This window comes from Molothrus aeneus, chromosome 6, assembly GCF_037042795.1.
Source record: "Molothrus aeneus isolate 106 chromosome 6, BPBGC_Maene_1.0, whole genome shotgun sequence".
Taxonomy (NCBI): Eukaryota; Metazoa; Chordata; class Aves; order Passeriformes; family Icteridae; genus Molothrus; species Molothrus aeneus.
The window spans coordinates 3496332-3568420 of NC_089651.1; the positions used below are offsets into that span (position 1 = coordinate 3496332).

Consider the following 72089-nt stretch of genomic DNA (forward strand, 5'->3'; position numbering starts at 1 on the left):
ATCTGCAAAGAAAAAAATCCTGGAAGTTCTCTGGGCAACCTGGTAATTACCTTTGAGTGAAACACTTTTTTCCTTAATCAGAATCTCCCATACTTCACGCAGCAGCGATCTCTCCTGGCAGTCCTTGCCCAGCCATTACTAGGGCAAGGTGAATATCTTGCACTAGTCCAGCCCAAGCTGTGATTGTACAGGAACACTGAAAATGTTTGACCTGCAGTTTGTGGGCCCATCCTTCTTGAAGTGAAAGACATGCAAGCAACTCAGATCCCAGTTTCCACCGTGTCTCTGAAGCAATTGTTGTGTTTTTTAAAGGATTCTAGGCTGAGGTAGTTACATAGCAGCTTCCAACGAAAAATAAAAAGCAAGGGGGAAAATAAAACAAATATAATGTTTAAAGATATATAGAGTGAGGTTGATGTTGATTAAAAATAATAAAGTTTTAGCTGTAAAAAGGAAACTGAATTAGGCATTTCAAATGCCACAATAATAAGCCAAGTGATACAGCAACTAGGGAAAGAAACAAGTTATGTAAGGTAAGTAGAGTATCTTCAGTATTTAGTTTTGTTTACACTAAGCAAAACATAGAATAGAAATAGCCTCTGTTCCAGGGGACAGTGAGCAGGTTCCATCTCTCTTTGAAAAAGGCTCTTTGGGTAATCTGGTGTGTTATACAACACTAAGATTTATTTAGGTACATCGGTTGCCTGAATAATTAAAATGGAAATCGCTGCAAGAATAACCAACATAAACAAAGGAGTTCCTGCCTCACCCATCTCTCTGAATTATTTGAATATGCTAATAAGTGGCAGACAGAGAAGATGTGTCGTGAACGGCGGGAGAAATGCGACACACCATATGCGTGAATAGCAAATCCTGAAGTTTATTGAAACCCCACACATATTTATATTGGTGTTAATGAAGCTTATACATATTGCAAAAGCTGAGCTCATTATTGGTTAAAGCACACTTAGATCAACCACACCTACTTCTATCTTCTAACAATTATTTTGCTTCTATGTTTGCATTCTTCTAACTTTTCTACCTAAGATAACTACATTTTCTGGCAAGCGATTTTCTCCCCCGTTTTCCCGTTTCAGGGAAGGTCACTGTGACCTTTGTCAGTGATTGGACACTGGTTGCTCAGTTCCCAGCTTGTTTCCCCTATCCTTATCCATTGGTATCACATCGAAATGTCCTTTCTCAGCTAACCAATTATCCAAAAAGCTCTCTACAAAGATGGACCATGAATATGACCTGATTTAGAAATTCCTGTATTCCTAAAAATATCACATGTCAAGAGGTATCATCCATCTGTGCATGAGTTTCCCACAGGGATTTTGTTCCCTCACTTTCTGTTTTCATCAGAAAAGGAATCCAGACATGGAAAAAAATTTTATGTGAAATTATTTATGTAAAGAATACTCATGCATTTAAACAGCTTTCCCACCAATATGTTTTACCTCATTTAGGATTTTTATCATATATTACTTTGGCTCTAAGTTGGCTTTGGCAAGTTTCATAGAAAACTATTGCAGCTGAAGGAGTTTCAGCAAGCACTGGCAAAACATTTGAACACAAAAGCTTTTGAAAATCTGGTGTATTTGTAGCATGTCAACAACAACTGTTCCATTATCATTAAAATGATGCCATTAATCATGAATATTTGCAATCAAGGGCGGATCTGCTGAGGTGGAGGTATCACAAAGGTCTTTTTTTTTTGCCTACCATGCACTTTTCTTGCCTCATCTTATCATTACATCTGTACATCTAATTGATTTTTCCAGATATCTGTTTCAGAACTAGAAAAACAAAACAAAAGTACAAAAGATTATGGAGGAGGAGGTGTAGCTTGAATTTATCACACTGAATCACACATGCAACAAGGAGAAGCAGCTTGTAGTAATGCTTCTCTCTTTCCTCTGTGTATGGACACAGTGCCTGAAATGTTGAATAATTAAGTTTACTGACCCAAAACAACTGTAACAACACTTCCAAGAGTTCAGTGGCAGTGGCTTCCTTCAGTGTAAATTCAATGGACCAAATTTTCCTGGGTGGCTCTTGAAACCAAACTGCCAGGGTGCTGGGGTTTTTTATTGGTACAGTTTTAAACAGACTCTCGTGTGAGGTTCCACTGCTCCCACAAGCCTAACATTCTTGCTGGGAAATGTTCTCTGTGCCAGTGATCTCAGAAGGAGAATTTGGCCTACAGATCAAATTCCCCAGCTCCCAGCTTTCTGTTTTGAGAGGCAAGCAGGCATTCCCTAGTAAAGACAGTTCTTTAAATGCTGTAGAGGCAGGGGTGCACAGCAGGAAGCTCAGCCTCGGCAAAGGGAGTTTTTTATTAAATCCTGATATCTGATGTGAGTGTGTTGACGTCATCAATGGACTCACATTGTTCAAAACTACTCAAGTTTAAATTTAATAAAAGGCCTGTAAATTGTGTCCCTGAGGAGCTGGTGACATTTTAGGGAGGCCATGGGGTTCTAAGAAACTTCCTCTAACTCTTATATCTATAAAGTTCTGGAACTTAGGGTTTAGCTGGTGTTTGGCCTAGGGACCTTCTTTTCGATGGTTGTTTCTTTTGATGACATCCACAATAAAAGTTACAAGAATCCCATGTATTACTAACAAGGACAGGGGTTTACTTGCTGGGGAAATGAAGAAGAATGGTAAGAATCTTGAGGGGAAATTGCTTATCAGCTTTACATGGATATTCTTCAATTCTTGAATATATTAGAAAGATATTTTTCTATTACTGCTGCCCTCTCCTGGGCACGGGGGACCAGCAGGTGCACAATGAATGGGTTTACCTTTGCTGCTGAAACTAGTAATATTGGGTTCCTTATTCATGCCATTGAGAAACAAATCTCTCACATTTGTGAGAAGAAAACAGATAGCCCCAAACCCTATTCCTAAGAAAAAAAGAATCTCAGCAATTTGCTCAAATAATACAGAATATAGAATTATAGAATTATAGTATGGATTGAGTTGGAAGGGACTTTTAAAGGTCTCTAATACAAGAGCCCAGCCAAGGACAGTGACACTTTCTACTATCACAGGTTACTCTGTGCTCCATCCAGCTTGTCCCTGAGCACTTCCAAGGATGGGGCAGCACCAGCTTCTCTGGGCAACCTGTGCCAGTGCCTCACCACCCTCACAGGAAGGAATTCCTTCCTAATACCCAATCAAAACCTGCCCTTTTTCAGTTTGAAGCCATTCCCTGTGTCCTGTAAATATTCTTTCCCCACCTTTCTTGCAGGCTCCCTTCAGGTACTGGCAGGTTGCAAGGAGATCCCCCCAGAGCCTTCTCTTCTCCAGACTGAACAAGCCCAATTATTTCAGCCTTTCCTCACAGGAGAGATGCTCCATCTCTCTGACAGCGTTGGAGGCCTCTCTTTGGACTGGTTCCAGCAGGGCCATGTCCCTGCAGTGCTGGGACCCCAGAGCTGGATGCAGCCCTGCAGGTGGGGTCACCTCACTCAGCCTGCTGCCCTCGCTGCCTTTGGTACAGCCCAGGCGTGAAAGAACCTTTACACAGTCACTGTGACAACAAAGAGAAGCTGGGCCAAGTTCACCCTGCAGGAATCCTGATGGAGCCAATGAGCTGTGGTTGCACAAAGGCTCAATCTGGACTGTGATGTGGCTAATCTCTTGTCCAATTGAAGGGTTGACAGGTGAACTCCTACGGATTTAGAAAGAGTGCTTTGGGATGTTACCACCTCCCTGTTGATTTCTCCTCACAGCTGGGTCACTACCACAAATACTGTGCTGCACTAATCAGGCATAGGAGTATTTCTAATCAGCTGCAGAGCAAAGACTGACAGATTCCTGGACAGAAAAAACCAGCAGAAACTGGGCCTATATGAAAAATTGTGTAAGCATTTGAGAGAAATCAGGTGTAAGGAGCAAGATGCAGTGGTAGTGATTCACACAGCACCTTACACAATATCACTTACATCAGTATTCTCATGCAGTAGTGAAGCCTTAACCTCAGAAATCAGCAATGTCCAAAGATCTGTTCAGTCTGAAACAGACTGTGCCAAACTTCTTAATTCAGAACTGTCACATGGCTTTGGTGAAAATATAACTTTTAATACTTTTAAAGCATGCAATAACAAGGTTTTGAAAATGTTTTTTTTCTCCACTTTCTTATGACTTGAGCTATATAATTTGATCCAATGTAGAAAACTTGAGACCCACTGATCTATGTTAATTTTCCAACTTTCTTCTTAGTTCCTCCTTAGTTCCAGTAGAAAAACCATTCCCTAAAGCCCAAGGCATGCAGAAAACAAATACCATGACAGTATTTTGTTTCCCAATAAGAATAAAATTTTAGTTCAGCTAAAGTAGAGTTAATTTTCTTTGCAATGGCTGGTGTGGGGCTGTATTTGGATTTGTGCTGAACACAGGGTTGATCACACAGAGATGTTTTTGTTGTTGTTGTTATTGCACAGAGCCAAGGCCTTCTCTGCTTTTTGTGAACCCCACTGCTGAGGGAGCTGGGGGTGCCTGGGAGGGTGGGAGGGGACACAGCCAGGACAGGGGACCCCACTGACCAAAGGGACATTGCAGACCGTGTGGCCTCATGGTCAGTGGATAAAGGGGGGGGAAGAAGGAGGAAAAGGGGGACGTTTGCAGTGATGGTGTTTGTCCTTCCCAAGTCACTTTTACTCATGACAGAGTCTTGATGTCCTGGAGAAGGCTGAACTCCTGCCTGTCCATGGGAAGCAGGAAATAAATTCCCTGTTTTTCTTTGCTTTGTGTGCATGGCTTTTCCTTTCCCCATTAAAGTGTCCTTATCTCAGCCCATGATTTTTGTAGCTTTTACCCTTCTGATTTCCCCCCCCCCAGTCCCACTGGTGTGGGAGTGAGCAAGGAGCCGTGTGGGGCTGGGCCGCCAGCTGGGGTTAAACCATGACAAACTTTTATGTTGATTTCCCTGTGGAAAGCCACACATATCCTTGGGGATATAATCTGATCCTTAGAAAATCACAGAGTGTCCTGGATTGGAATGGACCTTAAAGATCATCCAGTTCCATCCTGTCTGCCATGGCCAGGGACACCTTCCACTAGACCAGGCTGCTCAGAGCCCCATCCAGCCCGGCCTTGAACATTTCCAGGGATGAGGCAGCACCAACTTCTCTGGGTAGCCTGTGCCAGTGCCTCACCACCCTCCCAGTAAGGAATTTCTTTGTAATAGCTAATCTAAACCTACTCTCTTTCAGTTTGAAGCTACTCCTCCCTTGTTCTGTCACTACATGCTCTTGAAATAGTCCCTTCCAATGTCTTGTACTGGAGACCCTTGGTCTCAGTGATCTTCTGGTATCCTCAGACCTGAAACTGTCCTTCAAACCTGGAATTATCCTTCAAGTAAATTTCAACTGCCATCCCAGAAAACACTTAAATCTCCTGCAACATTCTAAGGTAATTTTATTCTCTGCTGGAATTACCAGGAGTGGGGACAAGTGCATGTTTGACATTTTGTCAGGTGACGTTTGTTCCTAGCCCAGGAAGTTAAATCCAGTTTAGCACACATTGAGGTACATCTTCAATCCTCTGCAGGTGCTGTGTGCAGGTCACAGGATTTCCAGGCACAAAACCTAAGAGAAAAAGAAATCCATGACCACTTAGATCTTATCCTCCTTAGCAAACACTTAGGAAGCACTAGAAGTACAAAGTGTAAGAAGTATTTTAATAATCATATTAAGACCTTTCCTACATTAGGATTACTACATTACTTTGTGATGGCAGAAAAGGAGATACTGACATCCCAGAGGATGGAAACAAGAGGCTCAATAAATCATCCCCCATATTTAGAGGAATCTTCAAAACCACTGAGAATTGCTGTATCAGTATCAGTGGGAACAGTAAATTTATAAAACAGACTGTAATGCCATAAAATGTATATCTAAGGCATGTCTGCACAGCTAGGTGAAGCTGCAAAAGCAATAAAGCTTAATTAAATAATCCAGCTACTTAATAAAAGAAGCATGGTGAAGGCCTTGGGGCATGAGCTTCACCATGGCCTGGCAGCTAAAAAAAAAAAAAAAGATCTCTTCAGATTTTCTTATTGATGCCAGGATGGCTTGAGCCAATCATTTCTAGCTGGTGTGGATGAACCTACCAAGCTGAAATGGCCCTTTCTCTGGCTGGATAGCTGTAGGTAACTGGCTAATTGCAAATCTCAAACAGCATTGTAATTGCTTGAGAGTTTTTGTCAATTTGGGAATATTTATTAAAATTTTATTGAACATAATTCTGAAAGCCCTTAGAATTCTGAAGGAAAACATAATTATCTAAGGAATTAGTACAGGTTTATGCTACAGTTTATGTACTTTGCCTCTAGATGGTGCTCTCACATTGAGATGAAACAGCTTTTTATCACAACTCTCAAAATTAATGAATAATAGCTAAACATTTCTCTCAAAGTGAAAATTGTCAGTGTTTTCAAAAAAGCAAGGGAAAAAAACTTGCTGGAATGCATATGAGTGTGCTGTATGGTAGTTTCAGATCACTGATGTCCCCCAGATGGCTTGAGGAAGGGTTTTTAATTCTAGGAAAATCAGCACTAAAGCCACACAATACTTCATAAAAAAGGTAAAAAGTCTAAAAAAATTTAAAGCATTTGACAAATAATACCTTTATGGTTAAATAACATCATTCCAAATGGGTGATCATCCAGCATTACAAACTGGAAAACAAAGGCAAAAGGATTTAGCAGTGAAGCTCAGTGTTTTACTGTAAGGACAAAGCCCACTGTTCCCTGTGTGGTTTGTGCATATTTCTACTCAACATTGCCCTTCACATGATGCAAGCATTATGCCAGAAAGTAGAGGTGATTTATGTGTCTCTCAGATTTCTCACCATGTCCATCGTGTTTGAGCAGGAGGCAAGTTTCTACATCATTTATAAATGATGTGAATTCTTCCAGACCCTTTTCTATTTTCAACAAGCAAGTTACCTCACTCGTGCACATTCCTTTCCAGGTGTCCTTCACCAGTAAGAGGCTCTCTCAGTCCCACCATTTGCTCCCTAATTCCTCTGCCATGTGTACTGTGACACACACAGGAGCATTTTGGTTAACAATGAAACAGAGGAACATTTTGGAGGCCAGCACTGTCTTGCTGATAAGTCTGAAATTGAAATTGACTCTTACAGTGTGAGAAGCTTTGCCTACTTTTTGTAGTTACCTAATATCCATCCTAAGCATATTTTTTTTCCCAATCAGCCCTGTAGAGACAATTACGCAGGGCTCCTCTGGTTCCTTTCCTTCTAGGCTCACATTAGACTAAACTCTAGTGAGACACACCATTCTTTATTCCTTTGCTTCTTTTCCTGAATTTTAAGCTTCTGTTCCAGTTCTAGGTAAAAAGGAACACCCAATTGCTAATGATGAAGACCAGGATGTGGCTGTCACTGTTCCCACACAAAAAGAGTCTATTTGGTTTCAGGCAGCACAAGATCAGAGCTGTAAATTATACAAAGCTGGCATTTACTGTGGTCTTTACCTTTAATACACAAATGCATTGAAAAAAAGCAACAGAGACTCCAGTCTGTGCTAACCCTGGTTAATAAAGAAAAGAAAGATGAAACTTGGAGATTGTGAGAGATTCTAGAAAATACTGTATGAAATGTTATTTCCTTTGTGAGAAATCCAGGCTCACAAGCTGCTCTTCTTACTCCACATGACACTGCTGGTGAATAAAGCTGTACAGAGAGAATGCTCAGGAATATTTTTTCCCTATGGCTCTAGGATTGATTTTTTTTGCTGTGTGACCTGACCTTAGGAATAATTTAACTTCTGCTCTCCAGTATCTGCTCCACTAGCCACTTTTCAAATCAATCACTGTACAGAAAATTGTAGAATCATTGTAGGATATCCTGATCTGGATCAAGATCATCAAGTTCAACCTCTTCTGCCTGAAATAATTCAAAACACTAAATCACCTCAACATAGTAGAATTGTAAAAGCATTCCCAGCAAAGCCCCAGACAAAGTTCTGGCACAAGAAAAATTGTATGCTTCTTGCAAAGATAAAAGACATCTTAAATCATGACATAAAATCTTTTCATCTTTCAGAATTCAAACACATCATGAAATTGGTGCACAGAGAATTGTGAAAATCCATGTTCCAATATTAATATTCAGTGGTGACTTTGATGTTGGAGCAGCTACTATCCTGAATTCTTTGTTTGAAAAGAAAAATCAAATGGAAGGAACAGGTCTATTGAAACATTTCCACTCCTCACATAGTCTCATCTGTAGAATTAAAGATCTCATTAACTAATTTTTTTTTAATAAAACTTCACTAGGAATAAGGGGTACAGATTACATTTTTTTAACATGAATGTCTTTAGCATGCAATGTATTGCAGTATCCTCAATAACAGAAATTTTATTTCTCTTTCAGAAATGGTTCAATAGCTTTCTGTACATGTAAAACTGAGGTGGCAGATACCACTGATTGTGCAGAGGGAGAGAGCAGGAGAAAGGGAGCAGAGGTGAGAGTGAAATGCCAGGTGAAGGAAGACTATGCAGCTGCCCTTGCACTCTCTCCCCAAACTGACAGGTACAGAGCTGTAATCCCCTCCTACCTGTGGCACAGGTATGGAGCAAGCCCAGAGCTCACACAGACAGGGGGAATAATGACTTGCAGGTTTAAGGTGCAGCAAACACAGGGTCTGTGCACCTCTGCCACACACAGGCAGAAAGCATTAATGAGCAAAGCTCAGCTGGAGCTGCTCCTCCAGCTCCTTGCCTTGAGGGATCACATTGTGCAAAATGTACACCTTTCTCTAGGTCAGGGCACTGTGGTTGGTGCTGCCAGGGGCAGTTTCCCGTGGTTAACTGCTGTTAGGCTAATGAGGTGGTTTGAAGGCAGTGGGAATGAAGGAGCTGAGGCCTGTAAACCACGTCAAGAGTTGCATGAACATGCTTTATGACATGCACAGTCATTTTCCGAGTCAGCTTTGTGAATTGAATGACATTTCTTTCCTCCTTTCTAAGAATGAGCTTCATTGTTTCCCTGAGAAGCATAACCTTAGTTTAGCATGACTCTGACAAATATTGGTGCATCCATTTCAGTGGATTCTGTTTTCTAGGGTCAGTACATAGCACAGAGCATCCTTGATTGTCATAAACATTGAATTTTTCATCAGTAACAATCTCACACATACACTTTGCTCTGCTTGTGGGTGGCTCATCACAAATATGACATGATATTCCCTTACGTGGATGGCTTTATTAAGTATACAACTTCTTGTCCACAATAAATTGGATGGAGCAAAATGAATTAAAGAAAACTGACATTTCAGCTACTTTTCTGCTGTCTGGACAAAACCTGCCCAGCACTGTCACTGTTTGCTGGGAGGCAATAAATGTTTTCAAAAAGAGTCACCTTTCAGACTGAGGCAAACAAAAAATACATGTCTTGTGTGAGAGGACACAAGGTCAGTTTTGATTCCACAGAGCAGAAATAACTCAAGTGCCCCACTACCTCTATGAAAGAGTCCTTAAACCATTGCAATTCTTGAATAAGTATGCTACACACATTTCTTTCTTCTAAATACAACTTCTCTCCAAGGCTGTAGGACTTTCAGCTGCAGTCTTTCCATGTTTTCAGCTTTTCAGGATTCATGGCTCCATTAGCTAAAGCCTTTAGGTAAACCTAATGCTCTAATATTTTTATATGTATGTAGGACAGAGTCAGATTCAGTTTGGCTTAGAAAGAAGAGCAGCAGCAGCAGCTGTGGGTTTAGCAGCCTGAATCTCATTCTTCCCAGGCTGCTTAGTCTTCAGCTGTGAAATTTTCTGTACCTCGGCTTCACTACCAGTAAAACTGAAATATGAACCTCATGTTGTTGAGTCCAAGGACCCAAATCTACCAGAAAGGATAAAGATTTGCAAGCAGGTATGTGCTGGCCATTGCAATGAAGTACACTCTCCTCAACCTGTGATCCTGTCTCAGCCTTAGGCTGTCCAGCCCATTCTTTCACAATGTGAGCAAACCAGCATGCTCACTAAAGGAATTTCACGCTTTTCCACTTGTCTTCCAGTGAGTATTCACTCTTTACTATTGAATGAGCAGAGATGACAAGTGGGATTGTACATAAACACAAACACACACCCATCTGTGACTGTGACTGTGGCCTTGTTTGTATCAACCAGTGCCATGGCTATGGCACAGCAGAAAGGGATCTATGAGCAAAACTGCTCATTCTGAGCCTGATTTCACTTCATGTGTCTTGGGAACCTAAAAGTCACATGCCATCAGCCTCCAAGTTATGAAATTATGTCTGCAGCTCTTATTAGGAAAATGGGCTTGCAAGCATCAGAAAGCAGAGCTGAGTTCTAGCACACTCTGAGCAAATCTTTGTGAAGCTCCAAATGTGCAGTTGGCTTTTGGGTTACCTTCAGTTCAGACTCTGCAACACAGCTTTGGATGTGGCATATAGGATCCTTTCTGAGTCAGTTTTGTTATTTATCTTTTTCTTCCTGGCAGAAATAATCAGCTTACTCTTATTTTCTAACATTTCAAGCCTGCCAGGAAAACAAGGATCTGAGTCCCCCCTAACATTGTTACTTTTTCCCTCACAAAAGGGCTTAAACACAGAGGAAACATTCTGTGAACCAAAAACTGCCTTATCCTCATAGAACAACTAGAAATACCTAAAAACCCCCCAAGTTCCAGCATCTCCGTGGGCTCTGTTATTGTTTAGAACTTCCTGTATCAATTGTTCTCCCCAGAGCACTCTGTGGCAGTTACATTTGTACACCTTCCTTCTGTACTTGGCAACACTGAGAATTTCTCTCAAAGTTTTCTTCCTCACACCTACAAGCAACTTCTCTGTATTTCCCTCAGAGTGTGCTGTGCTGATTCCATCACAAAACCATTAGCAAGAAAATACATCCTGACCCATGACATTTCCCTAAAGGATTAAAATCCTAATGGATTTTACAAGAAAATTAGATCAGCTATTTTATTGAGCTTTTTCTTTTGTTTATTAAGAATTATGAAAGAAATATTTTCCTTCTAGAGAACTCCACTCTACAGTGATGAATTCTGTATTTTGTGAGATATTTCTATCAACAAAATTACTGGTTTCACCCAAAATTATCTCTTTAATATTTACCAAAGTGTGCCAAGTAACAACTTTCTGAAGCATCTGTCACACTCAAAGAACAAGATTCTCTGTTTCAAGGCGGTAGTGCTTTATTTAACATCAGCAGCCATCTGGAGTATTCCAACAACAATTTTACACTTTCGAATCAAACTTTCACTATCACAATCAGTTTCAAAACACAGCATTTTCATTTCACTCAGGTGAGCCATCACTGTCAAAGTTTTAAAAGAAGAAATCAGAGTAAATATGATCCAGATGGGAGTTTTCTAGACACAAGTTTTAACAAATGGGGAATCAGCATAAATGCTTCTCTAATGCATTTTAAAATGTCAGTGGGAACAAATGAATATTTTATTACTTGAAATATAAACTCTTCAGCATTCAGCTGGGATTTTATAACTTTAAATTGCATCCAAAACCAAGTATTCCACCACTGCCTAGGCAGTAGAAAGAAGGGGTAGAAAGGACAGGCCCTGAATCCCAGATGCACCATATTGCCCATCATGAGGAAACCACAATCAGAAAGGGTTCAGGACCTGCAAATGAAGTGAGTTTATAAACAACACAGTATTGTAGAGAAAGCTCTGCAATAATCAGCCTCCAGTATGCAAGAATCTATGAAATTCAGACAGACACAGCTCTGGAATAACATAACATCCCAGAGAATCTGAGGGTGGCAGCTCAGGAAAGGACAGAGGATGCTGATGGGTGTGGTGGGATTATTCCAGGGACTGGGGTAAATGAAGTTGTGAGGGTTGGTCATTTGGGTAACCTGGGAAACACTGCCAAGTGAGGCTGACTTGGTACTAAGGGGCAAGGCTGCACTAATCAAACACAGCAGCCTGCAGCATAAAACTCCTATTGCACCAAAAGGGTGAATACAGCCAAGCCCAGCAAGGCAGTCCTTCTAAAATGAATGCCCTGCAACAGGGTAAACCCTTGCAGAACTTCAAAACCAAATGCATTTGATGAAGAGATAAGCTGTGGCCCTAAACATAAATTATGAACAAGATTAGCCTGCCCAAAAAAATAACATAATAATAACAACAAGCAATAGCATGTTTGACTGGACGGCAACATGGAGCACTCATGAAGAAATACTGTCCCAGTATGTCTGGGATAAAGAGCAACTGCAAGTTGTCCCAAAAGAAGATTAAAGAGCTCCATGAAAGAGAAGATGGGTAAAACTGTATGTTGCATTTGAAAGGTGAAAGCTAAAATGAAAAAAACCCCTAACCAACACACAAACATTTTTCAGCCTGATGAAGCTGAAGTCATCTAACAGAAACTCACTGTGTTTTGCATTGGAGCAGGGTTAAAAATAAGCTCTATCATGTTGAAAAGATGGTCTCACATGTTTAAATAAGGAAAGAAGAATAAACACAGGTTTTCTCTTTATATCTTTGTACAATCTTGGGTACATGAGACTAGAAGTAGGCTTTCATAACTGTTCTGGACAACAAAATTAGTCAAAAAATTTTGAAATAACTGATACATAGGAATCAAAATGTTAAAAAACACATGAGGGAAAAGCCAAGGAGACTGTTCCAGATGTCTTGAAGATGTGCATGTGGTGGAGCTCAGAGCTTCTGCCCACTGACTGCACAGACAGAGAAGCTAAAGAGAGCTGCAGTCTCACATCTGTGCTGGTGGGTCCAAAGGCATTCCCAGACCATCCATCTACACATGGATGTGAATACTGAAGAGCAGCCAAACCCTCCAGCAGTTTGACCAGTGGAGAAAGCTTATCACTGTTACTTAGCCCCAGTATGCCTAAACTCTTGTTACCTGATTTTTTTCATAGATTCCATCATATTGAAGAGAAAATGTGACTTTGTCTGGGCACAGGCTTTCAACTCTTGATTATTTCTGCTGCAGCATTTACAACTAAAAGGCAGACAAAATTGGCTTTTTCAGACTTCCAGAAAAAAGGTGCTCCTTTGAGTTAAAAACTGTGAGGAGAGGTAATTAGGCCAGCATCCCTTAGAAGGGATGGGTATGCTGCAGAGTCTGAGCTATCATATAGCCCCGCCAGCTGTGCTAACCCTGGGACTGGAGTCGGTGTCGCTGCACGCTCGTGGCACTGCACTCAAACTAATTAGCTGGGTGATGAGAGTTGAGGCTTCTTCAGCTTGCCAGGTGGTCTAGACCATATTGCAGGTTAGGCTGCTCTGCTCTGCTCTGCTCTGCTCTCCCCTGAGCCTTTCCCCTGCTGGAGCCTGCCGGGGGTCTCTGTAAGCTGCCTGCCATGGGTGCAGCCAGGCCCTGAGCAGGCACCCCAGGGACAGGGACAGGGACAGGGACAGGGACAGGGACAGGGACAGGGACAGTCCTGGAGTGGGCAAAGGGCTCTGAGAGGAAGAGCGAGAAGAGCACAGCTCTGCCTGGGCCTCTGACTGGAGGCACAGTTCTGTTTAGTGGCATTCCTAAGGGGAAGAAGCAGACATTGCTGTGCCTGTGGCTCCCCACACAGCTGGCTGATGGTGCCCTAACTCTGACAAGCATTTGACCCTGGCAACAAAGCCACCAGGTCAGTGCTGCTGTCATGCTTTGAGATCTGTCTGCAGCCTTATCTTCCTCCCATCAGTGATCTAGCAGACAGAGAGAGGCATTTCATGCTGCACCATGGAACTTAACCAGAGAGCTCAAACCCTGAAGTGTCTTTACTGCCACTTCCCTGATTTCTGCCTGGTGTCACCACTGACACCCAGAGCTGTGTTGGTCTATCAGGACATAGTTTGTTTCTCTATTTTTCTGAGCTTTCTTGTTTTGTAATGCTTGGATTGAGTATTCATTTCAATATCTCTGTAATATATTTTGTCCTAAGTTAGTGCTGCATGCTCTTACCTGCATTGTAACATAGGGCTTAGGAATTCCAGAGGCCACAGTGTTGTACACGACCCTGTGCTCACATAAGCTCATCAGAACTCACCACCTACACACCGAGGCAAAGAACGAAACTAAACATTCGGGCTCTGTGCTTGCAGGGTGTCTAGTTAATCCCCAAACAACTACAGCTCCTTTCTCGTGCATTAGCATTTACAGAAACAATAGATGGGATCAGTGTAAATCAGAGTAGCAGAAGGAGGGGGGTTTGCAGCCACTTAAAAAACCAGATTTTTTTAAGTTGGTCAAAGCTTGGGGTTGCTTCTGTTTTCAGGGGGGGCTCAGACCAGATGAGGTCCCTTCCAACTAAATTTTCTCTGTGATTTTAAAAGATTCCAAAAGGTTGTAGCACCTAGCTTAGTAAGACAAAGAGAAGATAAGGGAATGAAGAAATGGAATGAGACATGGAGGAAACTAAAGAAAAGCTTCAGCCTTTTTAAGACAATGTGCAGACTTGATTTATTTCACATTCTATCTACAAAATGGACTGCTGCCCTTCAGGTAAAGTCAGTGAATCCAAGTGCTACAGCTTTCATTTCTATGAAACTCCAAGAAATATGAAGGTGTTTAACTAATGGAAATAGTTAAGCTAAATGCAGCTGATATCATGTCACAGAAACCAGGGTTTGACACAAAAAATTCAAGTACAAAATAATGCTTTATGCCGTAAGAGTTTTGGGGAAAAAGAAATGTCCTGAGTTAAGCAGCAATAAAGAAAAAGAAAAAAAAATTCCAGTATGGCCAAAGACCAGAGATATTGACCCACTGTTGAATAAGAGCAGCTATTAAACTGTTTCACAGAAGAAATGCCCAGTTTGATTTCTTCTGCTGCTGAGCCTCAAAGCTCACCAAATCGATCTGAATGAGGTTTACAGAAGTGTTGCCTTTTAAGCCTCTGCCTGCCTCAGCTCCTGATTGCAAGCCCTGCCTCTCTAAGCAATTCATTCAACTTTAATCCCACCGGCTGGTCCTGCCAAGAACAGAGATAAATGTAATTGACACCCCAAAGAGCAGAAAGGTGCTGCTCTCCTTAGGAGAGTGGGATTGGTTTTCTCTCCTAGGAGAATCCTAGTTAGAAGGAGAGAACTGTTTTCTAATCCACATTCTGTCTTCTCATCCACATCCCTGCTCTGAAGAATTTCTTATATAGAGCCAAACAGTGCAGTAAGAGGTTCCAGAAGACTGGCACGCTGGATGCATGGCAGCCTGCTGACAAGGTCACTCTCATGGACAATGGGACAAAGAATTAGCACTAAAGCCACTCATCATCTCGACTGAGGACTGAAATCAGGCCTGTCAACACCCTTGTTGGCACCTTAATCACCATATTACTGGATATTTAGGCTGCTCCAAAATGAGATCACAGCTCAGAGTTACTGCTGAGTCCGTCTGTTGGAGTAAGGATTATTGCCTTTGGGCTGATAGTTTAGGTGAAGGATCTTTGGATGCTGTACATAACCACTGAATTGGTGCTTAAACAGCAAGCCTGACACACTCAGGCTGTAATACACAATCTCTACATATTCTTCATGGGCAGACCAGGTGTTTTTTCTAACTCCAGCACATGGAGTTTGCTGGGTTGTTGAGCATTTGCAGGCAATAGCTGCAGTGAAAGCATGTTAGATTTGACCCCTCAGGGAAGTGGCACAGCTACTGTGAGTTTGTTACTGTGTTTGGGATTTCTGAACACCCTGCTGTCTGATTAGGACTGAATGCTGGGACCAGAAATGCCTGACAGGTGTCCAATATGTCCTTAAATTCTGCCCCAAAAGGCTGTATCCTTGGGACCCTGAATACCTGATTGCTCTGCCTTAGTTGTCAAGCTCCATTGGAAGTTGCAGCAATATTGTAGTGACATTACAGCTGCTATTAAATCACAGACTGTAAATTCAAGTGTCTTAAAAAAATAATTTCATGGCAGTGAGTGTTACAACAGTGCACTTGGCAGAGTTTAAATTTACTATGTGGCCAAGAATATTACTTTCTGTTTTAACAGGGATAATTCAAAGTCAATTTAAGCAGTTCTCTAATAGTGGTTCAGCTGAGTGTAACCTATTTGGACAAAGCCTTTTTAAGTGTTGGAATTCATACAGTTCATTAGTTGATGAGATATTAATCTTATCTGGGATGTCCTGACATCAGTGGCATCTTGCAACCATGCCCCATAAAGAGAATACATTGCTCAACCTTTGTAGATCTGCTCTATGATATTAGTGAAGATAATGACTGGCAAATGAGCCAATATTTTCTTTTCTCAATGCTACCCTAAGTGTGGCCAATAGCAGATGCTTAAGGAAGCAGACTGTAAGAAGCAAAGGCAGGGTGTTGCTCTCCTTGATACCCAACTTCTGCCTTCCAGTGCTACTCACATGTCATCAATAAATTTTCTAGAAACTGCAAATGGCACTAAGGTTGATGGCTCCAAATCAATGTCAAATATTTATTTGAACTGCAGTAGCATCTTAAACCATGTGTGGTCCCTGCTCTGTACAACCAGTGGCATAAAGTAAAATGCCAGATATGAGTTAATTACAGGTACTACTCCTGTTTGTGAGCCTTCACTATTTTGTTTTGCTCTTGCTGACTTGTGGGTCTCTTAGGGTTAAATAAGTTACTTAGATGAAGATCCAGAGTTTCTGAGTATAGTCTTTCTCCTACTGCTACAACTCTTTTACTCATTTTAAATTTCAAATCACATCCCAGGTTATATCACTAAATGGCTCACATGAGATTCTAGATAATAAATAAAGTAAATAAAGAAAAAAATCTCAGAATGGGTCCTGGGACTGTGCCTAACAGCCAGAAGGTAAGCATACACCAGACTGATCCTTTCTTCTCTGTGCTGCTATATTTGCTGCAGATTTTTAGGGACAGTTTCCAGGCCCTGGCCAGAGATGCTGGCAGAGTAACCCCTCCACAGGTGCAATAAGAATCACTTAGCACAACACTTGTTTTGTCATGATGTAGTTTCCTAAGGTAGGATTTGCATTTTTCCATATTCAACACGTTAACATGTGGTTAACACACAACCAGGTGTCTTCAGCAGGGATGTTCTTGTTCACCTTTGGAGCTGCAATTTGCCATGAGTCTGAGGCTATTTCTTACAGGCTGTTTGTCCTACAGCAGCCTGGAAACCTTGATGAAGAATAACAAAACTTTGTTCTGTAGATAACTACATCAAATGAGTGTTGACAGTGCAGCTATGAGAGAAGATGTATTTTTTCCTTATCCATTCAAGGATTCACACTCAGAATAAAGGAAAGTTTACATGATTCTCCATTTCCATGTCTGGTGGGTTTGCTAAACACCTTCTCTGTCTCCACAGTCCAAAAAGTCAAAGGCACATCACAAATTATTTCGAGTCTGTTTTTACAACTCCATTTGCTGTTGATGGCCAGTCTTCAGCTGTTCCTCATCCACCTACACATCTTTGTGTTTGAAATCCTTCCCTGCCCTACTTTCTGTTGCCTTTCCCCCTCTCTTTGTTTAATTACTTTTCTTTCTTAGCTTTTTATCTACTTGCTTTTGCCATCTCGAGCTATTTTTTCCAAGTTCAGAAATCAGAAAAACACAGAAAACTCTGCAAGAGATTTAACTTTCCCCTCACTACAACCAGGATCAGCAGCTCCTTGGAACACCTGAGTAAAACCAAAATAAGTGTAACCCTTTTTGAAATTACTCTAGGGTGGAAATCATGGGGCAATTAGAAGCAGCAATTAGTTCTGGGCTGTGGAGAAGTAGCGTTCCTGATGACAAAGGAACAGCTCTCTGAGCTATCCCAGCAGGCAGGGTTGCCACAGGCAGTGGCACTGCATGAGCAAACTGGTGGCCAGCAGTCACAATGCACCTTGTCTGCACTCAAAGGCCTCACCCAGTCTGTCCCTGGGCTCAGCAGAACAAGCAGGAGTTTCTCTTCATCCACTTTTCATTCAATGCAGGCTACAAAAAATAAGTGAGCCCAATTCTCTGCTCTCCAAAGGCACGAAGGTAACTTATCACTGTGATGTGGAACATTATTTTCAGAACCTGGCTTCACCCATCCCTCTCATCTGATCAAGGCCCACATAACTCTGTCCCAGTTCTTCCAGTACTGCTACCCATCCTTGAGAGCACGGTCACTGTGGGGATGGACACCACAGGCAACAGAACAGTGCCCTGTTCTCTCTTGTGCATCTTCCTTTGGTGAGGAGGGCCCTCATCCCTGATTGCTTCAGGCTTCTGATCTGCCCCTGTCACACCAAGTCACAATGAGTATAATGCAACATCACCAAAAGGATCAACAGTACAATAACCACCAACGAACTGCAAACTTTTGAAACAGTGATTATGTCTGAAGAAGAGATTGCTTCACAGGTGAAAGCATGAAATAGCTTCCTTTGAACAGAGCAAACATGAGAAATACATTATAAGTCTGAACCTACAAAATCAGACAGCTCAAGAGAAAGTCTTTTGAGAAAACACCATTGAGGTGGGATGTTCTGCTTATATGAAAGTATATTATTAAACTGTTTCATAGAACATCAGGAAAAAATGTGAAGCCATCATCATGAGCAATAACAACCTTGTAAAGTTTATTTAGTTACCCAGAGGGAGAAATGATCACCCTTGTTTTTGGGAGCCAGGCATGATTGTGTGTCAACTTGAGGATCAATCATGCACCTTTTGTAAGAAAAGGGTAACTAAAACAGAAATAGAAGGGAGAGCTGACCATGAATTCAAAAGTATCAGAACTTGGGGTATATTATGTAGTTACAAAGCATAAGAAGAAAGTAGCTTCTAACATTTTGATGTGGAAAACTAATAAATACAAAAAAGAGGCAAAGTGGAGCATGAAATGAGCTGACATAAAAGGAAATAGCTACAAGTAATGTTACTGTTGGATACATGATAATGAAAATTCATTCATAAAGTGAAGAAACACTTATGACACAAATAATTAATGACTACCAATTAGAATTAGTACTAAGAAAGCCTGTAGTCTAGATTGCTAGAAATGAGAAGAAATTTCATTTATATACAAATGTGCAGTTTTGTGTTTGGGAACAAATAATACCACTATGTACTAGAACCTCAGTTTGACATGACAGACGAGGAACCCAAAATATACTCTTCAAAATCACACTTTTTGTGAACTGCTGGCATGAGGCAGCTATGCCAAAACAAATATGAGCCCAAGTTGCCATCGAGAGATCTGATTTCAGTAGAGATATGAAAATATTTTTTGCCATGTAAGATCTCAGGGAAGCTTTACCTGGAATATTGTATATAATTACAAATTTAATCTGAAAAATATGCAAAGATGGGCACCTGGAATAGATAAGAGAGTCTCTACACAAGAGAAAACTTGCAGATCATGGTTCTTCTAGCCCTGTAAAATGAAAGCTGAAATGGGGTAAGATTGCTCCCTACAAATGTATCACTGCAGGAGTGGTTTGTTGGCTAAAAAGGCGAGTGCTGGCAGGGAAACAAAGGTGTGTATTGGCAAATGCATTCAGTCTGAAAGCTGAAGGACAATTAAAAGGAGGTTAGAGGCAGCAAAGCACAGCTGTGTAAAAGATCACACACGGTAATTTCACAAAGGGGCTTCTGTGAGCCCCTGCCTGGGGCAGCTGAGCACCACCAGCCCATTCAGCTCCCTTTAATCCTCTGCTCCTCACAGAGATACCTGGCTATTTTTTTTTCAGCCAGTCTGCTGAAAATAATTGAGCAATAACTTTTCCATCTTCGATACCTCTGAAGGTTCTTTCAAGAAGTCTATTCTGTACAAAAGTTTTTCTTTATAAACTGTTTTATTTTAGTCATATGACCCAGAGAGGCCCTTTTTTTTAATGCATTAATGAGCCAAGCCTCACAGGATCAAGTTATAACTAAGTGTCCATCATTCCTCTGAAGGATCCCTTCCCCCTGCAGCACTCCTGATAGCCTTTCCTAGCAACTGTTTCTATCACCCACACATTTATCAATATACTCAGTGTACTAAACTATAATTAAGTGTATTGATATGCCAAAAGGCAATGAAAAAGAAGATAGGAAATATCAAACATAAATATCATTCATATTAAACTGGCAGGGCTTGGCACAGTGGTCAGTACAGCTAAGAGGTGTTTTAATTAGTTTTTTCAAAATAAGAAGAATGAAATGAAGTTTCATATTCAGATCTCGTGGTGGGTATTTCTGCTGCTTGTAAGTGACATGGCAAGGATGCAAAAGTAGAAATCATGTTTGTGTTTAGTCATGCAGGAAAAGATAACAATCAGCCAACAGGAAACTGGTAAAGTTCAACAAAAGAAATGCAAAGCCCTGCACTGGGGAGGAAAACCCCAATGCACCAGTACAGACTGGGGACAGAGTGGTGGAGAGCAGCTTTGTGGAAAGGCCCTGGGGATGCAGGTGGCCGGCACACTGACTGTGAGCTGTGTGGGTAAATCCCTGGGCAGGGGACAGCAGAGATACACTTTTCTCAGTAGTGTCCAGTAATAGGATAGGAGGCTACAAACAGAAATACATAATTTCCACTTAAACAAAAGAAAACCCTTTTTTTATTATTGCAAAGGAGGTCAAACACTGGCACAGGCTGCCCAGAGTGGGTGTAGAGTTTCTGTCCTTGGATGCTCAATGCCCAGCTGGACGCAGCTCTGATGAACCTGCTCCAGGCAGGCAGAGAGGGTGGGCTACACAAGCTGCAGAGGTCCATTTCATTCTGATTCAGCAATTTTTACTGAATATACATCATAATCCTAACAGCTGTTCCCAAACCCCAAAGAATTAGCACATTATGATGCAAAGCATAGAAAAGGTAGCAGAATGCATTCAATTGCAAACAATGTATTTGTTACCCATCCTGTTTGTACACTGGTATCTAACAAGCAGTATATTCAGGGTAGACTTTAAAATCCACTCAGATCACTAAGTAAATATCCTCAGTCAGTTAATTCATTAATAAAAGACAAAAGAGGCACTTGACAAAAAACTGTATCAACTCTTTGGAGAGTAAAATCACAAATTTTCTGTCATGAAATGTTTGCCCTGTTTTGGATCCAAAGATATCTTTAAATGCATCAACTAGCTTTAGTCCACGGCTAAAAATAAGTTCCTGCACTTTTCCTAAACTGGTTTAACTAGTTTTGGTCAGACCCTTATCTTTGAACCATAGTACCTCAAATTAGAAAACAAACAAGATTTAACTGTGTTGGTTACTGCCCATACTGAAGCAGGTTTTGAGCTTCTGTAGGACTGTTCCTTTCTCACTGCATCCTGTACAGCAGTAAGTTTGCAAATTCCAGCCTATATTACTGTGCAGCTTGGGGACAAGAGCTGTTAATGCTCATTGCATCACAAATACATCCTTTATGAACCCCTTCTTTCCATGTGGCTGTCAGCCCCTTCCAGTGTAAGTACAGATGAAATATTACAGGAGTCTAAGCTCACCAAACAGAACCTGCCTGAGCCCTTTCTTCTGGCGGCACAGAAAGTGACATTTCTCTTGGCTAATCTTTTAATTAAATGGGTTGCATTTAGCAAGGAATTGAAGTGAGTATCCCTGTGGCCTTCACAAGTAGCTAGGCCGGGCTAAACACGTGCCTTGGTTTATGCAAAACACTTCATGGTGCGTCCACAGGTGACTGAAACAAAGAAACACGACTACAGTTTGCATAAAAGCAGCTCTGTTCCTGAGGTATACAGTGTATATATAGGCACTTAGTGTATATATTTGTAAAAAGTGAAGTTATGCGCAGAGAAACAAAGTTTCCATGTTAACACTGTGCCCCTGTAGCATGGCTGTAAGTCCTGCTGATACTTGGCGGCTTGTGTCTGGAGGATCATCCTCTCACACCTCTGTCAATGTCCAAGGAAGGAGATTGGGGAACCTTGTCCAGGCAGGGGGTGCAAAATTAAAAATTTCTATGAGCTGTCAATAAAGGACACAAAATTGTTACAATTGTTTGCCTTGCTTAAAATCAGAGAGATATAATGAAGCAGTCTGCAAAGCTCCAAAAGGTTCCTGTGAATTAAGCAACTTGCTAGCATTGCGTAGAGAAGTGGATCAATTTAAAGATACAATCCAAATCTCTTTTTTCCCCCGTGATAGTGAGCATTTAGGGGTTTGTCTCACTCTCATGGGTAACAAACCAAGATTTTGCCTTGCAAGCACTTGCAGTTATTTACCTATGGATTCCCACAACCTTGTGTCACGCTATCTCTGTGCTGAGTAATAGAGTTTCAAATAGGGTTGGGTTGGGTTTTTTTTTAATAATTTATTCAGTGTTCCCAGACTAGGCCACATTGGTGTTGATATCTTCTCTTTCCTGCAATGAAAAATTCACAATGCTACCTTGAATAACCAGTTTGGTAGGTTCTTTGAGAAGTAACCATATGTTACTACATTAAAATGCAAATGCATCATGATACAATGTCACTGTGACATTTTCCTGATGATAAATAATTTAGGAGAGATAAATTAATTGTGACTTTAAAAGAGTAATCTTGAAAAAAAATCTGATTTGTTTTATTATTATTATTAATAATAAATTATACTGAGAGCATCAGTTAATCCACTGTCACTGCATTAAAATTTATTAATGGACTACAATGATCAGAGGATATGGTATTTATTAGAGACAAATTTTAAACCACCACCACTTTTAGCTGTTTTCAAAAACCAGACTGGACAAATGACACTGTTGTTCCCACACTGAAATATTGCTGGGATATTCCCCATGACTTTCATTTGGGATCACAGACACATTTTACCAAGGGACTTCTGTAAAATGTACCTAAATTTAACTGCTGTAGTAAACTGAGAAACTTTAATTTGCACATTCCAACTAGAGTTTTTTTTTTAAAAAAAATTTTCTTAAGAGTTCATGTGCACTGACTGCAATTCTGTGTCTGTGCTGCAATGGACTCATCTTTTCTTGGTAATCTAAAATGGAAAAACCTCATCCCACAGTCTGTAGGGCTGCCTACCACATGTGAGGGTTTCCATACAATGAAAAAGGAACTCTTGGTGTGTAGCAGGGTACAATGAAATGGTAAAATTTTTCACGAGGACTGTGGGAGATTCAGACTCCAGTCTTTGTCTGCCTGAGTTAGTTTTCCTATGGCTGAATGACTGGATGATGTCCCAGCTTCAGTGAGCAGGTGTTTTCCAAGGAACAGTCTGTGAAAAACTGTCCACTAGACAGTTATGATGAGGAGTTCACAGTTATGTGATTCTAAATACTCCATCAAGAAGTACCTAGGTACCAGGAGTAACTACTCTGGAGTGAAAAAATCATGAGAATACATATCTAAAAATAAGTATAAAATAATCACTGGGCTGCTGTGGAGGATGTGAGCAGAGCTCCTGTTCTCATGGCCCTCAAATCATTCTGAAAAACCAACCTACCCTTGCATAAGCCAAGACTGTGCTTACAACAATTCTCATATAATACCTTATTTGTACAGTAATCTGGATAGTACAGGTTGCACAAGTTCATATAGGGTGTTTCCTAATTTTAAATGCCTCTTTTTTTTTTTTTTTCGTTCAGCTGATGCATGTCCATCTATGCAATATTTAGTTGTGAAACCAATGGCATATGGTGGCAGGGCATGGCATCATGGCAGCACAGCACCAGGACATCACGTTGCACTGTTTGGTAACAAACAGTGAGGCAAGTGGAGCGCAGTGACTTTTGCACACAAATACGGTGCCTATCAATAGCAATCTGATAATCTCAAAATTGAGCTCAGCGCTTTTGGGGTTGCAGCGGCAGTGTGGGATTGGTGGCTGGGCTTGGTGTTCTCAAAGGCCTCTTCCAGCCTTGGTGGTTCCACTACTCCACGATTCCTTGGTTCTCGGCCATTGGCATGGGGTCGTGCTGCCTTTGCCCCGCGGGCTCAGGCTGCCCCGAGTGCCGCGGTGCCGCTGCTGCGGCCCGATGGCTCCGTGCTCTGAGGGCCGGGCTCACTTTTCCCAGAGCCTCAGCCGCGGCTGGAGCTTTGGAGCCGGGTTTGGACCCGCGCTGGTTTGTAATGGCAGCGTTTGGGACAGGGACAAAGGCAGGGACAGCCAGAGACACTGCGGGGACACACGGGGACACTGCCGGCCCCTCACGGAGCAGCCTCTCTGCCCGTCAGAGCCGCGGGCCGGGGGTCGGTGCGTGTGTGTGTGTGTGTGTGAGGGGGTGTGTTCTGAGAGAGTGTGTGAGTGTGTGTGTGGAGGGGGGGGGGGCGTGTGTGTCTGTGTGTGCGTGAGGGGGTGTGTTCTGAGAGAGAGTGTGTGTGAGTGTGTGTGTGGAGGGGGGGGGCGTGTGTGTCTGTGTGTGCGTGACCCTCTGTGTGTGTGCACTGCGTGTCTGTCCCTCTGTATGTGTGTCTGTGTGTGACCCTCTGTGTGTGTGAGTGTGTGTGTGTGAGGGTGTGAGTGACTCTCTGTGCGTGCAGTGTGTCTGTGTGTCTGTGTGTCTGTGTGTGTGACCCTCTGTGTGTGTCGGTGTGTCTATGAGTGTGACCCTCTGCGCGTGCCTGTTTGTGTGTGTGTGTCTGTGTGGGTAACCCTCGGTGTGTGTCTGTGTGTCTGTCTGTGTGTGTGACCCTCGGTGTGTGTCTGTGTGTCTGTGTGTCTGTCTGTGTGTGTGACCCTTGGTGCATGGGGGTGCGTGTGGGCGTGAGGGGGAGCCCGCGGCCTCCCGGCGCGGCGCCGCTGGGGGCGGGGCCGCCGAGCGCCCGCCAATCCGCGCCCTCCCCGTCCCGCGAGCGGCGGCGCGAGTGGCCAATGGGAGCGCGAGGAGCGCGCGCGCAGCGGCCAACGGGAGCGGCCGTGCGGGGCCGCCGTGCGGGACCCTCGGGGCGGCGAGCGCCGGGCGGGCACAGCCGGGGCCGCGCCGCCACCGCCCGCAGCAGGTACCGGTACCCGCACCCCGCGCCTGGCCGTGCCGACCCCGCCCACCCCGCCCGCGGACCGGGAGGGGGGTCTTGGGGAAGGGGGTGGCCGCGCCTTTCCGGGAGGGTGGGATGGATAGATGGATGGATGGGGGGCGCCGGGGAGGTCCGGGGCGCGTCGTGGTGGCGGCCGGGCCGGCGGAGCGCGGCGGCCACGGTCGATGCTCAGGGAAGCGGGGAGCGTGGGCGAGGCCGAAAGCCCCCGCTCCGCCCGCCGCAGGGCCCGGGCCTGGGTACCACCATCCCCCCGGCGCTGGGCGGGCCTGCGGCGGCGCCCCGGCCCTGCCCGCCCGGCGCTCCCGCTGGCTGCGGCCGCGGCGCCCGGCGGCTCCTCTCGGGCACAGCCCGTGCCGCGGGGCCGGCGCACGGAACGGGCTCGCAGGGAAGGCCACGAGTTCCTCTGGCTCTCAGAGCAGCAGGCGTGTGCGGGTAGAGCCGGGATGGGCCGTGCCCGCAGCCCCGGCCCCGCGGATCCGTGCGCCGGGAGCGCTCCATCGGGAAGAGCCGAGCCCTTCCTCCGCCCGTGCCCTGGGGGGAGGCTCGCGGTCCTCCTTGGAGCGGGAGCCGCTGGCTCCTTCAAAGCACTTCCCTGAGTGAAGTTTAAAGTGTGGCTGATTGCAGGGATATAGTGGTTGGTAGCGAGCTTGTAATCGAAACCAGCTTGATTCCCATGAAAATAGAAACCTTTAATTTCATTTAACCTACTTCAAGGCTTTAGCAACTGGAGCTTTTTTATTTTTTTAATATTTTAATAACTCTTTCGGTAATAATTAAGAAATGGAGCATGTAGGAGTTTTACTATCTGTGACATCCATCTGTACTGGAGCAGGCTAGAATTTCTTGATCCCCCATTTGTGTATCATGTCTGTGCTTCTTAAATGAGATACCACTATTTCAGCAATTTGGAAATTAGATACTAGGTATATGGTAGATTTCTAGGATCTTCACCCTTCAGCTTCTCTACCCTGTTTTTCACCCTCCACTCATATATTGGTGCCTTAAAATTCAGCCATTTCCCCACCAAAAACCTATAGATGAATAGGAAAGATTAATTTTATGGGTTATGTTTTCATGGTTTTTTTTTTTTTTTACCTCTACCTGTTGCAGAGCTATAAAGTAATGACAAATCTAGATCCCTAAATTTTTTACTGCAAGTACTTGGTCTTTATTGCTGGACTGTAGGTATAGTGAAGCTTTACTAGACACAATTTTAACAATGAAAGCACGCTGGGGGAGTTGTTCTAAATTAAATGTGGTTGTAGGTTTTGGACAGGATAAATGTTTTTTTCTTATAGTTCCAGAATAACCCGGCCTGTCCACATCTTAGTTTTCTATAGCAGCTGATACTTGTCGATAGAATTTAACATTAAAGCAAAACTGTAACCATCCATACCACCTCTTAGCTCCTGAAAGGTCAAACTGAATCTCCTTCTGGCTGCTACAAAGTGAAGAGTTCGTTGTCATCTTCCTGTTTCTAGTTCTAGCTTTTGGAGGAACTCCCAGTTCCTCACAAGGGTTATTGTTTCCGGTGCTAGGAAGGGGATGCACAACAAACTAAAATGGTTATACAGCCATTTGGAAGGTTTAAGTGAGTGCCTGAGTGAAGAAGGTCCTGGATGTTGTTGAAGACATGAATTGTTGCAGTGACTTCAGGCTTGCTTGGCTTCTTCAGCCGGAAGTTGTGTCTGTTTGGTTTTTGTCACAAGATATTCAGTGTTTGAGGATGTTCTGTGTAGTTTGCTTGTTACTTGTCTGCAGGAAGCAGAGCTGCTGAGTGGCAAGCTAAAAATTCTGCGAAGGAGCCAATATCAGCAAGAATTGTGCTTGGCTAGTTTGGTGGGTGTTGTGGAGCACTTGCATTATGCAAACATTCGGTGCCTGGCCATGGTTGGTACCATCGTGCATGTCCATGGTGTTTCTCCCTGTTGCTGATTCCAAGCCTTGCAGTAATAAATCTGTTTAGCCTTGACACTTGCACAGTTTGGAAGCTGCAAACTGTACTAACAAATACTGTCTTATCAGAATAAACTAGGTATTCCCTTTTTTTTTTTTTTTTTTTCCTTCTGAGTGTTTTGTAGTGAGCACTTTTTCTGTTGAGCTCTCTCCAGCAGTGGGGACCCCAGGGATGTACCTGTCACTTTGTGCCCTCACTGTGGTGACAAAGGCCATGCTTTTAGCAGATGTTGGTGTTAGTATCTGTGTGTGCACAGGACCTCACACCTTTCTGTGCCATTGTTCAGCCTGATGTTTGTAAATTTGTAGAGCTCCTTGTGCAAGAGGCTTAGTTGATAGAACAGGACATCCATTAGCATAAATAGGAGTTAAGATTGGAGCTCTTGGCACTACACAAGATCAGTATCTGCCATCCTGAGGAGGAGGAGGGAGGCTGCCAGCATCCTGTTTGGAAGACAGGTAAGCAATCTCTTGGTACAACTTGCTTTGATTGTCTGTTTAAGTCACTTTTAAAGATAAGAAAATTGTGGAAATGGGCTTTTATTTTTTTGGCTGTTGTTTGTTCCACATGTATTGGAAGAAAGGAAAGTAAACTAGTGTGGTTTTTTTTCTTTAGAAGGTGATGATGTTTCAAATATGACTTGGTAGAACACTTGTCAGATAAATTAATAATTTTTAGGTTTCAAAAGAGTCATTGTGAATTTCTGCAGGAACATAATAGAAGAGAAAATACCATTTTGCTGTGAGAGATTTGGGAAAGTATGGAAGGAATCTGGGAGTGTTAATTCCTAGGACTTTAAATTCATCGTGTAACGTCTATTGTAAAACATGATTCAGGCCTTCTGTGTAATTTAAAACATGAGAAGAATAAGAGCTGGGCTTTTTGTTCTTGATTAAGTATTCCAATTGTAATTGCTTTGTGAATAAGTTTGAACAGAACATAATTGCAGGTGCAGGTTTTGGGTAGTTATCCTTGTCTTGTCTGATCAATATATAAAAAGGTGGATCTGGGTTTTAATTACCAAGATTAAGGAGTTAACCCTGAAAGTTAAAGTAGAGACTGAAAGTCTCTTATCACTGAAACTTGACAAACTGATGAGCACTTGAATGTTGTGTGTTCCCCCACCCCCTTCTATTTACTTGATTTTTGGCTTTCCCCTCTCAGCAAAATGACAGTATCACGGTAGTAACTGCAGCAATATTCCTGCTGCTGCTAAAGCTTTCCCTAGTGATAACCAGGGCTGGATATCAGCAGGTTCCTCTGAAGGCTGAAGTGATGCCTTTGGCCTGTTTTCCTAAGGCAGTGAGTAAAAACTGAATGATGGAGAGTCAGCTGTGAATGCTGCTCTGCCCATTGTATTGTAGATGTGTCCTTCAGACAGGTTCTGTTCTCCTTTATGGGTTAACTCAAGAGTAATGACATATGCAAAGTCAGAGCCATGATTTATGCGACTACCCTGATAAACAGTGAGGCTTTATCTTGTAATCCTTTTCATAACCAAAAGTGCAAATGAGATTCTAATGCAGATTTCCAATTAAATTAGATAAAATGATCTGCAACTCAGCTTCTGTTCACCAAATCTTGAATTTGCCTGTCTCTTGATTTCCTATAATTTGTTTAAAATTCTCCCTGCATGTGTGTTAAACATGTTTTCACATTAACTGGTGATGGAGTACAGTTAATGTTCTTATGTGGGGTATGCTTCCCTGGAATAGCTTAATTTCTGACCTGATCTGTGCCTTCCATGCAATTTTGAGAAATGAGTTTAACCATGCCAAAAGAGACTTTTTTTTTCCTCTTCACTGTGCACTTCATGACTAGGCTCAAGCAGTAAACAATTTAGAAAAATGTCAACTTACAACCTAATTATAAAGGGATTGTAAAAACCTCCTACTTTGTTCCAATTAATTTTTGGAGGAGGGACTGTCTGTAAAAGAAACATATTTACAGCGAAGCAAGGGACTTCCCTAGTATGTACTTTGTGAACAGATTACTTACTAAGAAGTAATTACAAATTCATCTGATACAGAATCCCTCTGAGTAGAGGCACAAGTAAGTGGAAATTTGTAGTAAAATCAGAACTTTGGCTGAAGGAAGGTGTGTGAACACATGCTTAAGAAATATCTGTGTAACCACAGGCGTTGAATACCTCTGGCAGAGTTCTGCTGAGATCAACTCAACAGTGGCCCACATTGAAATCAGGTTCTGCTCCATAAGAGTAAAGGATTAAAAGCGGTTAAATATTCCATGACTGTGAGCACAGCCCTCACTTCAGAGTATCTTATTTCACAAGGGTTTCTTTGGTGAAGTAGTTGAGTTGGGCTGAATTCTGCTAGTAACATATTGGGTGGCCATGGGTCAGTTGGTCCCAATTCACCATCTTCCCAAAGCAATTGAGTGAATACTATACTTGGGTTTTGTCATTGTCATCTAAAAGAAAGTGACAGAACTACTTCTGTGTCTGGTATCAATGTGAATTTTGATATTAATGTGCTGTAGTGCTGTTAAGGAGATCATATGCAGTATTAGCTAAATCTCACCTAATTCAATTTAATAACGCTCCTTACTTTGAGTACATGTGCTGCCAGAGGCAGTAATATATTCAGGAGGAGTGTAGCTTGAGAAGCACACATTCTAGGGCATGCTTTCAGTATCTAGCATATTTCAGTGGTTAAGAATAGTGAGGAGAACTGTTTGAAAAGCAAGTCTACTTTATTTTTGTACACAGAGCTATACACTCAGCTATGTAAACTTTGACCTAACTAGATTGGTTACTCGAACTGGTATTGTGTTTCATTAGATAAATGATTTAAAGAGGACAAATCTTTTCATTGGTAGTTGGGAAGTTTCTTTCTAGTCTTCAATCCTGAAGATGTTCAACTAGTTTGAAATGCCTTGTTATTTTTCAGAAATTCCCTTAAATCAGTGAGTGTCAGCCACAAGTTTGCCATAGTCTTTGCCATAAGAGTTTTGGGACTTCTGGTGGCATTTATCCATGCTGCGGTTTTGGGCCTGGTTCTTCAGATTGATTTAGTTTTGTTGTATTTCACAAGTAGAGAACACAGTATTACCCTGAATCCATCCCTGCTGTTGTGTGGAAAGTGTGTAGTGAGACACTTGAGCTCTGGCATATTACCAGGGCTAAGCCAAAAACTGGCTAGTTGATGTTGGATTATTGGGCCTATTTTGATAATTCTTCAAAACTTAGTTGTTCTAATTAGCTTTCAGGCCTGCCAGTAGGTTTTCCAGCTCCTAGAGGTGTGTTACATTTTCTTGGTCCCTGGCTTACAGCTAGTAAAGAAAATGAACTTGCAGAGAGTAGATAACAATGCTGGTGAAATCTAAAACATGGATAAATCTGTCCTTCTGCTAGCTGAGGAAGGAATTCCAAATCTTCCACGTGATTGGGAAGTTTGGAATAGGTATGCTTTAAGGTTAACTTGCACCCAAAGCAGTTTACAGTCTCTACTCATCTTTTAAAGCGGTATCTTTTCGCAGATAAGGTTTCCCAATGGCTATAACCTTGGACCACAAAGACAAATAGACTGTATCCTTTGGAGATATGCTGGCTAGGTATTGGCCACATAGGGTAGGTCATTAGCCCTTGTGGTGCTTGAAAATGTGGGCATTCTGCTGATAGCATTCATTGATTTGCTTTTGTGGAAACAAGGCACAGATGAACTGAGACATGATGATATGATATAATATGACATGACCCAGACTTGTCTTTCTGGCAGTAACCTTGTTTAGATGAGTTAAATATTACTTCCTTTGTTGCCCGAGTCTCTCCAATCTCTCCAGTTCCCAGAGTTTTATTTTTTCTGGCTTGTGATGGTGTCCTTGCAATGTGGCAATTGGAGCTCTGTATGAGGGACTTCTGTAATGATTTTTGTCTGGTGTGGATGCAGTGGAGAGTGTGTGTGGTATTTAAACACACTTGATGCACTCAGATTTGATGTCTGGACAAATTTCATCTTCTGAATATGCCTAAACAAAATACTTCTACCACCTTACTTTTTCTGCTTTTTACTCCTGCTGGTGCTGGGTTCAAGCTGTCAGAGGGAAGGGGCAAATTGATTTGTTGGGCTGTGTTTTTGCAGAACTTTGTGTTTTGTTGCTGATGTTTGAGAGGTTAGGAAGTGCACATTTTCCATTTCCTGTGAGCAATAATCTTGATAGGATTGAATTTGGAGGGAGCATGCTGTTGACCTAATATCTGTCAGTGATAAACCAGAAGACAGAGCATTTAATCTCTAACAAGGACACACATGCACACTCGCTAGCTGCTGGATTTAGCATTTAAACATTTAGTGGAACTGCAGCAGGCTTTCCTGGCACTTGGAAAGCACATCTTTAAGCATCTTGATCTGTGTTTGGACAAATCCGGGAACTGATCATTTTCCTGTTAAAAACAGAATTGTCCTTGTTTTGAGAATCAGAGCCCTCTGAAGTTGTGAGTTAAATATTGCTGCAGTAGCTCTGGAGGCAAACAGAGCTGCTGTTGTTTGCTCCATAAAAGCACTTGCTCAGCCCTGGACATCAGAACTTTTTGCAAGATGGGGAATGTTGGCTAGGATCCTGGAGTGTTGGTTTGCTGGTGGTTTTTCTTTTTTTTCCTGAAGTGCTTATGAACTCTTCACTTATCAGAGGACAGCATCCTTCACACAAGCATATCTACGAAGTGTCATCGTGGGCTTAGCCCTGAACCTGTGAATTCAGAAGAATCCCAGCAGCAGCTGCTCTGTAGCAGCTTCAAGTAAGATTCCTCTAGCAAAGGCTGTTTATACCTCTGGATAATGTGGCGATTTTGAGCATTTCTGTTCTAGAGTGAGAATTCTTTACAGAACTCTTATTAAGCCTTTCAACCATCAAATTTCTTTATTCTAGACTGTTATTGCTTATTAGTTCAAAAAGGTGTTTATAATACAAGGTTTTAGATATCCCACAGTGTGGATTAGACAATTTTGTGTTTGGTAGGAATTCTCTGTGTGTGTTCGAAGAGGTAGGTGTTAACAGATGATTTAATAACTGGTGGCAATATGTATTGCTCGTTAACAGCTATTGTAAACATACAAGATGTACTCTAAACCAGATAGATAAAGTGATTTCTGGCACTTAACAACCTTAACATGTTAAATTTGGTTTTGCTGTGGTATCTTGCAAGGTAGTTTTGTTTTTTTTTTTTGCACTTGAACCAGCTTCCTATGTGTTAGAGACTAAACTAAATTTCTGATAGGAACTACATTCCTACTATTCCTTATTTCTTGACAGTTTTATTTAAAAACAGAATTATAAAATAGTTCTTCCAACCCTATCAATTCTGTGATACTTCAGTAATTTGCTGCTGCAAAGAACTTTAAAAAGTAATATATTATACCTTCTGAGTTTGAGATGAGGAGTTGCCAGCAGTGCTGTGCTAACTGGCATGTGGACATGCATTCTTGGAGAAGGCAGGGAAAGGTAGGTGGAGAATGGGAACATTCTTTCCTTTCCCTGTGCTTGAGATAACCTTTCTTTCTAACACAGCAAAGCATAGACTGCTGGATTCAGACTTTGATCATTCACACCTAGATTCCATGCATGGTTTTTACCCTTTAAATCCAAATTAGTGCTTTAAGGCAGTTCCCTCACAATCCCTGTGTTTGTTGCTGTAATGTTGACAGCAATGTGTACTTCTGAAAAAGTCACCAATTATGTTTTCTAGCTGGAATCTTCCAGAGTAATGGAAGTAGAAGACAATGTCAGTGTGGGAAGTTGCTATGAATAAGGTCTACCGAAGTCTGGTTGCTGGAGAACAGGGTAAAGAGAAATGGGATTGAGAGTTTCTTAAAGAAAATATTTCTCAATCCTTAAAAAAAAAAAAAAATATATATATATACATTAGCTTGCAAACATATAAGTGGTACTGTCCCCCAAGTGTGAATTGTGAGTATTTGTGGATAGTCCTGATTTTTTAATTGAGCCTATTTCATCATTATGGTTCATCATAGCTCTGGATGTTGATGTTTTGTAGGTCTGGTATTCTGATTTCAGCCTCTTACACAAAGGAATAAGATCAGAAATGACTGAGGCAGGAAACTTCAGTCTATTTTGTGCCGGTTTTCTTTACATCACCTGAGCCTAAATATTGTCAGATTTTGCAGTGACTTAAAAAGATGGACTACAGTAACACAGGTATTTCCACTGACAGCATAACTTTTCATTGCTTTCATAGCTTTCAGAAACAGATGTTGGACCATAGCCATGTACTGGGTATTGTCCAAGGTTCTGTGTAGATGTAGCCAAAGACTCTGCCCATGTAAGCAGGTTTGCAGACTGAGGTTCTGGCATTGTGTCAGAGGCAGGATTAAACCTTTCTTTGAGGAAGGACAGGTGAATGGATAGTATTAGATACTCTCATAGGGTCTCAAAGTGTGAAAAATAGAAGTTATGGCTAGTTAGGTAAATTAGTAAGAAGGGTGTGTAGGAACCATGACAAAACTGATTCTTAGTGACAAAATTGCTGCAGTAATGATTGCATGAGTTTTTGCCTCCCTCTTTGAGGGAACTGAAATCCTGTCCTATATATGGGAGCAATCATGCAGATCTTTAGGAGGAAGTGAATGGTGTACACAAAGACCAGGAAAGCAAAAGTTATGGGGAAGACATACCTGAAGAGCATTAACTGTGACTTTGAGCCATTGTAAAGACAACAGCCCTGTACCTTAACTGAACAGGGAAAAATGACTCATAAGCATGCTCTGTCTTGCACTCCATGCTTTATGGCAGGAGCTATGCTTTCAGATTTGCATTAGAGTCTCTTTAATTGTGTGGTGGAAGTGTTTTAATGTAAATAGCTTTCTCTCTTGACCTTCAAAGAAACAATTCTAGGTGATGTACTGTGGTCAGTGGAAATAGTGTTTGTTCTGCTCTAAACTTGCTGCTGTATCCTACTATCTGTTGTTAGATGCTTCACTTCTCAAAGAAGGGAGTCAAAAGAAGGATTTGGAGTATCTGACATATCACTTGGTACCCAGACTTGTGAAACCAGGACTTGTGTAGGTATTAACTCATTTCTAGCAAGTAATCATTTGGAACTTGTTCAGAGACTGTTGAGATATGACCACATGAAAAACAGAGCACAATTGCTTTGATCTGGTGGGTACCTGTCAAATAGGGTTCCAAAAATATTTACTTACTTTTCAGGCAAAAATGACAAATTAGCTGTTCACTCCTAACATACATTCTGTGCATTCCCTGGTAAGTCCCTGCTTGCAGTATCTTGCTGCCTTGAAAGAACTGAGTTCAGTTCTTTGCACCTTTATTCCTGGGTGGCAGGTGAAGAAAAGTTCTCACCCTGTTAAGGTATTCAGTGTTGTAATCCTTATTTGCCTAAGAAGCATTCCATCTGTGTTTAAAGATTCTCAGTTCTGTGGTTTGTTTTTTTTTTTTAGTTCCATGGTTTTATGGACTCTATCCCTGAGATGAGCTCAGTTGGTCAGAGCATGATGCTGATTACACCAAGGCTGTGGGGTCAGTTCTCTCATGGGCCATTCACTTGAGAGCTGTATGATTCTTGTGGGTCCCTTCCAGCTCAGAACATTCTGTTACTCTCTATGGTCCCTTTCTGGGAGTGTTTTGGTTGTAGCAGTTTGCATGGAACTGCTGTAGAGGACTATAATTAGACATTCACTACATCAGCTCAGGATTTTTTTAGATTTTTTTCTAATCAGAAAGATTGGTAAAATGTGGAAGTGTATCCATAATGCTACCATCTTATCTAGTGAAAGTAAACTGGTTAAGGGTCACAGTAAAGATGTTGCTATAGCTGACTTAAAAGAATGGCAGCTCTGGATGATGCGCTGTGATTGAGTCCTTGGGATCCTAAAGGCCATGTTCTCACTTTATTGTGAGACATACCATATTTGTCCTCAAAAAGAGTTTCAGTTTCTCTTAGGAAGAATGACATCATTTCCAAGAGGCTGATAAAGGGAGGGAAAAGAATCATGATTCTCAAGGTTAACTTACTAAGTGAAGCAAAACCTAAAGCACTTTCTAGCTTTGTGCTGAATTTGAGTAATAGTCCCTTACCCTTCATTTTATTAGGAGGTGTATTTGTGGTTACATCTTAGTTTGTTGAGAATTCTAATGACTATATTGTTTGGTTTTTTCCTCCCAAATGACTTAATGGATGAAGCAGTTGGAAAACTCTTATCTGTGGATCTGTATGGGTTTTTTGTAATCAGTGTAAAACTATCAAATCCCATTCCAAACAACTAACTCAACCTTTTCTCTGGTTTAGTTTAATTGGTAGGGAGGCTCATCCTAATAGTGACAGGGGGCTCTGCTGGCACTGTCAAAATTCCAGCAATTGGGATGCTTGGCTCCCTGTCTTCTGTCAGTGGGTTTGAAGAATCCATTTGTGATTACATTTTAATGATGCAACCTCTAGTTCACATGGAGCAGCCCCTTGGAGTGGTAAAGGACTGCGCACACAGAGGCAAAAATAGACTGAAGTTGGGCTATTTTCCTGGCTGAGTGGATGTCTCAGTCTTTAAAACAGGAGCCATTTACATGACCTGGAATGACTGTAGTGACCCTATGGAAATCTTTCAGAATGTTGTGAGAAAAGGCAACTTCAAGTACTGGTTATAGGTAAAAAAATCTGTTAAGCATTTCTTTCAGGTATAAACAGCACAGATATGATTATTCAATCTTCTGCAAATCTGGACTCTGTAAGTTCTTTAACATACTTTTTGATTTTATCTTTTGTGAAGGTCACAATGGTTTCCATTCCTGAATACTATGAAGGAAAAAACATCCTCCTGACAGGAGCTACAGGCTTTGTGGGAAAAGTGCTTTTGGAAAAGCTGCTCAGATCCTGTCCTAAAGTGAAGGCAGTGTATGTACTGGTAAGAAAAAAAGCAAAGCAGACAGCTGAAGCACGAATAGAAGAAATTACCAGCTCTAAGGTATGTGACATATGCTCACAAAGTTCATTTTTGTCCTTCATTATCATGCTCTCATTTCATTTTAAGAACAACTTCAGTCTGTCTAAAGCAAAATGTTATTGGTTCTTTTTTTTTTGTTGTTGTTGTTCTAACAGAAATACAAAATCTAAGACCTGGCAGTGCTTCTATAGCAGCTTCAAGATGTTGGTCTCTAACAAAGCCAGTAGTTGAAAATTATCCTGTATTTAATTCAGGTGGAGGATGTTCAGCTGTAATGCAGAAATGAGAAGTAAAAATCTGTGTCAGAGCTTGTTAAGAGAATATAAAATCAAGTACAAGAGATAGTGGACTGGGAGTTGTAAGACAGATTGAGACTCTTAAAGATTTCAAGCAAGTCACTTTTTCACCTTGTGCCTTCTCTTTTTTTCTGAAATGTGCTACTGGATCTAGCAGTAAATAAGAATGTGTCATCTCAACAGGAACTCACGTTTGTAAGTGGAACAGAAATGTTTGTCTTAGCAGATTGGTCAGCCTGTGACAGCTAGAAAGGTACTGAAGGTCTGTGCTGTGGAATTATCCAAGTGGCTCTCTAAACAATTTTCTGTGCAAGCTGGGTCAAATACTTTGCTCCTGAAGAGACTCATTACCTTGATATTTTGGTGAGCTAGGCTGACCATTCTTACTAAGTGTAGAATTATCCATCTCTGTTGCCCATCTTTCTCTTTAGAGAGTATCCTGTTCATGATGGGAAGGATGAGCAGGATGAGGAGAGATTTCTAGCATGAATTTTGCTAAAGCAGAGTTTGTTCATTTCTATCTAGGCCTTTCTCTTATGAAACACAGGTGTCAGCAGTTTAATTTTTTCATTGAGATACAATGTAGTCTGTAGAAATAAGGAGCTATGAATGCACTTAGGGATAAGTTGTTTAAAGTACAGCAGTGGATTTCCACAACTCTGACTAGCTGGGTTTATAGTAGATATGAGGATGGCTGTTCCCTAGTTAATTATTTTCTGTAACCAGTCAAAAAACTGTATCTCATTGCTCAAAAAGCATCTTCCTGTGGTCTTGTGCAATGTCATAAAACAGAATGAGTTACAGTGGGGTTCTATCTTAAAATTCAGTTGCATGTTCTCTCTACATAAAACCTTCAGTTTGTCACTGCCCTGAAACAAAGTAAAGATCTCTGGGCTAAGCTCTGAGATGCAAAAGGAAACATTTCTCAATCCACTTTTTGTGTACACTATTATCCAAAGAAAGGTGGGGAGTATTTGGGCAGAGAGAGAAGTAGCACTAGTGTGGACTGACTTAAACTTTGGTAAACTGTAAGGCTCAGTATGGCTTTTAGGAAACCTGTTGTAAAAGGCTTTTAAATTTGAGTCAAAGTCTGCTTGTAGTCTGTTCCAGCTCCCATTGAGATAAAAATCTGATGTGATTTGACTCTTGGTGAGCACTTATTTGCTGGAGCAGGTTCACAGCAGAAGTCCTGCTAAGCAGTTTCTGCTCGAGGCAGGAACATGCAGGGATGGAGTTGCTCATTTATGCAGAGATGTAGAATAGGGCCAGATGTTTGTTCTGTCTTTATCAAATGATTAGACAAGATTGAAAGGCCATCACTTAAATGGCTTTGACATCAAGATTCTTCCAAAAAGTCTATGAAAACTTTAATAAGATCTATTGTCTTAAGCTGTCCAGTTGCAAGGGCACTGCCAGTAATTCTTCACAATTTAGATGGACTCATTAAGTGCTCTGAAGATCTTTCAACGTTCTGTTTCTTGAAGAGTTTGAAATCTAAATGGTTGAATGTGGTAATAAATAAAATAAATGTGAAATAAACTGAGCTACAAATAGCAAAACAGTGTTGAGGTTTCTACTTTCTTTTGACTTCAGGTATCTAATTCCTCTGCTGATTTGCCATATGTATTGCATGCAGTCTAGGTATTTCTTCTCCTTAGTCCTGGTGTCAGTGCTAGTAAGGGGTGTGTGGGAATAGTGCATGACTATGGATGTGAAAAGGGGTATAAAGGTGTGATGGATGTATGAAAAATAAAAACTGGCTCTTGAAGAGCTCATCCATGGTACTGCTTTTCTGTTACAAGGCAATATCATATCACACATTAATGTGGTTAACAGGCAGTTGCTTCAGCTCCCTGGAGGAAGGTGCCATCATTCCAACCAAAAACATAGTAGGCTTATTTTTCAAAATCACACAAAGTTTCTGCCCTCAGGTAAGAACTGTTTGTTGTACCCATAAGAGTTGCAGAGGCTTTAAATGTTGTCTTGGCAACTTTGTCCTATAAAGTGAAGCTTCATGTTTGCAAAGTCCAGTCAAGCCTCAAAGTGGAGATGTACCATGTTCTCACTCTAGAATTAGCTCTGCTACTTCAGGTGGCCACAATGAGCTGCATTAGCTCATGTTTGAGCTGAAAAAAACATCTCTAAAAAAAGAGCTGGACCTTTTTTAGGTCACATGGCTCTGGGGCTTCTTGCTCTTGCCAGTGTCAGAGAAACAACAGGAATAAAGAAATTAGAGATCAGTCTGTGTGGTAGAAATGCAAACTCATACTGCCTAAAGTGTTGTGAAACCGCACTTTTAGGTGACTTGATTCATAGTATAAAATTAATTAACATCATTCTGTAAGGAAATGTCTTTGATTATTTGTATTTGGCATAACCACATACTTGGGCAGGGAAAAGAAGGTACTGCCACGATTTTAATACAATATAATTGACTGATGTTGAAGCAGTTGTAAGATATTGGCCCCTGGACAGTAAAGAAGGGTCTGCTCTTCTGCAACTTTCAAGGGTGTTTTATTGCCACACTACTGTGTGGCTCAGGAAAACTTGCATACTAATGAGTGTAAATAAGATGAGGCAAGAATTTTGATCCATGTGTTAAGCCACCTGGCTAGAACCCAGCTATTTATGAGAAGAATTCTCGATGGAATATAATTTTGATGAGATTTTTTTTCAGGGGGAATTGAACAGCAATTTGATAAAACTTAATCAGATGTTCTAATGTGGCTCTCCAAGACTGACATAATTTGAGCAGAGGGTTTCTTAAATCACTTGAAATTTGTAAATCTTAATGCAAGATTTCTAAACCTAAAGTCCAATATGACTTATATAAGAATTTGAACAGCTATTATCAAGGTTGGGAAGTGGGTAGACTGTTCCCTTTCCTTATGTTGGAAAAAAAATATAGTTTATGAGAAGTCCGTAATATGTTCTTATGGTACTGCTAATGCACTGTTTTAACTTCCTGATGATCTCGAGAAGTTAGGAGGCATAGAGAAAGAATGTGGGATTTTCTTCATTTAAGTGAATTGTTTCTCTTACCTTCACTGAGTTTATAGTCCTGTTATTTTTGACAGCTCTTTGACAGATTGAGAGAAGAGCAACCAGACTTCAAAGAAAAAATAGTAGTAGTTGTGAGTGACCTTTCACAGCCTGAACTGGATCTTAGTAAACCAATCAAGGAAGAACTTATAGAATGCATTAATATTATATTTCATTGTGCTGCTACAGTCAGATTCAATGAATCACTAAGGTGAGTCTAAAATTTGGTTTACCCTGGTCTGATAAACCAATGGTGCTCAAAGGGAGGGGATGAATCGAGTGTCTGCCCAGTGTTGCAAATATGGGTAGAAAGGCTACAAATTATCTGTAGCTACATCTACTGTTCTCCCTAGTAATGCCAGTTTTCCTCCTGGTGTAAGGACAAACTATTCCTTTGGCCTGCCTTGTTAGAAAGGGAATGCACATTTTCAGAGGATAGAGTTTTGTGAGAAAAGTTGTGTGTGGGAGGTTCTAGTGCTTTCTCTCTTACCTGATAAGAAAAACAGGAGAGTACAGCTCAGCTTTTCTTCCTGTTTTTTAAAAGTCTCTTATTAATAATGGAGGTTTGCATTGGAAGAAGTGGGGACAAGTAGGTGCACAGGGAGAGAGATGAAAACAAGAAGTGGAAAAAGCGGTGCACACAGCTGGGATTATGAGCTCCTTTGACTTGTTGAAAGAGGTAGCAAACTAATTAGTTACCATTTATGTTAATTGCTTTGGGATAATGCTCCCTTTTCCTGTCCCCCACTTCAGTAATAATGTGAGATAAAGCATTCTGGAACTTAGTGATTGTTTGGGGGAATACCGATTGTGTTGTTGTTTTTAATGTAACACTTTTGTTGCAAAGACTTTGAAGTGTTGCTTAGCTGTACTCTTGAAACTTGATAGTACACTGTGTACAAGGAAGCTGGTGCCCACAGCAAGTCTGTAGGCTGGAGAGAAGATGTAAACTATAAAATAATCATAGGAGTTAGCAAGCTGTTTTCTGCTGGGAGCTGTAGAGATACACCTACTCTGCTCTAGTGTCGTTAAACATAGGAATGAGCAGTGGTGGAGCTCGAGTTGAGGAGTGGTTCTTGGTGGTTTGCCTTTTTTTTTCCCCTTCCTTCCATCCTGTATGGAGCCTTTTGATATCCTACAAGAAGATGCCAGTCTCCAACTTACTGGCCTGCTAAGCCTCCAAGTTGTTGACCTCTCTCAACTTGGACTTGGAAGTTCAGAGGTGCATCTTCTGGAAGCTTGGTGTTGTTGCATAATTTCCATTATGTTTTTTGGAAAACGTACAATTGGGATTTCGATTGAGGAAATCAAAGGATGCTGGTAAGAAAAGGGTACAAGGAGCATTATTCTGAACATTGGGAGGTGTTCTAGATTATGTTCTAGGTATGTTATTCTAAGCAGAAAATTAGGGCAGTATTGATGCTGCTTTTTTGGGGTTAGTTGGAGAATTCAGGGATACTTTATATATCCAGCAATGAGGCCTTTAGGAACGAATTTTTTTTTTTGCTTGTTTTTGTCTTGCTTTCTACTAATGACATTTCTGTTGAATCAATAGAGATGCTGTGCAGTTAAATGTGGTTGCCACACAACAGCTCCTGTCCTTGGCACACCGAATGAAGAATCTGGAGGTGTTCACACACGTTTCCACTGCCTATGCGTATTGCAATCGGAAACAGATCGAGGAAGTCGTGTACCCACCTCCTGTGGATCCCAAGAAACTGATAGATTCCCTTGAGTATGTGTTATGTTTTATGAATTTACTTGGATACTCCTTATTCTTTTTCTTCCTGCTATTGAAGTATCAAAAATGGTTAGGAGCTGTAAAGATGAAGAGTTATCTTACGCTGTCCCATAGGTCTGACAAAATGTCCGACACTCCCCTTCTCTGTAAGGGACATGGGTTAAGGTTTATGAATTTTTTAAGCTGAGCTGGGTGTGGAGGGTTACTGAAGTAGAGGGATGCTCACATGTACTCATGGTGCCCCCTCTGTGCTGAGAGTGCCGGTCTTTCAGCTGTATGGAGATCGGCTGAATCAGGAGATGCTGATAACTTGTGCTGGTACCAGCACTGTGAAGGAAAAGATAAAACTGAGGTGCCTTAAACAGCTGCCTCTACTACAGCCACCTAAGTGCCATTGCTAGAGGAGACTGAGATGATCAAATAATATTACTTATTGTAGAAGTGGTTCTGTTAGGTATGCTGAGAGCCCAGACATTAAAAATCTGTTTTCTGTAGCTTTAAGTCTTGGATTGGGCATTATGGGTTGGAAAAATGACTCATTTGGGTTTTTTTTTTTTTGTGTATATTAACTGTCCTGAGGTCTTACTTAGTAGCTGTCAAACTCTGAAACAGGCGACGATGTGGGATAAGTGTAATGTAACTCTACATTGGTCTCTTCATTCTTACCTGTTGTACAAAATATCACCTCTTGGAAGAGAAATGCGGAACTGAAAAAAATTAATTAAAAATTAAAATACCTACTTTAACTTGTGATTTTAGGTGGAAGAATGCTAACATTAAAACCAAGTGAGCTACCACCTAGAATGCACATTGAGCCAGCCCTTTCTTATAACATTGACTTTAAATACACTTAGAAAATGAGGGATTGCAAAACAGTCATATTTTTAAATATCTGACTTGTGAAGAGAAAAATGTAACATAAACTGTTTGTTGTGGGCTAAGACAGCTGTGTGTACTTTAGAACTCCTGAGGGGAGGCTTTTGTGAAGTTATAAAAGAGTGATCTCTAGCCTTCACTATCCCTCTTCCTACCCTGTTCATATCATGAAAGGAGTCTGATGTGTGTCTACTTTGTAACATGACATTGGTGAATGACAATAAATTCCATTTCTGTGACTAAGAGACCAAAGCAAATAAAATTCAAGTCCTGTTTTGCAGTGAAGATCACCAAAGTAGCAATAGTTGCAGGGGCACAGCTTATTTGTGTACTATGACTGAAGGTTATTAGGTTTTTAATAGGAACTGGGAAGCAAGATGAAATTGCAAGGTTTGATTAATTTAAAGGGAGAAACACTGTGACCAGCTTGCTTCAGGGGTGGTATATGATTGCTCACCACCACAAAATTGGAGGGGATGCTGGTAATGCAGCTGGGACTCCCTTGCAGTGATATCACTTTGTAGGTAATGCAGTGAGCCTGTGTTCCAAAAACTGATTTGCTGTGTCTGTGTTCCATCTTTGAGAATTTGTTTGGCAGAATTTGGATTATTGTAAATGAGTGTGCTGCTTGCTCTGTAGTTGATGTGTTACAAATGAATTCCCAGGGCAAAAAATAAATGCCAGTATGCTTCTTTAGATGGACGCTGAACATGCAATCCTTCTGAGAATTGCATGCAATTTTTCTGAGAAACTTGTTTTTGTTTAGGTGTGCCTCTCTTTCTTTAAATGAGAAAAAAATAGTCATGGTAACTTCACTATTTCACAGCCCACCTCCCCAGTGAAGCAGCATGCTGTAATTTACACTTCTTGTTTTGTTTCTTTAGGTGGATGGATGATGACCTAGTGAATGATATTACTCCTAAACTGTTAGGCAAAAGACCTAATACCTACACATACACGAAAGCCTTAGCTGAATCTGTGGTGCAGCAGGAAGGTGCAAATTTAAACCTTGCCATTGTAAGGCCGTCCATCATTGGTGCCAGCTGGAAGGAGCCTTTTCCTGTAAGTCCCTGAGCTGTCACCTGACCATCTTGCTGTAGACTGTAGTACACACTGGGAGCCTCTTTATCCCGTGAACTTTGTAGAGGAAAATCTCTTGGACCATGAAGCTGTGTCTTGGTTGCTTCTAGATGACTGATAACAGTATATAGAGTCTAAATACTGTCATCAAAGCTGAGCAAGGGTGTATTTTGGTTGAAAAATGAAAAACACCTGAGCTGCTAGTCTAAAAATACTTGTAAACTTGAATACTTTCAACATAAAAGTATTTTTATGGACAATTGCAGTTCATTCACTAAGAAGTAGATAAACATCTCTCTCTGAAGAACCATGGTGTCCTATGTGTAAATCTCTTGTCTGAGTCATAGGAACTTGTTACATCACCAGAGTTCGCTATGGAAAAACTTTATTTAGCAACATGGAATTAAAGATCTTTCTCCTCTTTGGTCTCCTTTTCCTCCACCCCTTTACGCATGTAGAAACTGCTCAGATTTTCACTTGAAGCTGCTGACTTCAGTATACTCTAACCAAACCTTTCCCTCTCCCCCTTCCTAATAGGGCTGGATTGATAACTTCAATGGACCTAGTGGTATCTTCATTGCTGTAAGTAATGAATATACTTAATTTTCCCCCTCCTTTTGGAAGGCAGAAAAGCTTCATATGTTTCACTGCTGGGTCTTCTGTCTCTCTTTGTTATTTTGTTCTTCAAGGCAGGAAAAGGAATTCTTCGAACAATGAGAGCTTCCAATGATGCATTAGCAGATCTTGTCCCAATAGATGTTGTTGTCAATACCACACTTGCAGCAGCCTGGTATTCTGCAATTAATAGGTATAGTGACAAAAGAGAGTACTGAATATTTGGAAATGATATTGTGTATTTAGTAAACCAGTCTTGTATTGAAATCCTCATCAGTGTCCTGCTGTTCCCTCAGGACAAAGGAATCTAAGGTTCTGACTGCTTAGTGTCTCAAAGGGTAACTTGCTTATGCTAGAGGAAGACATCAGCTACTGATATTATGAAGATATGTCTGAAAATTCTCTCCTGGGTCTTGTTTGTAATCAATACAAGCTGTAGTAGTGTAGGTGATGCCTTCTTTGAAATAATAATAAAAAAAAGATAATTTAAGAAGGAGAAATATACTGGAAGATGCTGAAGCAAAAAATCCGCCATGAGACTGATGCTTTCTGCTTTATATAAATGATGCTGTTGAGGGGAAGCATAATTTTGGGCATATGTTCTGTTTGTATTTTCAAAAGGTTGTTTTTCTTCTAACTTGCTCTTTTATCTTTTTTTTCCCCAGACCAAGAAAAGTCATGGTGTATAACTGTACAACAGGTGGCACCAATCCTTTCCACTGGAGTGAAGTTGGTAGGCCATGTTTCTTTTTTCTCATTAGCCTTAATAAAAAAAGAAAATCAAACAGGTTATAATCAGTAAACCATAATGCATTTTTATTCTTGAAACTGGTATTTTAGCCATACCTCTCAATTTTGCAGTGAACTGTGCTTTCTCATTAGCTTCCACTGTTAATTCTTCCCCCCTCTCCCTGCAGCATTACCTCCATTTCATTTAGTTCTTATTGGTATTTTTCTTTGTTACTCTTGTTCCATTATTAACTTAAACTATGGAAGAACTGATTTTTCTGTTTGCTGCTGCCATGACCTAATCCATAGAGTGTAGGTGTGTGTGGAGAAAAGTGTTGCTCAGAGGAGCAGTAGTGATGCTGGCTGTAATGCCAACATCAATAAATACATATGATAAAACATATGAATAAGCAGCCCACAATTAAATGTTTTGTACATCTGCATAATTGAGAGGTCTGGTAATAGTTTTGCCCTTGTGTAGCTCTTTGTGTTTGGCTTAAGCTGATTGTTGGTTGAGGTGGCTTTTTTAATATTCAGATTGTTGCATGACACTTGAACAATTCATGTACAGGGAAGAGTAGCCTTTAAGGAAATATGACTACTTGTTTTCAACTCTAAGATATCCTGACTAAAATGTAACCCACAGGCCAACAGCTTTGTAATAGTAAATGTTGTAAAGAACAATGAAGCTATTTGGCATAGTAAAACCATTTATTAGTTTTCAGTTTTCTTAGAAATTGATTTCTGAAACTCAGATTGTTTTTTTTCTTTCAGCTAACCTCAATACTCAAATCCATTTTACTTGCTTTTGCCCATTTTACGTGGATTTGTAGTTGCAAACATTATTGCTTCAATTAAACCTTGAGAATTGCTGACTTCACTTATATCCCAAGTGAATCAAGGTATTTAAGTGCTGTCTATAAACAACAGCATAAAGTTATAAGAGGAGATTTAAAGGAGAGGTGAATTTCCACATAACTTTAAAAAACCCTGATCCTGCAATATCTGTTATGTACTGAATTTACAGGTGTTATCAAGACTTTCTCATGGAGTCCCACCCTAATTGCTTTTGTCTTAATGCCCAAATTTGGATAAACTGGTTGAAAATGTCATTTCAAATTGCTTCAGATAACTGCAGAGTCCTCAATCTGTTCTAAAATTCTTTACACAAGTGATCAGAATAACCCTCTTCATGAAATATAGATGACTATTTGAATAGCTTTACTTGCTTTATAAACTGAAATTGTTGTCAGTGTTTGAAACCACCGACTTCTAAGGTAGGGAACAGAAAGAGAAGCTACAGTGAAATATGAAGATGAAGGCATAAACCACTTCTTGATTATAATGAGAACCAGTTCAACAGCATTTTTAGTTAAAAGCTTATAACTGTGCATTGTAGAAGAGTTAGGGTGGTTATTTAAATAAGATCCTGCTGTTGATGTTGTACCCTGTAATGTACTTTGAAAAACATTACATTTTACATGGTGATTATCGAAGCTGTTGTGCAACTTTTCTTTCTCAGAATACCATGTAATTTCCACTTTCAAGAGGAACCCTCTCGAACAGGCCTTCAGACGGCCCAATGTAAATCTAACTTCCAATCACCTTTTATATCATTACTGGATTGCTGTAAGCCATAAGGCCCCAGCATTCCTGTATGATACCTACCTCAGGATTACTGGAAGAAGCCCAAGGTAATGGTGACTGGCTCTGCCTTGTTTGTTCCTCTGACTTTTAAATGAAGCTATGCTTACACTGTGTTGTATGTTGATTTTAACTTTTTTGGTATTTTTTTTTCCCTGAATGTTTTGTGACTAAAACTCAACCTTTTTTCCTGAGAACAGGTCCTGGAATTCAAAGTGACTTTGAACTTTCTAGCAAAAATGAGATAGAAGTTGGATAGTTTGGGGGTTTGAGTAGTCAAGAAAATTAAAAGATATAGAAGTGATGTTTATTTTTGGAAAATAAGTACTAAAAATATGTTGATCCTTATTTTTTCCTACAGAAAACATCATGATTAAGAATTATGAGAAATATCCACTAGAAAAAGTAGCAAGAGAACCTGCCTTTAAGCTCTCCTACAACCCCCTCTTGTTTTACTGCCGGTGTGCAGAGACCCTTTTAGTGTTTTTCTTCTTTGATGTTTTGCTCATGTTGACAGGTCGGAAACCATGGTAAGAGGGACAGGGCTAAAAATATCTTGCCCATAAGGTGGTGGAGACTTGTAAAGAAGACATGGCCTGGGCACTATCTAGGTTTACTAACTAAGCAATAAGAATCCAGTGGCTGCATTTTGAAGAGTTTAATGACTGGCCTAACAATGCTGTCCAAGGGATGTCTTGGATCAGAATCCTTGTCAGTCATTAAACTCTTAAGAGGTGGCTTGTGTTAAGGTTGTTGTTCTTTTATAAACTGAAAATGGAATGGGGGACCGATCTTTTAATTGCAGATTATTCCTGTAGATGATACAAATTGACCTGGTACATTGGTTTGTATCATCTCAACATTCCATTCAGTTTATAATATTTAGGCTAGTATTTGGCTAACTAAAGTGGTGAAAATAATAGGCTAAACTAAATCATGTAGAAGGTATATAAGGTACCACTTCAATTTGTGTCAGATTTGCAAAGCCACATGGCCTTAACACATTGCTTGTGTTACATTTTCACAAGCATTTGCCTTCAGACTATAAAACCTCCACTGTCATGACAGTGCACTGACACAAATGGTATTCATTTGTTGTCCTGTAGTCTAGGTCTGTCTTACAAGGAGGGTAAAAGCTCTGTTACAGCACTGGATGAGTAGAAAGGAGCTGTGTAAATGGTTTGTAGGGGAAAACCTCTCAGCTGCAACAGTGTAATATTAAAGCAGCAGCAGTGGCAGTTAGCTGTGACTGTATAATAATCTTCCCACATTAAAAAGTTTAAAGACTTTCAACTCTAAAGAAGGTATTGTATATAAAACATCTTAGCTTCCAGGTTCTCTTGCATTTTTAAGTTATTTTTAATAAAAATTGATAGAAATTCCCTGACAGATATGAAAACTTCATCCCTCATTAAAATAGTTATGCTATAAATGCCAACGTCCTGTCTTCCGCATGGCTGGGAAGGAGTCCTGCCAGAATCTTGTCAGGTTTGAAAGGCAGCTGGTCTGCTGAGTATTTGACCAGTGGGAGTAAAATGAGGCTGTGAATAATCATGCAGTTTAGAATATTTAGCTTAGGTTTTATATTCTAACATATGAATTGAATGTTGATTCTTGTTTTTGCTTTTCCTGGAGTTCTTGATGTCTAAAGATGGAATTTTAGACTTGATGTCTAAAGATGGAATTTAGGACTTTTGTCACTACTGGTACAATTGGTGACATTAATACTTTACAGAATAAAAAAGAGATGTTTACTGATATGAATATTCCTACTTAGCTTACTGTAACAGTGATTGGATGGGTTTCCTATGATGCACAAGATTCCAGTTTGGAGAAGAGATGGCAGATTGAACTACACTGAGCTAGGGTTCAGTCTCAGCTTTTAAGCTGGCTACACAGCCAACTTACAGGAGTGCAGCCTTCACTAGACAGCACTCCTCTCTCCTATTTTAAAGCATTTTAAAATGGGAGCCTGCAAGAGAAGCAGTAAAAGCAAATGAATAACTAGATGCAAGGAAGATGTGCAGTGTTAAATCCTAATGGAAGAAGTAGTGTTTAATAATACAAGAATTTTGAGACAGATCCTTATTCTTGTACTTTTTTCTAGTACTTTGAAGCTGCTTTAACTGATGGGCTGGAGGGGTGTACTGCTGTTGCTGGGGTCATTATGTCAGCTGATATAATGTTATAATTACCAGGTAGCATGTACTCAAACTTCTAAAGACTTGGAAACATTAATAGATATTCTTAAACTCAATATAACACTGGTCTGAGTGAAGAAGGGCTGGCATAATTTAAAATGTGACCTTTTCCACTGTGATTTAGCAGAACAACAGTTTAGTAAAAATGTAATAAAATGAGCACAAGAAAATACAAATACTTTGCTAACCTGCCTTTACGTGGGTGGGTGCTTGTCCTCTCTGTGCTGAGTACACTGAAGTCTCTACAAGAAAAATAAGTAATGAAATCACTGTGCAGGTTTAACTGCGCTCTTGTCATACCATCAGGATATTGTACTGCAATCGAATGAAAAATTTTATCAAGTAGAAGAAAAGGAAGAAGTTAGAAATTGATCAGGTCTATGATCCTTCAGAATTAAATGATTATGTTAGTAATAATAAAAATTAAAACAAAAAGTCTTCCTATTTTCAAAGCATTTGTCTGTTGTAATCTTTCTGCAGTGGGGAGTCATTTTTTTGCACCTCACTTGTGGAAGCAATGTTTTTGATAAAATGGAAATATTTTTGCTGTTTTTGCATCTAGTTGAAGGTTCTTGAATTAAACGATTCTCTGATAGTATTAAAAGGTAAGGAAAGGGAAGGAAGAAATAACCTATGTAGTATTTCTTCCAAATTTGTATAGAAAGAACATGTACAAAAAGGACTGGCATAATGAAGATTTAATATTTTATCCTAAATAATGCTCTACATTGTGCAATTATGTAACTAGTGGTGATAAACCTTAGCATTGAAGTTTAAAGGTAGTGTTGTTGGTAGCTTGCCATACATACCTAGTTGCATAGCAGAACTTACTAGTTGTCTAGTTATCTTTAATACAAGGCATAGTTTGCTCCTGTAGCTTTGCATAGTGCTTAGCATGACAGAACTGTGTGTTTTTTAAAAGCAGTTTGGTATATTTGAAATGTTAAAGCCTTTAAAAGTGCACACCAAGCAGATCTTCCCAGTTGCTCTGAGAAAATAGCATGTGACATGAAATATTTAAAGTTGTAGTTCAGAGATTTCTGCAGCAATTCTTCTGTTACTGCTTCTTAGAAAGCTAAAGGAAAGGTGTTAGGAAAGGCTGATACATGAAATTAGGTCTTTTACATCTTGTCATTTCAATTTAAAGCTTCTTAAAACTGGAAGCATCTTTCATGTAATTACTGTCTTACAAACCAGAAATGAATTAGAAGCAAATCATGTTAAATAGATCAATACATTTTTATACCTTCACAGTGCTTAAATTTTGTGCTTAAAGCAACCACAGAGCTGCTGGAAAGATAAGAATTCAGTAGTGTGTCTTACAGTTCAAAATTTACAGCCAGATGAAAATCTGAACAAAGACAAATCTAAAAGCTTGTTCTGTGTTTTTTAGAGGAGTCTTTAAAAGAAAGTAGTTATCTATAATCCTTCTGCAGAGACTTGCAGACTGGCAGCCTGTAGATCCACTGAGGGATCAGTCTGTCTTTGGCATCAAGACTGTTTTAACCTGGAGACAATAGGTTGTGTGTAAGACTTCTTCAAATTGCAGTTATAGCCTTAAACCAGGTCACTTTGAATTGTCTGGTATAGAAACAAGCCCACCTAACTTAGGGTTAATTGAATTAACTTGCTTAAACTTTTAGTTCCTGTGATGTGCTTTTCAAACTGTTGTAATGTGCTTGGTCTTGATGGCAGTTAGGACTGCAAAAGCAGGAGGCAAAATTCTACCTTGAATCTGGGTGCAAGTCATCCGGACTGGCTGCTCAGGGCTGTGAGATGGTCAGCAGGGCTGGCTTTTTTCTGTCTTCAGCTGATGAAGAAGGTGTGAGGCAATGGTCTTGTACTGACTGGTTATATTTGGTGTTGGTATTTATGACTTGTGTCCAATGGCTGTCTTTGGAATAACTAACCTTCAAAACTTGAGGGATAAAGTTCCATTGTATGACTTGGTGCTGGGTTTTGAGTCGTGTGTGTTGCCATTCACAGGAGGAGTATGGTGCCATTGCAATTATAGCTCAGTCTGCCAGAGCTACACCAGTGTCCACTAAAGGACACTCATTGCTGACATCTCTCAATGTCACCAGGCTGCTTTTTCCTCCCCTCAAAGAGAAGTGTAGTTTCCTGTTGATTTAGTGCATGACAGCAAAGTGTCACAGACAAACTTGGTCCACTTCCTCCAATGTTGTCATTTATGAAGCAGCTGAGATAATGTGGAGAACTGGATTCTTTGGGCTGGTAGAGAAAGAAATTAACCCTACAAAGAAAAACAATTTTTTTCCTTGATGAGTTGAATCAGCTGGTTCCATGGTCAGCTGCTAAATCCAATTTGAGTTGGAGAGAGGGAGGAAAAAAAAACCTCTTTTAAGCTTTTTTTTCTGTAATCAGCTTAGCTAAGCTCTAAAGTCATATCCATGAGCAGAGGCAAAAAGAATCCCAGCAGAGTTTTGCATTAGTTTAAATTTAGTTTGGTTTTCTTTTTAGAAAAGAATGAAAACCAATGTCAGTGTCCAGAAACAAGTTCAAAATATACACTTATCTAATCAGATATTCATTTGCTCAGTTTGTATTTTGCAGAGGCACAAGGTTTTTAAACAGTAGCAGTCAAAGCACTCTAAAATTCAGTTGCTTGTCCAGCTTAGCATAAGGACACAGACTGGGAAGGTTCAAAAGGGCAAGTCAGGTTAAATAATCTTCAGTGGACAGAGCTCTGCAAAAAGGCTTAAATGCTGTTTGGCACTAATTTTATCCAGGCGTTTTAGCTCTGAGGTCTTTTTGGCTTATCTGACCAGTGAGATCTTTGCTTTCCAAGTTTTGAGTTATTTTCCTAATTTTTTGACATAACTAACATCCCTTTTTTTTGGTTCAATGTAGTCTTGGTTGTACAGAATATGTTTTGGATGCAAAGTTTATATTCCCAATTATTTCTGCATCAAGGGAGCTCCAGTTCAACTCAGTCCTCACTGGTGTCACCTTGCCCAACTGGTGAAAATCTAAGCAGGTGTTTAAAAGGTCCTAGAGGTGCTTAGTAATAAAATCAGCTGCTGGTCTAACATTTGAAGCATTTGAAGTCAGTTCTGAATTAGTAGATATATTCCTATGAGGTTTAAAAAAAAAGTATGCTTTTTGTTCTTTAGAGATTACATTTTTCAGTAGTCTCTGTGGTTTGTGTTGCTCCATTCTGTGAGAAGAAAAAGGAAATTTTAATGTTTTAGATACTGAGATGCTAGCTGCTAGTAAGGGACACTAATGCAATGCAAAATACTCTGTTTAGAAGAATTTCTGGGACAACGTACTATATCCCTTCAACAAGTATGAGTGCATCAAGATGCATTCAAATGCATTGCAGCTTTCAGAGAAAAATAAGTTTGTTTTTATTGCTTCTGTGATCTTTCTTGGCAAAATCTACCTTCAGAAAACCATTTCCTGTTAGTAGTGGGTTCTGCTTTCTTTGCCTCCCCCCTTACCTTTGTGCTTGAAATGATCCGTGTCCTGCTATAAGGATCAAATTGGAAGCAGTTTTCCATTTCTGTGAGATGGAAATACCTTGAGCACCCAAAGCAGGAATTGAATAGCATTAGGCCATGTTGTACTAGTTAGTACTTATTAAAATTGAGTGGCCACCTCTAGCACTGAGACACTTGAAACAATTTTCTTGTCACAAATGTGGAAGCTTTGCATCTGAGAGGCTAGATGACTCATACTTTTTTTTTTTTTGGCCCACTTCAGATGGTATGATCAAAGAGAAACTTGCCCAAATTGATCCTTATAACATAATTTCTCTGTATTCCAAGTGATGATTTTATAGAGTTTCTTCCTCTGCATAATAAAGGATGATGGAAGGTATTTCTGCATATTTTGAAGTAGCATAGAACACAATCTGCTATGATCTGTCTGTGCCCTTAAATATTTTCCTGCCCTTTGCTGCTGGTGGTTTTAAGCCTTGATCTCTTAGTAACCATGATGAAAACCTCTGTTCTGTTGCAGAGATGTGGTCTTGCACAATGTGCAGCAAGATCAGGGCAACTTCCTCCCTTGTTTAAGGGGAGTTCCTGCACAGACATTCTGCTCTGTGCAATTTGAGACTTCTGTCAACTCAGACTCTTGAGTACAGCTGAATATTCCAGTGTGCTGAAGGCAAAAGTGTTCCATCTCCCTGTCCCAAACTAAGAGTTACCAGCAGAAGACAACATATTGTTCCCCTGAATAAAAAAGAAAAAAATGGTCATTTGCAATTCCACTGGGAAGTAGGATTAGGAAAAAAAGGACTGTGACAATTTCTGGTTTATGCAGAGATTGGACAGCCAAAGTTCACTTCAATACTATGCAGAAATATCCTATTGATGTAATATAATATGCTTTAGGTACATCTTGCTTTAGGCAAGATGGGATTTTTGGAGGTGGGGTAGGGGGTTGGAGGGTAAAAAATGTTATTGTCTATTTCACTTGTTTGAACTACCCTTTACGCCTGTAACATGTCCACTCCATGCCTCGGATTGCAGGATGATGAAGACAATAACACGTCTTCATAAGTCCATGATGTTTTTAGAGTACTTTACCAGCAATTCTTGGACCTGGAGCACTGAGAACATGACCATGCTGATGAACCAGCTCACCCCTGAAGACAAAAAGGCAAGTGGCTGTGTGCTGTGGCCATGGAGGCTGAGAGGGGGGCAGCAGCTCAGCAGTGCAAGATAGAATAAGGACATGGTGTAATGTGCACCTGAGCTGGGAGGAGCTCAACACTGCAGGTTCCTGGGAGATCCTTTCACATGTGCCAGGGCTCTGTGAAAAGCTACATCAGTGACAAGAGGAGATGAAGAAGGGCAGGGAGAAGTGAAACAAGGATGACAGTTTGTTGAGGAAGAAGGAAAACTTGTTTTTTCCCAGGTTTAAAAAAAATCCCCAAATTTTCCCTACCTCCTCCACCAACAATGGCTCAGGTGCCCCAATTGAATTTAAACTTCCCTTCTGCTGTGACTTTAGTTAGTATTCAGCAGAATAAAAATTACCAGTTACAGTTCTAAAAGCTCAGGTTCCCTTATGCATTTGGAACAATTTTGTCATTCTTGAGATGTCTTTGCTACTGAAGTGTTTTCCAGTAGTTACATTCCAGAGAAGCTACCAGATTCCTAAATAAGCTGTCTAAATGTAGGAAATAAAATAGCTTTTGGTGATTTTTGTGTGGATGGTATTTCCACCCCTTCCTGTCCTCTTGGCTCCTCCTAGCAACTTGAGTTCAGGAAAAACTTGAAAAACAAAATGCCAGACAATTTGAACTGTTAGTATTTTCAAATTGCTGCATTTTGTTAGGATTTAAACACTGTTACTGTAGAATCTTGAGATGAAGGAATCAATACATCAGTAAAAAACTTGTGTATCAAATTCATCATAGTGACCTTCTCTCCTAAAGAAGGCATTTGGAATTAAATCTGTATTTAAAATATATTTAAAATATAACTGTATTTAAATATATTTTAAATAGAAGAGTATTTAAAATATAACTGTACAACTCTAAGCACAGCTAACAGCACCCTGCACTTACCAAACAGTGAACTTGGCACAGAGCAGTGTTTATTGTAGAGCCTATTAGAATAATTTTGTTGCTTAAAAATAAATAACATACTAGGAAATAGTTATTTTTAGAATGGAATTCCTCACAGACAGTTGAAGTGGGAAAACTGAGAAGTGGAGAGAAAAGTATTACTGCTGAGGAGGGAAAATAAGGCATGAAGTGATTGAAATTTGGAAGAAATTATGTCACGAGCTGGTGGTTGAATCAGAAATGGAACCTAAATCTGGACTGTTTCTAGGATTAAGGATAGGATAACCTTCTTGTGTCAAAGGCAAATTGGATTTATCTCGAATAAAGACATTTATTTTCATTTAAATGATATAGGGGTGAGTTTTTAGGCAACTAACAGTGAAAGCTTTTCTCTTACACAGACATTTAATTTTGATGTTCGACAACTACACTGGGCAGAATATATGGAAAATTACTGCCTGGGAACGAAGAAATACGTGCTGAATGAAGAAATGTCAGGCCTCCCTGCAGCTAGGAAACACTTAAATAAGTAAGTATAATCTTATTTTTTTTTCTTTTAAGTATAAATTTATATTTTCTATGCCCTGCATAGGTTTGCTTTTCCATGTCATGACTTAATTGTTCTTAATAGCAACTGTTTAGGTTCTCCACAATTCTTCTGTTCCAGTCCAGTGGTCTGAAGCATTTTCAAAAGCATTTGTTGTTCCTGAGTTGCTCCCAGAATTAATAGTTAGAGTATCAGTCTGGGATCACTGGTGTGGATACTGTAATTCAGGTTTTTGATTTTACCCAAGTATCTTTTGGAAGGTCAAAGGTAAGTGGCTACACAGGTCAGAATGGCTTCTTTGGGAAATTTAATAGAACAATAGCTGTTCTGGGAATCTGTGATCTTTTGAGGCAGGTAAATAAACAGGCAGAGACTCTGCACTTCAGAGCAGGACACTTTGATGTTGGTGCTCTAGGATGACCTCCTTTGGCCTTTTCTCTGTGACTTAATTCCTGCCGTTTGGATGGATTGGTACTGTCCAGAATTTTATTAGCACAGTTGCCCTTGTTTTGTTCTTGGCTGATTCATCAAGGCAGCTGTAGTCTTTGATTTCTCTTTTTTAAGAGTGAAATAAAAATCATCTTGTTCTGCAATTCCACATCATGTCTGCAAGCCTGATGGTACAAAGAGAAACAATCCATGTTGTGACTTGTGACTCCAGGTTGTTGTCATTCTAAAGACAAGGATTTGCAGCTGTGGAAGGGTTTGGTCTATGTTAAAATGACAAATATACTTTTGAAAGATAGGATCTGTGATAATTATGGAAATAGCTAAACAAGTGTCCCTTCTGGGTTGTTTTCTTTGGGTGGTTTATTAAATTTCTGTTTAGATGCCATTAAAAAGTGCATAGAAATGATCACATAGCTGCTGTTCTTTGTGCAAAGGATCATAGTGAAAATGACTCGAGAAATAATCTTGTATTAGAGTAGCCTCTGGTTGCCCCTAGCTCTAAAGTTTGTAATTGGATTGTTTAGCAAGAGGTTTAGATTCTGACTGACATTTGCTCTGAGGTATTAATTTGGTCTCTTTTGTTACCATCTAGTTCTTAACTCTAATCTGAACTTGCAGTCTGCTGCCTTAGAATTAACCAGATTTGGCTGCCCAGGGGACATTTTTCTCTAGGGAACCACTGGGTAGATTTGTTCCTCAAGTGGAAAAGTATTGCTTTTGTAACACGTAGATTTAAGCTATTTTTCTCTGCAAATAAGATTTGTAAAGGAACCCAGCCTTACCTGTAAACAAGACAAAGGATAAAGATTTCAAGGTTTTGCAAGATTTCCCTAAAAAGATCTGCCTTACAATATAAATTGTCATGATCTACTGAGCCAAAGAGAATGCTCTGTTTCTAAGAAATCTGTGCAAATTCTGGGTGCTGTTTTTCTTGATGTTTTCATGTCTACATGCGAGAAGATTGCTAAAAAGCACAGTTGCTCTAAAAGGTCACTTAGTTTATCCTGCACTTTAAATATACTTCCTTGAGAAGGAAGGTGTTTGAAATTGCAGTGAAGAGGGTGGAAATATCTGGAAAATTTGATGAGTTCTTACAATGGGGTGAGGTGTTTTGGTTTTTTTTCTTGTTATTGTCACCAGTGGCAGTTAGAGTTACTTCTATGTATTTAAGAAGTTTTAAATACATGGTGCGGAGAAGGAAAGTTCAGAGTTAAATATTTTTTGGTTGACAGCCTTCTATAGGTAAGTTACCACTGTGATATTGGCTTTAGGAGGTTTCCATCAAGCAGCTCTAAAGCAGAAGTACATGTGGTGAGCAACAGGGCTGACTCTGCTCCTTGGTTTTTCATTCTGCTTTTCAGCAGTGAAAAGCCTTCTCTGTTACTCACTTCTGTCATTACTCATAATGTATCTTGAGATGAACAGATAAACAAGCTGTATTCTACACCAGAAATTAATTTTTAGAGTGTTCTTTTTCCCTCACGTTGGCCCTTTTTCCTTTGCACGTTGGCCCTCGGTGATGGTTTTTGTTTTTCCCCAGGTTAAGGAACATTCGCTATGGCTTCAACACGATCCTCGTGATCCTGATCTGGCGCATCTTCATCGCAAGGTCACAAATGGCAAGAAATATCTGGTACTTTGTGGTTAGTCTGTGTTACAAGTTCCTCTCCTACTTCAGAGCCTCCAGCACAATGAGATACTGAGGAAGAGAATTTAGCATTAGGACATCTATGCATATGGTGGTCTAACTGCACAAACCCTGTAACATGTAGTCAGTCTCATATGTTGTGAAGCATAATTTCATTTTTAATTGAAGTGAGAAATAAGCAGTATGGTATTTGTGATATTAGCTATGTATCTTCCTGGAAAAGGAGCAAATAACAAGGGCAAGTGCCACACTGAATTGGCTTAGAAAAGCATTTAGATAACTTTAACTCTTTGACCTGGGGAAGACATATTAGACCACTGACCAACATAACTGTGCAATTTGGAACGTGTTTGATTGGAATCTGCCTTAACATGAGTTTTTTTCTTTTTAAGTTTTATTCCACATTGAGCAAGATAAATATTGGCATAGTAGATGCTAGTTGCTGTAGACCTATTTATTTGAAATTCTTCTAAATTAGGAAGGGTTTTGCAAGTTGCAAAAGTGTACAAATGACTATGGATCTCCTGAAATAAAATAATTGAGAATGTTTGTAATTTGTCTTTAGGTTTTGCCACTTCTTCCCTTCCCCTCAAAGTAGGGATGCAACAAGGGTGCTTCCTTTGCTTTAAAAGAAAAAAAAGAAATTAAAAAATGAACCAACCTTTCTTATTTACTGAAAGGCCTTTTGTATATCTGGGCTTCAGAATGCACTTTGTGATTCGGTTCTCTGCTTGAACCTGGCTGTGCCCAACTTGCATTTGTGTCGGCATGAACAATTTGCTACTCTGAAAGCAGAATTGATCCTTGCATTGAGCAGATAAAAGGAAGTGTTACCTAGAGAGGGGTAAATAAAGTCATTGACTGTCTTCTTTTTAATGATTTCTTTTTTTTTATTGAGAACACAGAGCCAGCACTTCTGACTTCAAAGGGTAAATGTAATGAAAAGGAATTTATTATGCTTGGTTGCTATTTATATTGCTGGTAATAGTAGCGGGACAAGCTGTAGACTTTCTTTAAGAGATACACCTGTTTTTAAGTTGTAAGCAATGTTAGCAAATACTTCAAGAATTAATATTTTTTTCCAAATCTCTGAGCTGGTCAACACCAATGCACAAGCACACTTTTTCATCCCTGTCCTAGTAAAACCTCATTTCACTGGGCAAGCAGAGTAAGATGCACCTTGCTCCAAAATGAAGAGATGTTAACAGGTCTTCCATCTATCTTTTAACTTAAATTATTAGGTTTAAACCTGAAGAAATCTGGGTTTTTTCCTGCATGTTACTTTGCTTCAGTAGGGAAGACATTTGTAAAAATGGAAAGTTGTAAGAAAAGAGCCCAGTGTTTGTTCATTCAAATCAGTTTGTATTGATGAATTAGTTCTTGAATCTGCCTGGAAAGGCAAGTAATGACTTAATTACACAAGAACTACATTTTACTTGCCCTTGGTACTTTTTTGTCCTATTGAATTAAATTTGTAAAGAACTTATTTTGCTATTCTTCTAAAAACTCTTACTTTAAAGAGAGCACCTTTCCTGCAGGTGTATATCTCATTTTGAAAAGATAATGGCTTCCTTGTTGAAGCTAAATATTCTGTAGTAAGTAGTTATGCTGTAATTCCTTTTTTAAATTCCTGGTGTATATATAAAGCTAGTGATGAAAAGCCTACATGGTCTAGGACCACACCTTGTGTGAGAGACCTCTGACTGTGGCTGAAATCAGTTAAGGCTTCTGTGCTTGGAGATGTTACACTTTAACAGATACAGTAGGTGTATGACATTTTTAGCTGCCTCCCCAAGTATCTCACTAGACCTGAAAGTATGCTTAAGCATTCCTGAATTCTAGATTTTATTCAGAGGGGCCTCCTGTCCACTGACACCCCTTGTCCCATGTTGGCACGTGGCTGAAGTTTGCTAAAGATAACTTCATCATACTCTGAAAGTTATTCTGTGAAACAATCCACTTAGGAATTTTGGTTGTTTCTAACTATACACATAATATATGAACATTATAACATGATACTTGTAACCTTGATTTGTTAACACTCAGATGAACTATGAAGCCAATGAACCCATTACTTGTGGTCCAAGACACTGCTTAGAAATTTAGTCTCTTGGATAAATAACAAAGAGAGAGATTACTTTAAGCTTATTTAACCTCTACACTAAACATTTGCCAATTTAGAAATCCATTTTTTCCCCTCTTTGGAGACTGTTCTGTGCCCTAGTGGTATTTTACACCAATTCATCAGTCATCCTATTGAACTGACAGTAGATTCAATGTCACATTTTTTCTGCTGGTTTTGTCACTTCCTGTGGTCAGTCTGTGAAATTCTACCTGGAACTATTGGATTTTTTCCATATGGGAGCCCTGTCCTGCAGTTCTTCACACCAGTGGTTGCACGTAAAGGATGTTGGTCAGGAATATATACTGGAACTATATTTTGGTCCACGAAGGCGGACATGAGTTTTGACTAGCAAGTTACAGGAGGGGTATCAGCTGGTTAATAGGAAGAGGAACAGACTGAAACAACATTATCACTGAACTGTTACTGGTATTTAAATTGGGGACCAGGAAAAAAAATACATTTTCCTGTAATGTTTTTCTCTGCTGTAGGAACAGATGTTTGGAAACAAATGCTAAATCTGTGAGCTTTTATAAGACATAAACAGAAATATTGGGTGCCTTTGTTTGTAAACCAAAAATAAACAAATCCCTTCAAAGTTGTTACAGTGTTCATTGTATCTTTTTATGTTGTTTGGTCTAATTTGTGGAAAATACCCCAGATAATTTAAATGCCACCTTAATATACAAGAGCATGCTCTTTTCCTGTGTGAGAACTATGAAAATCAAGTTACTGATTCATGTGCATTTTAAAAAAAAGCAAAACCAGAGAAACTTCACAATCACAAACCAAAACCTAAACCCCAGAAAGTCCATCAAAGCCCCAGAATCTAAACTTTCATGAGCTTCTAGAATCTAATCCTTCATCAGAACACATGGTGAGGTATCCCTGCTCATGGTGACTGTTTTGTGTGTCAGCCTCTTTTCCCCTTGCTGTCATTGCTTGTTCATTTGTACTATTAGCTTCAGCTTTATTTAAATAGCATGAACCCATCTGCATTTTCATATGGTTTAAAAAAAGGTACTGTGGTTTTGCAGAAGCTTTAGGATTAATATTTCAAGGAACTGCAGTTATTTATGGCATCTGCATTTCGTGGTGAGGGAGGGAAAGGTAGCATTAAGTCAGTGCATCACCAAAATGCTGTGGGTTTTTGTTTTTTATTTCTTGGAATATTCATTTTTCACAGATTCCTCCTCTTTTTTGTCAATAATACAATCCTAAAACTCTGCAAGCTGTGGTTTGGGGTCTGCCAGCTTTAAGCTTAACCTTTCCTTTATGACTAAAAAACCAAACCAAGATGGTTTTTCTTGATCTCAAATTCAAACTTGAAAGCAAAGAGCAAAAAGGTTTTAAGATGCTGTCCCCTATGTCTTGTGCTGTTGAACATTTTGCCCTTTCTTCATAGTACAGTGTCAAATCCTGTGTTGTTGAGAAGCAAAGAACACGTTTGTAAAGGTAACTTGGATTGAGAAGCACCCAGCACTGAGCTGGGAAGTAAAACTTCCCATAATTGTGCATGTTTCCCAGCCTGTTGAGCAGAGTTGGTAACAGAAATGTAGAAAAGCCACCAAAGAATCTCTGCTCTGGAGCAATGTACTGAAGTGTATTTTTGTTTGTCAGTCTCTTTGTGCTGAAGCACGAGCAGTTTTTGTCTGGCCTGGAGACCCTGGCTGTGTGTTTGGGCAAATCTCCAGAAGCAGTGGAGCTGATGGCAATTGTCAGCTCTGATTTTCAAGATGTGCCCTACCATCATAAATGCAGAAGCACGGGTTGACAGGTCTCACTTAGCACTTTCAGTTCCAGGTTTCCTTCCTCTCTTGTGGAGCATTGCTCAGCCCCTCAGGCAGCTCTGGCCCCCTTTCTGCCTGCAGAGCACTTCCAGTTAAAGGCTGTGTAACTGAGCTGCTGCTCTGCCATCTCAAACTAAATTTAACCCTGCTTTGCTTCCAAGATATTTATAAATGCTTTTCTCCTCCATGTTATCCCAGTGCTTCTCTTCAGTGCAGGAGCTTTGGCTTTCCCTGCTCCACAGCTATTGTGACTCACTGGTAGGTAATTAGTAATTATGCAACTGTTTCTTCTGGAATATGGAACAATGACAGCTCTGAGCAGCTTTTATTCTTTCTATGGGAAGCAGGAGGAACCATGACTAATTGGTGAAAGCGCAAGTTCCAACATTAATGCACTGGAATGCTCGGAGCCATGGGCCCTAGGTAGGGTGAACGGGACTTTTTACTTGTTGATTCAGTTACAGGCATTAACCTCAAGTCTTGGATTGTTACCATAAGCCTTTAATATCACTCTAATTGAACTGTTAGACCTTTGAGGATTGTCATTCTGTAGCCACTCTCACTTTTGGAAAATTCGTGGTATGACATGGAGAAGAAAGGCCTCTTTTACTTCTTAATGAGCATATGGAAAATAAGGAAACTTGCTATAGATCCTTAGAAGTTAAGAAATGAAAACCACCGCTTAGTTGCAATGTTCTGGGGTATAGAATGAGCATTAAATCTTGAATTGCCCTTGCCCCTTATGGTAGGAGTTTCTGTTGTGTCCTTTGTGTAGAAACAGCAGTCCAGTCCACCAGCACCAGAAAGGAGCTGTGCTATTCCTGTGTTCATCCGCAAACATCTAATTTGCCACCTCTGTGAAAATTATTCAGTACTTAGACACTATTACCTTTTGTATGTCAGCCTTAATCCACATTCAAAATGGCATAATAGAATTGAATTATTTTTATCTTTATGAAACTCAGCTGCTCATCCTTTCCTTCATTCCTGATGAAATTATTCCAGAACTGGATGTCCAGGACACAAATAGTTGTGCTTGCTGTTTTAGGCACCTACTTGGGTGGAATTCAAGAATCTAAAGCCAGGAGACTTGACTTCCTCTAGTATACAGCTTTCTTAGTATGATTCAGAATCATAAGGCAAATGCTTAAAATAAGCAGAGACTTTGCAAAAGCAGTCACATTGTGGGGTGGGAGAGACCTGTGGAAACAAAAGGAAATGGTTAAATTAAGGGAGCAGGAGGCTGAATAAGGCTAATATTTGTTCTCATGTACTCTCCAGCTGTGTGAAATCACCTTTACTTTGAGAGAGACTGGTTGGGTTTTTTTGCCTCCATCTTTGAAATCTATCTTACCTTTCCTGTTTCATAAAGGTTCTCCCGGTTTTTAGGTCAGAAACCTGCAATTTGTTGCATGAGGCACAGAGCACATAGGTTCAGAATCTTGTGCTTAGTAACTAAGGGAAGGATTCAAGAGAACTTCAGGCCAGATTTAATGTAGGACTCACAGTAATCACCTTTTTTCTCTGTGTCACTTTGCAATACTGACAATCCAGTAGGCAACTTCTGTGTTCAGGTCTTGGGTTCCATGTCCTCTTGCTGAAGAAGCTTTTTAAAAAGGAAGACCTGAGCTCTGGATTTAAATATGCTTCAGTAAGTCCTGGTACTGAAGTATTTTATGGAGTGAACCAACTGCAAAACTCTTGGCTCCTTTGTTTTCCTTCCCCACCCCAGGTGCTGCCATTGGTGCCTCTGCTCTTGCTACTCACTCAGCTGACTTGAGACAAAAAGATTGGATGCTCTTGGCTGTAAAAACTTCATTAATGCCAGGCACTGTAGGAAAAATGCCACTTTGGAGTTTTAATATTTTAAAATTCTATTTCTTGGAAACAAATGAAAGGCTTCTAATTTGCCTGGGCTAACACACATGCACTTTTAAGGTTACTTAGCAAGCAGAGCATGTCTCACCACTTTTCAATCCAGGTGTGTGGTTTTAAGTCACAGCTAATCTCTCCTTGTCAGTGACACCCATGGTTTTCCTCTGATAAATATTTGATTTGGAAAGAAAAGCATGCAAGGTAACTCCCACTCTGGTGACTCTAATTGAAAACCAAGTCTATCCATTTTTAATAGGAATGTGCTGCACTTAGCCCAGTAAGTCACCTTTGATAGAGCAGCTGCTGCTTTGCTGGTTCCTGCATTTCAGAGCCAGTGGGTGCTCAGCACCTCTCTAGGAGTTCAAACAGCAGGAAATGTGACTTGAAATTCCATGGGGCATCAGGTGGCTGAAGATACTGTAGGGACTTCTGTGAAGGCTTTTTTGTAGCAATCCTCTGGTTAGAGAGACAGAGAACAGTTCCATGTTTGCAAGTGTTAAGTGGTCTCCCTGTTTTATCAGTCTCTGCCATGACTGCAGGGAAAGTACTGATAGGAGTTAATCTGTTGGTAGAAAATACTGGTTTTGTCTGAATTAATGAGTTGAAATATTAAAAATATGGCTTAGTAAAAAGAAAAATGCTCTGAAAACTCAGAGACACAGAATATGGAAGCAATTGGTGATTTTCTCTTTAAAGTTTGTCCTAACACCTATCAAATAACTTTGCTTCTAATTAGAAATTAACTTTTTAAACTAAGTGCAAAAACATCTGCTAGTTCTTCTTGGCACTTCTTTTTTTCTTTGTTTTAAACTCATGCAGTCTTGCCACTTTAGCCATTCTGGTAGAAACTTGGGAGTTTTGCTTTCTGTCTTGTTTAAAGGTTATTATCCTGGGAGCCAGCAGTGATCAGTGTTGCTGTCATGGAAGCTGAATGAACAACTTGGAAAAAGATGCTCCCCTCACTTGTGGGAGCTTTCCAGGTGCTTGGCACGCAGGTTTAGCAATGAACCTTCTTCTGGCAGGCTTCTTTTGGGGTTAAGCTGGAAGTGTGGTGGTATGGTAAGATAACTTGCCTGAATGAGGCATCTCCTCAGGCACTTCAGAGCCAGAAAAACATCCCAAGTGGAAAGCCAGTGTCACCTGCACACTTCCAGTAACACCCTTCATAATCCTGAGAGGTTGTTGCCACCACACTGAAATGTTTTTTGCATTTGCTGTCATAAAGCTATTGAAACATGACAAGTGAAGATGATGATTTGCATCCTGAAGGATGATTAAAGCATGAAATCTTTGTACAGGTCACATTTCTCTTAATTCCTCTCTCCACCTATGCCACATGGGCTGTCTCCTGTGTTGAGATCACTTTGTTATTTTTAGAAACCCAGGTGGGAGAGTTTAGAACAGGTAATGATTAGCAGGTGGTGCTGCCAAAAGACACAGGTGTTGCACAGTAACTGCCTGGGGCTTTAGAGCAGAACGAGGAGGAGTTCAGCTGTGCCTCAAGTGATGCTGAAAGAAAGGGCTGCCACCACCTGAAACTGAGGGTTCCTGCTGCCAGCCCTGCTGCCCAGGGCGTCTCCTGTTCCATTCTGGGCTGTTGAGAGCTGGTGGCTGCTGCATCTTCTCAGAAACTGTTGCTGGTTCCCTTCAGCAGCAGCAGCAAACATTTCACGTGATCCCTTAGGAAGTCAGGCGGAGATGAAGATGGACACCAAATGCAGGTGGAAGATGGGAGGAAAAATTTCAGCCTTTTTGCAGGAATTGCAGTTTGAGACTTGTCTAAAGCCTTCTGCCCCACTACCTTATGACAGCAAGAAGCACTTGTGCTTAAAGGAATGGGACAGTGATAAAAAAGTGTCTGATTTTATACAACTGCTTTAAATGATACTTGCAGAGCTTGTTGGGAGTATTTGCATCTGGCTGAAAGAAGAGTGGAAAATGAAAGTTAAAAAGGAAGGTAGATGGTAAATCACTGCTCTTAAAATCTTCCTACTGCTGTCCTTTTCTTTAGGGTGGAAATTGTAACTGCCTTTGAGATTGTGTTTGGAAAGTAAACGCTTTAATGAACTATTGCAAACACTGATTTTTTGCTCCTGCAGGAATTGGTTTTAGTTAAATGTAAAATTGCTGCAGGGTGATGTCTCAGGCTGTTGAATTCTCTTCTGCCAAATTGAACTATCTGAGGGAAGATAAAGGGTACAAAGGCTGTGAGTGAAATTTTATTGTATTGCAGGTTTTGAACAACAGACTCCTGGCCACTGTCTGGGTTGTCTTTGGGCTAAAATAATTTGAATACACGTGATGTGTGTTGGTAGGCTCTACTTGGATTTCACTACACTAACATTTTGAGCTGTGTTATTAAGCTTACTAGAAAAGCAATATTCAGTATTCTGAAGACATGCAATTACCCTTGATATGCACTCAGACTGTAACATTATCAGAGCAGATTTTCTGACACTGCTGTGCTTTCACTTCTTTTTCTTTGGAGAAAAACGACTGAAGAATAGTTGTTTGTTGGGAACTGAGAAGCAGAGCCCAGGTCAGTCTCACCTGGTAATTAACTTCTTAAGCAGAGTCTTGCCTCAGGGGACTGTAAGTGCTGCCTGCTACCCGTGTTGTGCTTGAAAAGAACCTGAGTAAACAATCTATACAGAAAATACTTTTCACATTCATTGAAGTTTAACACTTTGCAGACTACATGCTACATGGTGATATTTAGCCTGTATTAAAATTAAATATTTTCTAACTCAGTATTAAATAGCAGATTAAAATGCCAGTGCCAACTTCCAAATAAAAACCATCCTCTCTAAATTACATGATTCTCTCTTTTTTGGGTGTAAGTTCTACAAGCATATATGTGTACACATACACCTATATATATATATACACACAGATACACAAATGTATGAGTGTTTCCAATGTCCATCTTTGTAGCAAAAGCTTAAATGTTGTAGTGCAAGGTGGACAAGAGGATTTGCACTGCTCCAAGGAGCTGGAAGGTTTTTCATCTCCATTTCACCCTTACAGGTGGACTGAATGCACTTTGGAGCCTTACAGGTCTGGGCTGGTTTAGTTTCTAACAAGAGCATGAGTTGTCAATAAATTCTGCTCCAGGGCAATTGAGTTGTGAATAGAAAGGATTAGCAAAGAGTGTGAAAAATTAAAAATTATGCCATAAGAGCTATTTTTGTGGCTGCAGTAAGAGGTGTGGGCTGTACTTTCTTTCCTGTTGAGGTTGAAAGCTTGGAAAATTGGAAAATGATCTTGCTGAGAGGCAGTGTCAGAGCTTGAAAGTGCTTTTTGCACATGCTTGAGCAGGTAGCAAGAAATGGAGAGGTCAAAGTACAGGAGTAGGTTCAGCTGCATTGCATGACAGGCACTCTCCTCCTGCCAGTTAATGAAAACAGCCTGGGACCTTGTAACTGCACGCATTTAAAGGGATAAAAAAGCCTTTTAGCTTCCCTTTTCCCACAGCTCTGTAGGAGCTGTGCTCTAGAGTTAATTTTTAAAGCCAGCTGGAATGCAGAGCTAAGCAGTGGTCGAGGGAATGTGCTGGTGCCGTGTTCAGAGGAATATTGCAGATGCTGTTGCTGTGGTGTGTTTTTTTTGGAGTGACAACTCATTAGCACAGGGAGGATGAGCCAAAAGAGGAGGTGTCCCCACAGTGGGGCTGTACAGGGGGCAGACCTTTGGGCAAGCAGTGATGGGCACGGAGCTCTGCTGGTGGTGGCTGCTCCTGGAAACTGAATTGTGCCCTCAGACACGAGCAAGGGCTGCTGTTCCCCCTGATGTGGCTCTCCTGGGTCTCTCCCATGGAGGCTGGGTGCCCTGCCAGAGCTCTGATCCCTGTCCCACACCTGTTTGTCCCTCCTGTGCCTCTGCTAGGATGAGAGGGAATTTCTGGAGGCAGCTCCAATGTGCTCACATTCCTGCAGCATCTTGCAGAGCCCCAGCTCCTCTGGGGTCTCTCAGGGTTTCCATGGTGAACTCTGCACCTGGCTGGGTGGAATTTGGCAAATAGGCCAGGCCTGATCTGTTGCCAGGGCTCCAAACCCAGGAGTGTGAGGGAAGGAGTAAAGGGGATCTCCTGTGGGAACAGATGTTGTGCCAAGGGGAATTTGAATGGCAAAACCAACTCCTATCACTGACTCAAGGCCAGGCTGGATGGGCCTTTGAGCAAATTAGTGCAGTGGGAGGGGGGGTGGGATCATCCCTGAGCTCCCTTTCAGTCCAAACCATTCTTTCATTCTTGTGAACTACTACATTCCGCATTTTGTTGGGTATGAGGAGTGTTCTGGTTAAAGAGAAGTTTCCTGAAAGGAAAAAAAGTGTCTAAACAGGCAAACCACCCAGCTCAGATGCCATTTGAGGTTGGCCAATTAAAGCTACACAGCAGCAGATGATTTAATTTAGGCTTTAATTCTAAAAGCAGCACTTTTTGCTCATAAGTTCTCTATAGGAGAGAACTTTGCACGAGTGAAGTCTGGCGAGCTTGGTGGGATGTTTGGGTGCCAATAGCAATCAAATTTGGCAAAATGGAGCTTCCTCTGCTCTCATTTCCCTGGCCAAGAAGTCAAGATCATTAAACCTCAGCTGGACTTCTCATATAACTCCTCTATAACTCCTCTGTAGCTCCTCAGCTGGAGTTGTACATACTGAAGTTTTTGAGTGTCCAGATGGTCAAAAATATCTGTAAAATATGCAACAGAAGAGTGGCATCTCAGGGGTTCTGAATTGATTTTTTTTGTTTGTTTGTTTTTCTTGTTTTTAATTATTTCAGCCTTTCTGCTATTCTAACCTCATGCATCACTAAATGGCAAAATCCTAGTTTTGTTTATTTAATTGTATCACTTTAATAATAGAATCTTGTACTGGGGATTTCAGAGCGAGGAATGAATTAGTATAACAAAAAAAAAAAAAAATTCCAGTTTGAGAAGTTTTAAGCTAAACTGCACCCAAATTCTCTAGTCGAGGTTTTTCCACTTTCATTTAGCCCAGACAGTTGCTCTGTGTGTGTCAATTTTATGTTTAACTCAATCTGGGCAGGAGAACCTTGCCTGGACACAGCACACAAGTGACAAAGGCTGTGAAAGCCCAGAAAATCAGCCTGTAACCAGAATCTTCCTGTGCTCAGTGGTGAACCCTGGCCAGTGGGAGAGGCTCTGGGGCCCTGCAGCCTGTGACTGACTGCTGTTTGAAAAGTGACTCACACTGAGCACACCTAGGGAGTAACCACTCCTTTCCTGCCTGCCTCTCTCCTGCCTGTAACAATGGCAATATTGGAGATTAATTATTAACTCCTCACAGTCCTTAGCCTAGCATCCTTCCTGCAGGCTCAGAGAGGCTCTGAAGCTGCAGGAATGTTATGCTTGGCTCTCCTGTTGCCAAAGACTCTGCTAAGCCCACAGAGAACCTCTAACATTGCAGGAAGAAATACTGGAGTGTGAAATTTTGAATTTTGTTTGTGTATTTTTTTCTTTTTTTTTTTTCTTTTTTTTGGTAGATTACTCTGGAGGTAAGGATGTGCCTCACTGAAGTTTGCTGTGCTGTTTTTCTGTCCTACCCCATTTCCACTTATCCACCTGCCCCGACACAAATGTACCAACTCAAGCTTTCTGTGCTGAGGCTTTTGTTTTGGTTTGGTTGTTGGTTTTTTTTTTTTTTTTTTTTTTGCATGAAAAGATACCAAAAACTACAGTTTACCCGTGACCCTTGCTCCAGGGAAAGTAGAGAGTTCCTAAACCATGAATTAGTGATGGAACCCCATACATATTACATTAGGGCAAGGAACAGGGCAGAAAGTGGTGTGGGCTAATTCAATATAAACCAGCACAGAGTGGCACAAAATGACAGCATTCTGCAGTATTTGTGAGCTACAGTTCTGAGGGCTTGACATGGCACTTTCCTACATAAAAAGGGTTGCATTGTGCACAAAGTTGTGAAAGAAACGCTGCTGTTCAGTGTGTTTCAGCTGGTTTTTTTCTGCAGAGAGTTAGTATTTGCTGTCTACTTTGTTGTGTGGCTGGTTTTTTGGCTTTTTGATTCTTTCAGAACTGGCCAAAGCTCTTGCACAATCAGCACAGGGCTGTTCACCACCCCCATGGCCACGAAGTCTTGAGCTTGCACAGAATTTGTAGTGGTATAATTCTGTCTCCTGTTTACACCAAATTGAGAGCAAAGCTTGTCCAGTTTACCTGAACACTGTGTATGCCTTGGTTGAATTCACTTTGGTTTCTTTGGGCTAGGAATAAGTGTGGTGGCCAATCTCCTTGTGCCACTCTGGCAGAAATGAGTGTCCTCAAGAAAGAGGGCTGGCATTAGAACTCACCTGCCTGTCTTAGGAGGATTCCATTGCAAAGAATCTGATGGTTTCAGCTGCTGCTGATGGTGTGAATGCCTCACATCTGCTGATGAAAGGCAAAAGCCTTCCTGTCTTTGAGCATGGTGTGGTTTCTGTGGTGTTCTGTGACGTTCCTCAGAGGCCTCCAGCTCTTGGCTGAATTGCTCAAGAGACTCAAGCAGTGGCACAGTTCACTTTTCCACCCACTGCAGTTTCACCCTGGCCCTGGAACTCCTTTAACTCCATCTTCTTTAAGCTTTTAGGACTCTTCTGTGATGGTTTTGTTGCAATGTGCTGCTGGGGGCTGGCTCTGCCCTGTCACTGCAGGCCTGACAGGAGGAACCTGCACCCTTAAGCTCTCTCAGCTTTGCCAAATATTGCTGAGACAGCCGAAATTTATCCCTTCCAAAGCAGGCGTGTGCTGGGCTGGCTGTACATCCATGACTCTGCTTCACAGCTTGCATGATCACATTTCTTACAAACAATCCAAGGGTGTTTCAGGTTTTTTTGTATCTCTGCTATTTAGCATTTTTGCTATTGCTCTTTTTGCCTCTTCCCTTCCCAATTCTTTTTTCAGTCATGCTTGCACATTCAAAGTACTGAATATTTTTAAGGCAGAGTTCTCATTTCATCCTCATTATTTACAGCTACACCAATGGTTGCAGAGACAGGGAATCCCCTTGGTTTCAAGACCAGAGTTTTCTACTTCCCCTTGCTCGTCCTGCTGTGGCATTTACTGTAGCATAAAGTCTGTTCCCTAAAGGAAAAAAAACAGACTTTCATTGCTGGTAATACCTGAGCCACAAGTCTCCTGTGGCAGCAGCTGTTGCACTGGTAGAAGCTGCTTGTGAGCAGGAGTCTGGTGATGAAAGTGAAAAAATAGGAATATGGATCCAGCTGGAGAATTCTAAGCTGTCCACAGCTTAAACCCAGATGACTTTGTGTCAGTGCGTCTACAAGGGTGAATCCTGCTCAGGGATTTGCTGTGGGGCAGAAAGGGTTTGCAAATTCCTGCCCCTTGTACCCTCACCTCATTGAGAATGACCACAAAACGGGCAAAACCAGACAAAAACAAAACCCCTGCAGCCAGATCTGTGCTGGCTGTGTCACTGATGTGCATCATGTGGCTCCTCATGATGCACATCAGAACTTTGCAGATGCCTCAGTTTTCCTTACGCTTTCTCTGCAACCACAAAAGCCACACTGAAATGAATTTCTACAGAGCCTTGAAAGGAGTGTGAACCAAACCTTTTGACATGGCTTTAAACATCTCACTGTGTTTGAATGAGTTTTGCCTTGCAGTGCCAAGGGGAAACGATACATTTTTATCGAAAACCATCAATTTTATGTTGATTTTTACAGCTGACTGTTATTGAACCAGACCATGGGAAGTTAATCCACCCACCTCGGTGGCAGAGCTGGTGCTGTTCTGCCATCTGATGGCAGAGCTAGGACAGAACAGGGCTCCTGCCTTTCTCAGTGCTGGTTACTGTGGGTGTATCCCACGAGCAGGATAAATGTCAGCAGGGGATCCTGCTGTTGCCTGTATTTTAATTGGAAATAAGGAATTATCCCGTCCTTGTTCATTTATCCTGTTTGGCCTGGCTTTCCCCATCTCTCTGGAATGGCTTGCTCCTTGTGCTTCCCACACTCTCACATTGCTCTGGGAGCACCAGAAGCAGAAGACAAACTTCTGATTTTAACTTTTTTGCCATTCCCCCCTCTGCCTCTCTTGTTCTCTATGTCTCCATTTCCATGTTTAAAAGTGGGAACTGTGTATCTGGAAGTCTTTTACAATCCCAACCCACTCCCTAGATTTCAGCCTGAAAATACCCCAAATTTGAGGAGTTTTAAATCCACCATTCTACAGGTTTGGCACAACATAAATAACTTTATGAGCATGATACTTCTTGACTTTGTTCTTTCCTCCTTTCTGGCTTGATCTCCCAGCAGCTGAAGGCTGTGAGCCTGCTCTTGATTGCATTTGATTGTGTGATTGAAAATGAGTGATTTGGCCATGGAGACCTGGAAGAGAGCAAACAGACCCTGGGCAAGACTCCTGTAACAGGGGAAGCTGCTCTCACTTGGCTGATCAGGAGCAAATACATGGATTAGTCCTGGACTTCCTTCTCCTGGACTTAAAGCCAGTTTGAGAGGTCATTCATCTCTTCCTACTCTTTGGGCTCAAGCTCCATCTCCCAGCAAGGCAGGGAGATGTGAACCAGGCTGGGCAGGGACACCTGGAGCCACCTGCAGTTCTCTCCTTTCACCTCCTGGTCTTGATGTGATGTGAAGTACAGACATGACTGACAGCATTTTTATTTTATTTTATTTTTATTCTTAGTATGTTTCTGAAAAACATCTGCAAGGATTCATCTCACTGCTGCCTGCCTGAGATGGCATATTTCTGTATTTTGAGCACATTCTGTAAGCACTGTAATACTGTAAATCTTTACCATGCTAAAAGCATTGAAATGTATCCACTGTGCTCTCCAAAAATCAGGTGATGTACTGGATTTTTTATTTTTTATTTCTATTTACCTTGAGCAGCTGCCACTGTGCTATTAAGACTTTGCATTTCACAAAACATTCCCAGGGTAAGACTAATCTGGGAGTTAAGTGACCAACTTGCTTCTGACTGCTGCTGATTTGTTTAATTCATATGCCAAATATTAGCTGAAAAGCTTTAGTATTGATCTATCCTTACAAAGCATTTTGAGATATTCGGGGCAAATATTTAAGCTAAGCACAATTTTGTTCCCTCTCTCTTCCTTCGTTTGTCCTTTCCTAATTAATCAGTTTAAGGCTGGACTCCACCCAAGGGAAGCTTTGGCTGATATCAATGCATTGTGCTCCCCATAGCCTGAAGTATTTCTGCATTTGTTGGCCTTGTTTGGTTTTGGTCTTGTTTGCTTTGAAAGGTAAAATTTCTGTCTGGGAGGAGACTTACCTACAAAAAGGAAAATTGCTCATCACAGATGTAAGTAACTGAACCTGTATCTATAATTCTCATCTACTAGAAAAGGGAAAAACGGAGCTGCAGTGAAAAGTGGGAAAAAGCCAGCAGCTGCTGTTTCTTTTAATTCCTGGTCACCAGTGACTTTTGGCTGGTACATCAATTATTGAGCATTGCAGGCTGAAAAAATGCATTTTGTGTTAAAATTGTGCTCCTTTTTTATTGCACAGGAGGCTCAAATAGCTCTTGATGTATATCCAAAATCCTGAATTAAAGAACAAATGTTCTGGGAAACAGCTTCTTGGGGGGTTTCTGTGGGTTCTTCTTGCCCCAAGCGCTCCTTTGTGCATTCTTGCCATTGTGCACTTTGTTCTGTGCCTTGATGGGCCAGCTGGAGAATTTAGGAGGGTGCAGAGAGCTGAAGTGAAAACATTATTAAGATCCAACCCTTCAGTTTTACTGCTCCCTCTGAGTCCTTGCTGGAGTTGATTGGAGGCAATAAAACACAACTCAGGGTCTCTCTGAGGCAAGAACCCTCATCCCTTTCAGTTTTGGGGTGGGCTGCAATGGGAACAGTGAGGGAGGAAGTGTTCAAAGTCTCACAAAGTCCTCTGCATCCAGGGGAACTTGAACTGTGAGGCTCACTAATACTTGGGAGGGTGTGGAGCAGACCTAAGCTGTGCAGGGCTGGGAGCAACTTTTCCTCTTTAAACTCCAGAGTTACTGGGTGACTTTTCACTCCTGCTGTGCTGCTGAAAGCTAACAAAGCTACTACAAAGC

The 72089-nt window shown here is 40.7% G+C and overlaps 1 protein-coding gene across 1 annotated transcript; it reads left to right on the top strand.

The window, feature by feature from the left end:
- The first annotated feature begins 24816 nt into the window (after positions 1-24816).
- Positions 24817-58949, top strand: FAR1 (fatty acyl-CoA reductase 1). The gene is made up of 12 exons (XM_066551835.1): positions 24817-24892; positions 35642-35836; positions 39189-39364; positions 40709-40888; positions 42655-42832; positions 43388-43432; positions 43540-43658; positions 44131-44198; positions 45717-45888; positions 52539-52668; positions 53983-54110; positions 56119-58949. Exons 2-12 carry the CDS (start codon positions 35648-35650, stop codon positions 56279-56281), a joined length of 1548 nt encoding a protein of 515 aa, XP_066407932.1. The 5' UTR covers positions 24817-24892; positions 35642-35647; the 3' UTR covers positions 56282-58949.
- Positions 58950-72089: the final 13140 nt, after the last annotated feature.

What these genes read in the sequence shown, in the direction of transcription:
- FAR1 (XM_066551835.1), top strand. Translation starts at nt 35,648, where the DNA reads ATGGTTTCCATTCCTGAATACTATGAAGGAAAAAACATCCTCCTGACA. An exon ending in AGATTCAATGAATCACTAAG is followed by an intron (nt 39,365 to 40,708) that starts GTGAGTCTAAAA and finishes TTGAATCAATAG; the next exon opens with AGATGCTGTGCAGTTAAATG. An exon ending in AAACTGATAGATTCCCTTGA is followed by an intron (nt 40,889 to 42,654) that starts GTATGTGTTATG and finishes TTGTTTCTTTAG; the next exon opens with GTGGATGGATGATGACCTAG.